We start from the raw sequence: 72,089 nt of genomic DNA on the forward strand, positions 1-72,089 counted from the left end.
GGACATACGAAATTGTAAACAAAAGACGAATACTTTTTCGGAGTTTCGTGTCTGTCCGTACTTTTCTTTTTGGTCCCCTCGCTCTAGGGCTATAACCAGCTCGCTTGCCTACTTGTTTTAACTTCAATCATACTTTTTCTGTCGTGCAATAAAAAAAAATTGTTAGTTTTGGCAATAAACAATAATACTTGTTTTAGGTGTCCAACAACGGTCCCACCGGTATTTAGTTTGTGCATGCATATTCATAAGCACTCAATAAATCCAAAGCGTTACGAACGCCCGCTAACATAAAAATAATAATTCTTACACAAATAGGACAGTGTTATGAGGTTATTGCACGAGCTCATCCAATTGATGGTGTTACATAAAAAAAAGTGTTTGCAAGGATTTTGACATGGGCGGTATCTGCTGTAATACCCCAGCTCGAACAATAAACTACCGTATTTACTCGCATATTGGTCGATACGTCGTATAGGTCGACCCCCTAACTTCGGGACCCCCGAAAAAAAAAAAAGTTGAAAAATATAATACCGGGATTCGCGTATTGGTCAACCCCCCAGTTTTGATGAGGCGATTTTTGAAAAACAGGTCGACCTATACGCGAGTAAATACGGTAGTTGGAAATGAAACCATATTTGTGAGCATATTGCTTAACATGTAAAAGGATAATATACCACGGGATGTATATTTTCTCAGCTTCGACAGATCCCATTTCATCACCGTTCCTCTGTTTCTCAACTTCGCTGCGCACATCGACAGGCACGAGCTAATAGTTCTAATAGACCTGTAGCTCTCAAGTTGTGAACTGGTGAGAAACATAGGATATTTCTAGGTCGCGTTTTCACTGTGCGTAGCGTCCCGTCCTTTCAAACACTCTGTTAGCGCGCGTTAACCATGAGCAGACGCCGAGAAAGACTGACAGACGCTAGTTTATTCGCCCGTGGAGGTACATGATGGGACGCTAGGACGCCGCTTCACGTCAGCATTAAATGGTCGCGTCTCGGGGACGCTAGTAAAGGCGCATTTTTTTGTGGTCGCATCTCGAGAACGCTACAGCGCCCCCTGGCCGAGGGAAACAGGCCTATAGTGCCCGTCTTCAACGCCAGGCGGAATCACCTCCTCTGGAGTTGCGAAAACTTGGTCTCAAAAAAGTCCTGCGCTGCATTTTGGGAGTGACATGCTCGAGTGCGCGGCTTTCCAAAAGAACTGCGAGTACATGCGTTTCGATGCAGCTCGCCTCCGCGATATCTACCAGTACGAGCAATATCTAAGAGCGTGATATCACTTCCGGATAAAGATTTATTTGTGTGATTTGGCTGTCAGATAGCAGTGGGGCGCCGCATTTTTTTTTTGCGTTAGGGTCGGTCGGTCGTTTCAGATTATCCTGAACTTGAGGTTGAACTTGTTTATGCGGATAGCAAGTTCGTCTGCTTCTTTTGCAGGGGTTGTGGTGACGTCAGAACGCTGAGCTCTGATTGGTTCTAAATAAAGAATAGGGATTAGACCTCAAGGCAGCTTGCTTTGAGGTCTACCCACTATCCTTTCAATCAGAGCCAATCAAAGCTCGGCGTCCTGACGTCACCACAACCCATGGAAAAGAAGCAGACGACTTGCTCTCCGCGTTTCAGCACCATTGTGCTGAGGGCACCAGAGGCAAAGCTTCCACAAGGTTGCTTGACTGAGTCTGGTGCCCCTGCATATACAGGGCATGGTAATAAACACGAAAAACTATATAGTATAATTTGTCTAAAAAAAACAAAAAAAAACGCGCGCGTACATCTTTTTTTTTTGTTGTTGTTGAGCTGTGAATATCAGTGCTGTCTATAATAAACTTGTTCAGGAGTCTAGGCAGGTTATGTGCAATTGACTGCAGTGTGTAATTGGTACGAAGCCAAGGCACATTACGGAACTCTCTGCGTCAGACGTGGATAAAAGATTCACGTTTTGTCAGGTGGGATAAATTAGACACAAAAATAAATATTCATGAGTGCAAAATAAATAAGAACCTAGCAAACGGTACTCGTACACACTAGCAATTCTCATGACGTTGAATTTCGAAAATAATGGTTCGGAATGAGAGTCGTAAGGCACGTTTGCAATAAAACGCAGCATTTCCTTTTGGAGAACCGTAGGTTTGTTAGCATTACATTTAGCCGTTGTACCCCAAACCAAGTGACAGTAGTTAATTTGTGAGCTAAACAGAGCGTGATAAATTTACATTTTAATATTTACAGGCAACAAAGAGCGACAGGGATCTATTACTCCAAAAATATGTAAAAGATCTTAACTACGTATTCTATGTGATTATCCCATTGCATATGCTCTGAAAAAATTACACCTAGCGTTTTGTGCTATTTGACTATTTAAATCTGGGCCGGTACCAATCTTTAGATCATAATTACTAGAAACGTGCTTACTTACGGGTCTGAAACAAGGACTTTAAATTTTTACAGTGTTTATTTTAAAACTATTAATTGTTGACCGCGAAATAAACTTTTCTAAAACAAAGTTTCTCTTGGTTATGAGTTCGTCCATATTGGACGCAGACAGAAATATACTCGTATCGTCTGCATACATGATGAAACGTGATTGGTTGCAAATATTGACTAGAACGTTTATATACACATTGAAAAAACAGAGAACCAAGTATGTTGTCCTGGGGCACACAAAACTTTAAGAATTGCGAAGAAAAAACATGGTCATTCACTGAGACACACTGCCTACGTACGATGTTCCAAATATGAGTGAATAAGCACCAAAGGCATGCCACGTACACCATCAGAAGAAAGTTTATCAAGGACATTAGGAATAAATATTCCTAATGTCAACTGTTTACGTTCCACGTTATGTAATATTATTTCTTTCTGCGATATCAGAGCACGTTCCGTAGATTTTTTCTAGCGAAATCCGAACTGGAAGTCAGTAGTTAGCACTGAATGCTTGGGAAAAAAATATTAGTCTCAACGATGTAATATAATTTTTCCATCCCTTTATAAAATATTGGCAAAACAGAGATGGGACTATAATTTCTAAATTAATTTTTGTCTTTACCCTTATGCAAAACTGAAACTTTCGCGAGTTTCATGCTATCGGGAACTTTGCCACTGGACAATGCTAAGTTAAATATATGTATATATATATATATATATATATATATATATATATATATATATATATATATATATATATATATATATATATATATATATATATATATATATATATATATATATATATATATATATATATATATATATATATATATATGTATACCAAAAACAGGACCACCACATCGATCACGAATTTAACGGGCTTTATTTGTATATCGTTTATGTCATGTCTTTTGATGATATTCAATCCCATAAATACACGGAGCACTTTTAATTCGTCTGTCGGCTGTAGGAAAATGGTGTCTTTGTGCTGTGCGAGATGAGGGAGCAGGCTCACTGTGCGCGATAGAAGGCAGGTTAGTGAAATGGCGGTTAAAGAGCTCAAATAATTGTATTCCGGACACAGTTTCACCAGAAAGTGAAAGCGCATCTATTGAATTTATCTGTCTTCCGGGTTAGGCACTTCGTTCATCGACTGCCAAACAATCGCAAAATGATTTTTGTAAACGTAAAAAAAGAAAAAAAAGCAACCACACACAAAAGAACTGCTGTTGGGCTCGTTGGTGTTGACTGTATATTGAGCCATAGTTAAAAGCGCTAAAAAAAGACGTACACAAGATAGAAGACAAACACGCGCCCGTGTTTGTCTTCTATCTTGTGTACGTCTTTTTTTTTTGGTGGTATTTTGGTTTTGCTCTTCTTTTTTGTGCTGGTGTGAGTTGATTGGGATACTTTTTAAAAAACTGCAAGATCACCGTGATCCTTCGGAAAAAGGTAAGACAAGCATAAGATAAGCGATACTTATTTCTTATCATGGATAAAATAGTTGGGGTGTCCCCCCCCCCCCTCCCCTTTTTTTTTTTTGTTGAGCAGTAACCGTTCTGTACAAAAACGATGTGATTGTAAGTCGTTTTTAAAATATTTATAAACTCACCGTATGCTTCGTTCGCACGTTGCTTTGATAATACAGAACTACAGTCTGTTCGCATGACTTTTCTTCAAAAGAACCGCAACTAGTTGGCAGTCAGTTATGGTTTGGAAAGTGGATAGTCTATCAACGCTCCTTGATAAATCATAAGTTTGAAAACATAAAAAGATTGGTAAATGATCGCTCATGTCACTACTTATAGTACCTGCAGTGCTTATATAGTGCTGAGTGCTTATATTGGTAATAAAAACGTCGATACAACTTGACGTTGAACGGGTAATTCCTGTCCATGATCGCACGCTCAGGCGCTCGCGCTAACGCACAAATCATGACATGAGTATGGGGATCAATTTAATAAATTCCAGTTAGCTGTTAATAGAGAAATCTCAAAAGCCTAATGCAATTTTCACAATTTCATGTTTACTAACATCCATCGTACCATCTTAACATTCCTACATGAACGTTATAAGCCTGGAAAGGGGGCACTTCCGGGGTTGAATACATTCGTATTCAACACCGAATGCAAATTTTCATGCGCAAATTCAAGATGGCCGTCATGAAGGCGCAACATAGAAGGCGTCAGGTTTTGCGTTATTATTTTCAAGATAAGATTGGTTGTAAACTGAAAATTCAGTATGACACAGCTACCAGTACTTTCGACCTCAGAGGATAGCATAACAATACACCATATGCGTTGACTGCACTCCTCCCCTCTTCGTTTATTTTATTTTATTTTATTTGGCAGCGCGATATATGGTGTTATAAGCTTGGGATGAAAAAACAAAATTCGAAGTTGTGTTCACGTTTAAGCGTGAAGTTAACCAACTGAAACCGAAACAAAGCGAAAAAAGAAGAGAAAGGGAGGACTCATATTATCCTATTTGATGTGCAGGGTACGTGAAGTACAGACGCTTTATACACGCGCCAGATTGAGCCGCCATAGCCGCCCTTCTCTTGTCTTGCCGAGATGCCGAGCCACTGAAGCGGGCGTTGACGGGTCTTCACAAGGGCCTATGCTGGGCACAAGAACACAGTAGAATCTAAAATGGAAATAAACTGTCCTGCTGTGGTAATGATGAAGTGAAGCGAACGGAATAAGGGGAAACAAAAACTGAAAGTCGGTTATGGCGGCGCCCATGCACAGCTGCTGTAAAGCGTCTATACTCTTATTATATCGTAAGTGCGAAGACAGCGCACCCAGCACCGCCGACAGGTGGTTGTCTTCAGTGCAACATGGCGCTGTTACGATGGGAAGCCCACCTTGCTTGCGACGAGCGATACCTCGATTTCCGGTGTAACTCCTCCGCGTTTCGTTTCATCCAGACAATTCAAATTCGCGATATTTCGCGGAAAGGGGTGTGCGATTCCACACAGTTATGGACATCGTCTTAGTTAGGAAAAAGAGATACTAGAGAGTTTTAGTAGATCGTTCCGATACCTCCGATAGCCCCGATAACGATACTATGCATGCGCAAAGAAGGCGGTGGTGGAGTATCGGGTATCGTTATCGGAGTCATGGGAACGATCCACTAAAACTCTCTAATGTATGTGCCCGACGTGGGGCGCGAGATTTCTCAGAATAAAATAAAATATCTCGACCTTCCTTGCCATGTGACTGGTAATGCTTACAGATTACCGAACATTTTTTTTTGGTTTCCTAACTCTGGTTGGAAATTCATGCAGATGCTAGAAAATGATATGCGGCTCGCTGTATTTTGGAGCTTCAGCGCTATTTGATTGAAATAATACAAAACGACTTTGTTTCAGCCGATTTTGTTTGCGGTCAAGCTTAATATTGAGAACATAAATGTTGCACTTTTTACTCTGGGGAACCAGAAGAAAATGTGAAGCATCTGGATGGTAATAATTTAGCAGCCGTGTCCGATTGTATTTCTCGTGTCTAAGCAATTTTCTTAGTAAACTGTCTGATCATCTTACGCAACTCACAGATAGAAAGATTACTTCCTGGAGTTAGGTATGAACGAAGTAAGCAACGCGACTGGCGGTACCACCGTCGCTGAAGGTAAAACTACAGGGGATGTCGTCAAAGATGAATACTTATGTGAAGCGAGCGTTCATGCATATGAATTTGGATGACCCATGAAGAATGTTGCACAGCGGCCCACATGCTGCTCCCTTCGCACACTGTTTCGCGGTTCTATTTTCCAAGTACTCCATCGAACCACGCCTTTAGCTTAGCAAACTGTCTCAAACATGCTCCACGTGCACTTGAGCTCGGGGCACGTGGAGCGAAAGCTCGCGCTGCAGAACCCAGGGCTCCTGGGTTCAATCTAAATTTCATTTGTAGAGCTGAGACACCAGACGCCTATTAAGGTGGCTGAGTAACTTCCGGCTGTATAAACATACGTACAACACAATTAGTATGATCGTTTTTTTTAATGCTATATAAGACACGTTGCCCCGCATCGTCGAGTAGCTTGCTGTAGCGTCTTTTCTGGTAATAGATTGAAGACTGCATTGGCTTTGCACCTTAAATTTACAGACAGTTCATAAAGGCGTCATTATACGACAGAGACGAGCCGTATTGCGTGTGTGGCGTCACTGTTCTTCGTTGAACTATCCGTTCGGCGTTTCTGCTAGCATGCCGGCGTTCTATAAGTGCTCCGTTAAAACTTGAACAGACCTCCCGAGATGTGAAAATACTAACTGAAACCATGAGACCCCGCGAGCTACGAGGAGTGGACTCTGCCCCAATACGTGATGCGTGGAATGTTTGCATTTCCTGTGACAGCAAATCTACAACTTTTTCAAGCCGGGCGGAGCTCGGTCTGGGGGTTCTGGTTCAACGCATGCTGCAGAACCCGCAACTGCTGATGCTGGAACAGCATTAACGAGGCACAATATGGAAGCTTCTCTCCCTACCTTATTCTGCCAATCAGGTAGGCTAAAAGAACAAGCGCATAAAGACTAACATCTAGTTAGCGCTGGTTTTAATATTTTTCCCCTTTAGGATTTCCCAAGAATCAAAAGTTGGTCAGGCAGCGCGCCGCTGCGAAGAACCTGAAGTAGAGCCACGTATAGCCAACAGGCCCTCCTGCTTTGTACAGCTATAGGCATCGTGCCAGGCCCACGCCAAAGCGTCACGACCATTTATTTCTCTGCCGAGTCTGCATCGATTCTCGACGACACAACAAAGGGACTCCTCTGGCAGCGGCGGGCAGACGGACCCCGATTCGCTTTTCTGTCGCTCCTTTTCACGCTGTCCCGCGCGCGCCGCATTCCTCAATAGCTTTCATTCCTGAAAGCTCTGGCTCCATCCAAGACGCTGCTGCTGCTCACACGGGCACGCCACGACGGAGAGACCACGCCAAACAAAAACAACCCCCCCCCCCCCCCCCAAATAAAAAATAAAATTAAAGCATCCAAAAATGGCGCACAGACGGATGACTCGTTCCACCTCCACCACCGCTCCTCTTTTTCTTTCTCCTTGCCCGACTCCGAGAGTGCAGCCAGCCAGGCATGCGGCCAGAGCAGCGCAGCCCATTGTCGTATCACCACTGACCTACTGGTTCATCTCTCTGGGCTCCGCCGTTCGCAGGCGCACGCGAGGGAATGTATTATAAACCCAGCCGTTTTCGCGCGCGCGCGCTCGTCGGCAGTCAGGTCAACGATGACGTCAGCGTTGCGTCACACCTGAGTTTCTAAAGGCGGCAATAAGTAGGAGCAGCGACCAGCCGCCGGCCGGCTGACCCAGATCGAGCCAGGTTTGCCGAGTCTGTGGGACGCTGCTGGAGGAAGCGGCGGAAACGCGCGCGCCGGCCGGCATCGGAGGTCTTGCAGACGCGGTCTCCAAGAGCAAGGACGTGTACCGGAGGAACGCGCTTGTTTTATGGTTCGCACGGCCGCCATCGGCCACGATGCCGCTCGCAGATAAAGAAAACCGACTCACTCCTGAACCGGAACAGGGTTCCGCGAGATGCCGCCACATTCAGCAGCGTCTGGTTATCGTATTTGACTTTTTGTTCGTGTTTTTTGCTGGCTTTCGCTCGATAGATGTGCGGAAATCTACGATTGGCAAACAGAGCGGTACCTATATATGGCTGTCTCGCAGATTGGCCGCAGGCGCTGCGACAGCCGCTGTAGCAAGGAAGGAAGTCGGTGTGGCACTGCATGCGTTCGTGTTCCGCTTCCTGTTCCTGGTGCTTTGGCCGGTTTTGGGACGGAGGTCGCGACCTTCAGCTTGGGTTGTAAATTGAACTATGAATAGTGAAAATTATCTTTTGTTTTATTTTATACGCATACCGGCCTTGAGACCGGTTAAAGTGCCGTGTTTGTCTTTCGTGTGACATCATCTGAAATTCACGGTCCATAAAAAAAAAAAAAAAAAATACCATTTTGTTTTTAGAAGTAAAATGAAATAAAACAAATTTATTCGATTTAAATCAGATTTAGTTGATATGAGTCAGTTTTATTTTATCTAGATCAGATTAACTTCATTGAAATCAAGCTTATCTGATTTAAAAATAGTGCCGCTTAATCATATAGATGACGGATTGATCGATAAATCCGTCCGATCGCTGAAAACAATACGTAAAAAAGAATTACTGCAAATTTAAATTATGGTTTAATTAACAACTCCCATTTAATTAAGCCTTGCCACTAAAAAGAAGAGAGCGTTTTTTTGAAAAAGCTTTATTTGCTGTCTTTTGTCGTTCTGATTTTCTTGCAATACTACATATTACTTTTGTAGTGCTTGTTTCTTTCTTTCACGCTCTTATTTACTTGCAGTAAAACGTCAAAAATATTTTGGGGACCTTGTTTTGAAGTTTTGGTTTATATTATTATAGTAAAACCGTTCTGATTTCAGTACATCTAATTCATGATATAAATTACGATTTAAATCACCTTGGTTTTTATTCTACACCCTTGATATTATAGAGTTTTAAAATAGGGGAGGGAGTGGAAAAGGGGGAAGGGGGCGCTTGGGCTTCCCTTAGAGCCGTATATAGAGAGAGTTTGGTCAATGGGAGGCACGGGCAGAGCCAGGGCGTGCACCAGACGCAGAAAGAGGGCTTGACATGCTCTCTTGACCAACCAGAAGCCGAAAAGAATCCCCTAGCGGTGGTAGCGGCAAACAGATTAAGATCATGCCAAGAGACGTAAACATCGAATGTGCCGCTCGAACTCTGGCGTACGGATTACGTCGAATGTTCTGCTAGATTTTTATTTTCCACGACCGTGATCGAAAAAATTCGGGTGCACCATATTTTCAGTCACTGAGAGTTACTCGGACGCAATTTTAAAGTTTGTTTCTCGCGACCACCGCCAGGGTATTATTCGCGGCTTCTGGCTGGCCCTACTCGAATTTGTGAAGACGGCCTGGAACACGCCCAGCAGCTCGCTTTCGACCAATGGCGCCTCCTCATTTGACTACTATACTTTCCAGTGTATGTCCAAAATCTCTCTATATACGGCTCTGGGTTCCCTATAGAGAGCATTCACTGGCGCTCATATCTGTGTGCGCTACTGCTGAGCGCGTGCTAAAGGCGAGCTTCCGCAGTCCTTTTGGAGCGTGCATTTAGCACCATCACGGTTGCCGGTCTTAGCAGCCTATTAATGTGCACTCGTTCTGGGCACGCGCTCTAGACATCGTCATCAAATATGGCGCCCAGTGATCAAACTTAGTGTACAACGCCGTCAAAGCTGCTGGCGCGAGCGTGGGGCTTGATCTCGTTGATCATTTGTACGTGTTCTCAAGCAGACGAAACCATAGACGAAGCCACGTGCTCGCGACAGTGTATTGCTTTGACAGCGTTGTATGTTAAGTATGAAACGGACTACAAACTACCCGGGGACCTACAGCGAATTGAGGCCCCCTATCCTAAAACTCTCTGTTGGCCTCAGGCGATAAAGTTAACCGAGATGAAATGTATGCAGCCATATGCAGCAACAACGGCGTGAATACCCTTTCCTCCGTTCCACATTTCGACTGCCAGGCCGCGCCCGTTTTCGTTGCACGCTTGGATGGGCTCCCTGCTTCTCTGCTTTACGCCCTTTCCCCAAATAGTGTTGCCTTTTCTGAAGTTTTAAATACCCAATCCAAGTGTTACTTTCTAAAAAAAAAAAAAAAAAAAAACACGCACAAAAGAAAAAGAAACGTTGCGAGGTTGATGAAGTTAGTAACAAAAAAAATACTCCAGACAAAAAAAAAAAATAAAGTCACCCTTTCTTGAGGGTAAGGTTTTTCTCGGAAATAAAAATAAAATACCAGATAGAGAAAGAGAGAGAGAGAGTACAAAAGAGATAAGTGCGACCTCACAAATGATAGTACTCGCCTTCTGCTTGTATTGGGCAACTGTAATAGAACATTAAAGAGATCGGACTGAGAAGCCGACGCCTTGAGAGAGCGAACAGTCAGTCTACTGTGTAAAACCTGTACAGCAGCCATTGTATAGAAGCCACATTGTTAGGATAATGGCATCCTCGCTTCAGATTGTCTTTCGGAGGAGTGGTTCAATGGTTCCATTGAAGCGTCGAACACCGATAGACCCTTTTCGAAACCCCATCAAGCAACGTTGGCGGACGCCATTTCTTGGCGGCCACAAAGCGTGTGATTGGACCCGAGTCCCCGCCGAACTCTGACGTCACACTCGTGTCCAATACATGCTCCGAGTACTTGCCCAAGCAATGGCGGACTCGGGTAGCTGGCGCCGCAGGCACGAGATGGCGCGCACTCCGAAAATTTATATATTATGGTCCGCTGGAAAAAAAAAATATATATATAATGTGGAATTTGAGAAATCTCTAAAACCTCCAATTAACGAAAACGTCATATTGTGGCCAGTTGGTGCCACCCAAGCTCAAACAAGTTTTCTGACAAGGTACGAGCAGTGTTTTTCATATGTGCACGGTTAAATTGAACGAGGGCCTGTGAAATGTTCAATGCCGATGTATGAGAAACTGAGCCATGTAAGATGAACATAGGTACATTTTCGCGTGACTAACATTGAAAAATGTTATTCACTGGGATACAACATATATTATTTAATTTGAGCAAATATATTTGAAGAATGCTTAGCCCTGCAGGCATGAATGCGCACCATATAAGTTACCGATTCTATGAAAACGCAAGTTTTCGATAAATTCTAAGCATAAAGGCAAGGGGGCAAACAAACAACTATATAAAACGCGATTTTAACTATTTGGGAAGGACAAACCCTTTGGAAACTTATTCCATTCGTCAATGGTCCTCCCCCCCCCCCCCCCCCCTCAAAGGAAAAAAAAACAAACAACATTAGTGTGAAATGAGTAAGGGAGGATTTTGATTAAGTCTTTGTGACACATAATAAGGCTTCATATAAGCAAACGGAAAACGGGGTGTCGGTCTTGTTAGGGCATTCAAAAGGAATATATAACAGCCAACCAAATGTTTCTCTCCAAGTGACAAAAACTTGCAAGGTTATGAGGTATCACAAACCATTTCTTTGTTGACTGCACGCCTTCCTCCTATATGTTTTCTTATTAACTTCGATAATATATTATATTTACACACATATGACACGATTTTCTTTTTCAACATGTGCTACTCACCTTCTCTTAGACTGCGAACGGCACGCATCATAGCAAGATATCTCTCCTCGGTCAGTGGCGAGACAGTTAACACTTCAGAAAACCACGTAAGCAAGTTAACAGTGCTGTTTTTTTATTTTAGTTACCAACTTTGTAAGTGTTAAGCAAGCCTTCTTCGTATTCAAGGTGATTTCTTTTTTATCGCCGTAACAAAAGAAAAAGGCATAGGAGGGGAGTAAAAATATCATAAATATATTGAGATCACTATATTATATGCATGTCTTTTTTTTTGTATATTTCAACATTGTACGTCGACTTCTGCTATGACTCCCAGTGGAGAGCCACAGTATTTCTAAATGAATAAAAAAAAAATTACACGACCACACTTAAGAGTCCTTACGTGTAAGAACGCGAAAGCCAGTCAAGGACGGCGTCTAGGACGGCGTCTAGGACGATGTCGATGACGACGTCTAGGACTACGTCTAGGACGACCTTTAGGACGACGTCAAGAAAGGCCTCTAGGACGACCTCAAGAACGACGTTTAGGACGACTCCTAGAAGGACCTTTGAGACGACCTTAAGGACGTCTAAGACGACGTAGAGAACGATGCCTAGAGGAAGACGTCTAGGACGACGTCGAGAACAACGCCTAGAGGAGGACACTTAAGGGGGCTGTGGCGTATTTGCCGTAGATGTGGACGCGGTCGCCTCACAGTCCATTGCACGAAGCACACAACGAGTGCAGATGAAGTCCGAAGCGCACCTTTTGCAACCGGCGCTCCGGCGGTGACATTACGCTGATGACGTATGATTACGCTTGATGACATCACGCTGATGACGCTTGATGACTTATTTTTATGGCCATCTTTCGGGAACAAACGCCGACGACGCCGACGACATTTGTTATTCACGTACTGTGACAAGTGCGGTCGTCCTAGAGGTCTAGGACGACTTCTAAGACGACCGCTAGGACGACACCTAGGACAGCATCGTCCTTGATTATACGTCTGAGCGGCGCGTGCCGCGCAATTGCGTTTTTATGGCCATTTGCTCCGAATTTTCGTTCAATGGGGAAAATAACGCTTTCGCCTTAATAAATAAAAGCCGCGGTTAGTGTTGAAATCCGGCAAAAAGAGCAAGAGAACTCGTGTTTTTCTTCTGTCATAAAAGTGACTTTTCGATACATATTTCTCAAAAAATATCAAAGGAGCACAAAGTGAAAGGGGCAACCCTGATGCTGCCACTGAGCAAGAAGATGACGTGTTAATTTCTCGCTCATTATTGGCGTCTGACTTGTAAGGAACACATTATTGGACTTTGCCGCATCAGCATCACGATTATCTTTTAGAGCGCAGCTCTTAGGCGCCCGTTTCGAGCTTGAGCGGCGTCGCCATCGCCGTCGGCGTAACAGCGCGTTGCATTATAGAAAGTTATTCATAATGACGTCACACATGACGTCACGTGTGACGTCACGAGGATTTCGAGTGACATCACGAGGCCTTCACGAGTGCCCTTCGTCACGTCACGAGTGAAATCACGAAGGTCATTTATGAAGGCCTCGACGAAGGTCAGAAGTGACGTCACGAGGGAGAAGGGAGGAAAGGCGAAGAGGAAAAGGAGAGGATACGCTCCTCACCGTACCCTCCCCTTCTCCTCCTCAAAAGCTGCGCTTTAATCCGGTATTACAGGGGATTATAAACGCCTTTATTTTTTTTCTATACGTGAAGAGGTTCTTAAAAAAAAGTTTCTTAAAAAGGTTCTTTAAAAAAGAATGAGTTAGAAGTGAATTTTAGGGTATTTTTTTATCTCGTAAATCAGTATTACGTTCGTTTCCCCCGAAGATGTAACTAAAGTCTTGGTTTCCAAAAACCTCCGACCAGTCGTTACGTCATAAAAGGATCTATCGGCCGCCACGCGCTTGAGGGTCCTGTGGGCAGCGCGTGCAATAGCAAGCTTATATAAACTCTGCACTGACACCAGTCGTGACGTGTTTTTCTGACCTGTTTGAAAACAGCAAGAGTGCCCATGCATATCTTTGGTAGGCGCTAAAGATGCGCGAGAGCGGAGATTCCAAAACTCCCTTTATGACGTCAAGCTCCGGGAAGGAAGGGCTTCGGTGGTACTTTGAAACATAATTTTCTGCAGCGTCCGTGCACCGAATTGAAAAATAATCTCGATCCTCGTGATCCTGGAGGCCAATAGATGGTGATCAAAGTGTTTTTACTCCAATACAGAACCGCTTCAGCGAACAAACCCGCGTTTGCCCGCACTAAGTGCGGTCATTAGGCTCGTTTGATTTACTTGCGCCTCCTGTAGCGTTGCAGAAAAGTGTAGGGCAGTGTACTCCCGGTACGTGTACAGATATATGACCCGAAGTACGCCTCTCTACCCTTTTCTGCGCCGGTGCAGGAGGTGCATGTAAATCGAACGAGCCTACTGCGCGTGCGCAGAAAGCACATCCGAGTGAGGCGGAGCGTTTGCGCATGTGGAATGTCGACAGCAGCGCCACCGCAAAGGGATGACGTCAGAGCCGCGTATATGCCTATGCTTCAGTCCAAGCTTCTCGCATCTCTGTCATCCCGATTCGGGAATATCTTTGTTCTTCACATCCCTCTTCTACTTTGCTTTACTCTTGCTTCCTCGACTTTCCTTGTTTCTCTTTCGAGTTCTGTTTTTACTTGAACAAAAACCTGCCCCCCCCCCCCCCCCCTTTCCCCCGAGAACATTTCAAATTATTAGTTTCCTTCGACATGTCCTAGAATGGTCACTTGGACAACCAGTATGCGCGGACGTCAGTGCACACTGGACCCAATGCGCCCAGTATGCGGACAGACATTCGAGGAAACGGGAGAAATGTTTTTCATTCCCCACGAAGCTGTATAAAAAGACAGGTTCGAACATCCTAAAAATATATAAGAAAGAGAAAAACTTTTAGCCTTTCCACTCTGGTGAAGAAGGATAACCAGCGAAGCTGTACTATGGTGGGAATGAAGTAAAGGCCCGCCGCAAGTCGGCAAGCCAGAGAGGAAAGGCTGGAAAGGTTGTCGCCGTTATAAGCGACGGCGGCAACCAGACAACCGGCAATCCGGTTCTCTGGTTGCCTCCGTCGTTTATAGATGGCGGTAGCTGCCCGGAATGTTGTGTCGACATTTATTTGCTGGCAGACACTGTTTTAGGGAAACTAGCCCTTACCCGCTGTAAAAATTTCTCCATCAGCATCACCGTTGTCTTTTCCCCAAAACATATTGGCTAACTGCCATTCCGATTCGGGAATTTCTTCTTCATATTCCCGTTCCTAGCTTGCTCTATCTTGTCGCCCTTACTTTCCTTCATTTCTCACCACCGGTTTTTGTTTTCACCTGAACAAGTATCCGACCGTCTATGAGAATATTCCAGACCATCGGGGAGGCGTCTTCGTCATGTTCTTAGAATGGTCCCTTCCATGTTTTGCCCCGACGAATCCAGTGCGCGGACAGACATTAGGGAAACTGCAGGTGTTTATTTTATACCACACGTAGCTATAACAAAAATAATTCCGAAATACAAAAAAAATACACCAAGGAAGAAAACGAGAAAAACAAACAAAAACAGTCTTCTTCCAGAGGGCAAACAAACGAAACGCTGCGCGTTTCTGGTTCGACCGAACAAAACACGAAAGCGACTCTACGGCGCTCTTCTTGGACAGCCAAGTTAGGGCCGAGCGTTCCGCCTCGCTCGTCCCCTGACGCCCCCGTCGCCGCATCCCCCACCGCGGCCCGCCACCCCTGACCCCAAGACCAAGCTTGGCGAGAGGCTGTCTCTGACCTACTTTCCTGATGCGTACCGTCATAACATCCGACAACAATGAAGAATTAGTGGGGGGATGAGAGGGGAGGGGGGGGGGGGGGGGGCTACCTTTATGGGCCTTGATCTAGAGAATCGTTAAGTGCCGAGTAAGTTGGCTGCATGGGGAGCCTGCGTCTCTTTTACTTGTTGCTGTTTTCGCCGTCTCCTCAAGTGGAGGAGTGTTTCTGGGTCTACCTTCGTTGGCGGGAGAGAGGAAACGTCAAAGAACATACCCTGCAGCGCACATGCACCGCACCATCACCCCAGGAAATAAGTGAAAGAAGATGGAGAAGAAAAAAGAAAAAAAAGTTTGGGCGAGAGGTGCGGGGCTGCGACTCGAGAAACTAGGCGCGTATAACTCGGCGAGGCGAAACGTGAAAGAAAAAGAAGGAAAGCAGCAAGGCCCTAGCGATCACCATTTTCTGGGAAGTTCGGTGCGAGGAATTCCTTTGTTTTCACAAACGGGCGAAATTCCGGGCGCACTCCTGTTTTCAGGGTGGTGTTTTCCAATAGCGAGGGAATCGGAGTTGCCTCTAGGTATTCCCAGTAAATAATTTGATTCATACACGCCATCTCGAAAATCATTATCGCACTTTGCTTATCCTGCAGGACCCCTCAAATTGCTGGAACCACGAATAACTAATTTTGTTCGTTTCGTTTCAGAACTTGGACAACGACTATCCAAATTCAGACATGTCTTCGCGGACATTCGATGCCGCACTATTATCAACTGTACTCTTTTGCAATATAATAACCACGGGAAAAGTACCGTCCACGAGAAACGCGTTGATCTGTTCAATACCCGATCCTTTTTTTGATACTCTGGGCATTATGCCAAGCTTCGCTTTTGCGCGAGTCCACCCTAAAAACAAGGCGCTCGTGGATACACTCTTGCCTCTAAACGACACGAGAAAAGTGACATTGCATTACGTTATTTCTTTCCGGAAATCAAGGTGTGGAGCATACCTTGCAGTTATTACGCCGCAACGAACTACAGAATTCGCCAAGCCTTGGAAGGAATTCGAGTTGACGCATCTCATGTACTATATCCGTGATGGACAGCTACATTGGCAAGGCAGAGGAAAGAAAAGAGATACGAAAGAACGACTTGAGAGAGAGCAAAAGAGAGGAAGAGGGGAGAGCACGAGGCACGCACCTATACAAAACGCAAGTTCCTGCCGCCATCATCTGGGCCAGAGAAGGTCAAGGCCGCCTCTGCTCTGGCAGGCCATTCCTCTTGGTCCTCGGCCGCACACGTCCGGCGATGACCTTGCCTGGCGTGGCGCCCGCCAGGACTAACGGACAGCACTTACTGGCATCCGTCCTATGGTCGTTCAGTCGTTCGGCGACGTCCTCTGGCGTCCCCGCCCGCCCGCGCTGTGGCCCACCCCGCTGATTGGACCACTGGTGCTAATTAGAAGAGCGGTCCTGGAGACATCCGAAGTGCTCTGGGCCAGTTTGCTTTTGGGCTGTCCGCCGCCGTTAATGCATCTTGCCCAAGGTCGTACGCTCTTGCGTACGCGGAAAAGGGCCCCGGGGCGCCGAGGAAAATATGCGCGGAGGACTTGGGGGGAAGGGATCCCATAACGGTGTGGGGTGGCTCGACTAATAACGGAGAGTTCGACGTTTCCTGCTTGCTTGCTTTCCTTCTGTGTTTCTGTCGTTCATGTGTTTGTGTGTGAGTGTTTTGTTTCCTGCTGCTTTGGGGTAAGCATCCCTTCTCAAAAACGTTTGTTCGTCTGTAACAAAAAAAAAATTTCGAACAAGCAAACTTTTTTTTTTTTTCCAGCGAAGCTGTTTATGGCTAGGGTTCCGAGGAGTTTTCGTGTGCGTCAGCAAAAACTCAGGTTCCGTATTTGATGCAAAATCGCGTCATTCTATGCAAACGCTTATACGTCTGATCACTCGGATATGCATTTAGATTAGTTATCAATAGGCACCGTCTTCCAGATCAGGTAGATAATAAAGATTTCTCAAAGATTTGCCACTGTGCGACCCGCGTCGGCCATGTCTACGCTCGCGTGCCTAGTTTCCTTTCCTTCCGCTCTCCCGGGGTGACGGTCCAGTCGCGCGTGTTTAGTTTCCACCGGCTCCTCGGGGCGGGTTTGTGTCGTCTGCTAAACAGCTTTGCTGGTCACCCACCTTAGCAGAGTGGAATGGCTCGTGATTCTTTTTTTTTTTTTAACTTTGAAATAATAATATAATATGTTCATCGCGAGAGTGATGCCCCATAATCAGTTTGGCCGAAAGACTATATTTCCCTTTACGTTGTGCGCGATAGTGGTTAAGGCTGAGGAAGCTAACAAAACGTAAAAAAACAAAACGCACCTGTTTCTGCAATGTTTCGTTACATACTATACAGCGAAACGCCAAAGCATTCCTTGCTCTCTTTGGAGGCTATACTGCACCGATTAAATTGCGACAGCCCCTGCAGATGGTATATATACCATCTGTATACCATTGAATGAAGATGTATATCATTGAATGAAGGTATACCATTGAATGAATATGTACGAACCGTTTGATGCTTAGTTATAACTAGGGTTCCGCGTTTTCGGTTTTTAGTTTTTCGAAATTCGGCGTACTTTTTTCGGTGTTTATTTTAAAATTCAATTTTCGGTTTTTTTTTGTTTTGTGCATCTTTATTCCCAAAAAAGTTTACCGTTTTTTTTTCGGTGAATATAAAAGAAGCACCATCGGACACCGGATCAGATTATCCTTGTAGCTGTGATATTTGCAATCACTCAAACAATAACGCTACAACTTCCGTCAGGACACACCTCAAAATCGCGGAATTCGCAGGCATAATCTTCAGTGCGCTTCTTTTTCCTTTCCATTCTGACGACGTGACCGTCTGAGGTGATGACCGTACAAAAACCAGCGGAATGTAAAAAAAAAAATCAGTGTATTTATGTTTTTAATCACAGAAAAGTATGAAAGAGCGTGTTAATAAAGGCTTTCCTCGATCTCCCCTGCCATGCATGAAGCGAAAAACCTTATACTAGCCCACATGCGAACTTTTTTTTGGGGGGGGGAGACTTGACACACTAAGCCCGATCACAGAAAGGACACAGGTGTCCCGCGAAGGCCAATTCACGACCCCTTTTGTTGCATGTTGAACGTTAAAGAGAGCAATCACGAAGACGTCACACAATGTCGAACCTCCCAAAGCCCTCTCTTTCTCTTCCTCCCCCACCCACCTCGACGCCGCCCTAAAAAACTGAACTTTTTCGGTTAAAACCGAATTCTAGAAAATAGATTAGACGTACTTTGATCGCTTTTTCTCGGTTTAAACCGAAAACGCCGAACCTACAAACTGACCTTTTTCGGTTGAAACCGAATTTCCGAAAATGGATTCGGCGCACTTTTATCGGCGTTTATCGGTTTAAACCGAAAACTCCGAACCTTAGTTATAACTAAGCATCAAACGGTTCGTCCATCTTCATTCAATGAAAATGGTCACACTCAGCACGTCGCCGCTTCTGTTCAGCTTTCTCCTCTTCAGTCGTCTCCGCCCTCTCGCAAGACATGGTGAAGATTGCGGCATGCATCCAGTGAGCGCCTTTCCGGCGGTCTTGCATGCACGCAGTAAGGAGGAGGATAACAGCGGATCAATACATTTTCTCGTGTCTTCCCCCTCAGCACAAGGGTTGAGCATCGGGCTCATAAGGTTTGAGGTCTGTGGGCACCTCCGCATAGCGGCGGGCGTCGGGAACAATGCCAGTGCCGCACCCGAGGCGAACGGGCCCTCGTTGAGCAAACGAAAATGAAGGAAAGGGTAAGATCCGACCTCGTGCTTTATACTGGGGTTCCTCCGGGAGTTCTCGACACGATCAGGTCCCCAAAACGGATGGGGCGAAAGACCGAATTACAGGGTGCGATTGTACTTATGATTTCGCAAGTGCGGCGTTAAATACAGCAACGACTATCGCTTTTTTTCTTTTTTGCCGCACCAGCGACGTCGTGATTGCGAAATCGCAAATAAAATCGCGCCATGTGAATCTGGCTGAAGACAGACCGTGCACTGGTCCTAGGTGCGATTCTCCGTAGCGAATTTGAACCCAGGGCCACTTATTATTCCGCTCTCCCACGCATGCGCATGCGTTTTGTGTCACAGATGACAGTGATGTGATTGGTCGATTTTGAGTGATTGTGAGTGATCATTTTGGGGCACCTTTTGAAGATGCCAAAATGTCCATTTTTGAGCCTAAGCGCTTATTTCGTTTTTTGTTTTTTTTCCCCTTCGTACCAGTGCGAATAATATGTTCGAATTCATGCGTTGTCCTGTCCAACTGGAAAACAGTGTCTACTTTATTTTCACATTTATGTGCAACCGTTTTTTTTTTTTGGGGGGGGGGGGGGGGGGCATCAATCACACGGCAGGTTTGATTCCCTCGAACACAGAACAAGCTGCTTACTTGCGCGAAGAACCACCCAAAGTGGCAGGGAGATGCCGATTCATGAAGGAGAGTGTGAACTGCTGTGCGGAGTTATTCAAGAGTAAGGCAAATTTTATATTCCACTCAAATAAGGTTAAAATATAAAAAAATAGACCACTCCAAACTGACGTTTTGTTCAAATTGTAAAGATTATGATAAAACTACAATTCTTAAATCGGACAGAAAACAAAGTTTATGTATTTTAATATGAACATTAATAATCATTCTAAACGTAGAACTTCACAACAACAACAATCGGCATTTGAATGATAAACGCGCCATTTTAAAAACAATACCTAGGAACTTGTTAAGGTTCTTTCCAAACTTCCATCCACTGTTCCAGCGAGTTTAGTTTTAAATTTACCGTATTCGTTGTGCCGTCGAACAGATATGAAGCTATACAATGGTAATAAGTTAACGAGAGTGTTGACATAAAAAATGAGCCTACAGAGACGCCCATACAATTAGTTGAGCAATACTCAAGTATCTTTGGTAAATCTAAAATTTGAAAATCATATCGTCAGAATTATATACACAGCTTTATTCAGAAATCCTGTCACGTACCGCTCTGGAAGAGTGCTTTCCCCGTAGCACGCGGGTCCGCTGCGGCAAAACAAGGTACGCAAAATCGCAATGTGCATTTTGCAGTTGTCGCTTCACTGCAGTACACCGGTGCGCCGCGAGAAGCCCACTCAACAAAGCTAGCTGACCTGTCAGAACAGATCACGAACACGAGAAATAGTGGGAGAAACTTCTGAGTACCGTCTGTGTTTAATAAAGAAGAAATCAATGAGTAGATTAGTTGATGCCGTAATCAAAAGGTCTGAAAACTCACATGATCCTACCATACCAATCTGGCGTGTAGCGAGGCTTGGGCTATCATATTTTCAGTATCAATAGTGATATTTCCTTTTGGCGCAATGTTGGCGCAAATTCCTACTTTTCGGCAAAATGTAGGGGGCGGAGTTTGGCGCAAACGGAGCAACAATCACATCACTGAGATGAAAATTTTCCGGGGGAGGCTGTCCAAAGAAATGCTGTCGAATATAAACATTCTATCTCATTAAAAAAAGAACGAGCTAAGATATATGCTGCAGCCTCTTCCTGGCTGCTCTGTAAAAAGGTTTTCTTAGTTTCCGGATGCAATCACACCCCATGGAGCAACTCTTCCGACGCGTGCAGAGAAGAACAAGCGGGCGCTTACTGGTATATGGCGACAAACGGAGGCCACGGAATCGACACGCACAAGAGACAGCTGAGGACTGGTGGTGTATTCGGGGCACGTCTTCCTCACCGCCGATGTAGTAGTAAACAAACCAGACCTGACAGCGCGTGAGACAAGGTCGTGCTCGGGCGGCGGAATCCGGTCGAATCGGTTAGCTCGCTCTTCAAATCGGGTCAATCAAAGAAGGCTGGCGTCGTGTGCCGTCGTCGTCTTCCTCTTTTTTTTTTTTTTCTGTTTCGATCTTTTTTTGCGGAGCGTCGTCGACTCCCCCTTAATCGCTTGACGTCAAGCGAAGCCGGCTGCCGGGGCTTATGTACCGCGCCTCTGTGCGTTGCTTTGCGCGACGGCACATATACGCTTTGGCAGGCGGGGACACCCTTGTGCGAACCAGAGACGTGCCCCCGAAATAGGGTTCTCCTCCCTGCTACTTTTCTTATTCCATTCCTGCCTGGCGAGTTTGTCTTTCTGCCGTGCTTGTTTTGCGACTCTAGACAGTGTCTATTTCTTCTTTAATAACGGGGCTCGTATATTGGCTTCGGGTGGCATCCCGGTCATTATTGTTGTACTTCGTGCAACAATAAGGGCGGCGGACAAGGTTACTGGAGGGGGTCAGTTTGGGAAACTTCGCTTCCCATGCGTGACGCCATTTCGAAGAGCGCGCGAGAGGTGGCGCAGTGGTCGCCCTAAGATGGATTCTCGGTGGTGTGTCGTGCTCGCTGTTGTTGTTCCTCGTGTTTTTACTCGTGTCATCGGTAGTTCGTCTTAGACTCGTAAAGGTCTTCCTGTCTGGTGCCCGGAACTTTGAGTCGTTCGCCAATCAACGAGGAAGCCTGCCAGCCTGCTGCGCGCCCGGCTGTCACACCGGGTACGCTTCACCTGCGTCGAAATGCGTCAAAAGTCGCAAAGGTCTGTTATCCCAGATCTGATAGTTAGAGACGAACCCGAAGGCGGCGAGGATGATAGCAACCAAACAGACGCGCACCGACGTTTCCGACATCTGATCCAGAATTTGAGAAACACAGTCGCCAGTCGAAGGACGATCACTTCAAAGCATAACCGTAGATCACGTTATTTTCTGCAAGCTGTTCGATGTGGGAAAGGGGCAAGCTTTCAACATGGAGCCAGGCACGCAAAAAGCCTTTTATTAACTTCTTCCTCTTTCCTCGTGTTGACCAAACCGACGGGAAAGGTGAATTACCTCACACATCTCCCCTACTAAGTCTCACACCAACAACCAATCACACACTGGCCTGGTGCAGACGCAAGGCGCAGACTCTGTGATGAGGGCTGTCACATTCAGAAAGCATCTCCCTTCTGATTGTCGTCACGAGAAGAAGGCTGGTGCCGAATGAAAGCTGTAGCAGGTATTCACTGGACGCCATACTTGAGGGCGATGTTTAGAGGCTAGAGCGCATGCTTAGGACGAGGTCACACTACTAGGCTGCTAAGACCGTGCAGCAATTTTTATAGTGCGGAAGGCACGTTGGGAAAGAACTGTGGAAGCTCGCCGTCAGTGCGCCCTCAGTATGCGCGCGCACAGCAATGGCAGCCAGCGATATCTGACGGAGCTCGCAGCAGACCTTACAAGTAATGCAAGTGCATGCAGACGACGCTGGGAGAACCGATCTCACTGCGACAGGAGCGCCACTGTTTCGCCCTAAAGACCCTCGATGTGTTTGCATCTGTCTTTCAGGTAGCGTCAAATGCGTCCGAGTGCACGAGACCTGTGCCTCGAGCAGCCCTTGGAAGCAAATGGCGGCTCAGCACTGAAAGGAGCGGTTCTTGGAAGCGAGTGGCGGAGAAGCACCTGCTCGTGGCATGCGCGTCTTGCGCGTTTCCACAACAATGGTTTGCAATACAATTGTAAAAAAACACACACACGCAAAAAAAAAAAAAAAACGTCTTTATCGAGAGGTTTCATTTCGCCCGCCGCGGCCCGCGCTCCTGCGGTGAATGCCGCTCGAGTTCCTAAACTGACACGTCTATAGTAACGTTGATGGCGGGCTATCTATTTCGTTCTCTTCTTCGAAAATTTTCTTGCCATTTGAGAGCGATGCCTCCGCGGTGCTCACCCATGTCGGCCGAAGCCTGCTCGAAAACCAAGCGGTAACCGCGCCACTAATAATATCGTTGCGTTGACCTTTACAGCTGGAAGCGAGTCAGCCCCAAAGGTTGTCTGGCGTGTCCCCGCCGTAGTTAGCCAGCGCAGTACCGCCGATAGCCTGGGACCTTTAACGTGCACCACGTGGTATAACATAATAACACGACCACAAGCTGGGACTTTCATCCAGATCGATACGGACAGGCATGAGGATTCAAGCACCCCATGGGTTCTGCAGCACAAGCTTTCGCTCCGCGTGCTCCGAGCATGCGGTGGTCGTACAAGAACTGCTTGCAGGCATGTTTAAAGCCTACACTTGTATGAAGCAAACATGTTTTCGAAGCTGCTTGAGGTGTTTCTTGGCAACTTTTAAGTGTAAAAACTTACTTTTGTTTCTCTCAAAATGGTTCTATACTGTTTTTCGTGAAGTAACAATCAAAAGAACTATGTTACTTCTTTCGTTACTTTCCGCAGCTCCTTAAGAATTAAGATATCGTCGAAGGAGTTAAAAGACCCTTTCTGGAAGCCCGTCTACCCACCCTGCGCCGAGCCAAATCCGACGCTGTAATGGCGTCACTATACGCAGCTTCTCCACGCAAGAAAAAAAAAAAACGTATTTGAAAGCATAAAGCGGAAAGGTGAAAAGATGTTGATTCGATTCGATTCACGAAATCGAGGGTGCTTGATTTCCCCGAGCATGGCCTCCTATCAGTGCCATTAGAACGGCTACGTGGAGGCTCCTGGGACTGCCACGAGGTGACTCCGAAATTTGGAAAGGGTCTATCCATTTATTCGGATATTTCGCGTGTCATGTTCGGCTTGCGCCAATTATTTTTTTTTTTTAGGTTTAGTTAGGCTTTAGGTTCGGTTCTCGTGGATGGACAGCGACCAACAAGATAACGTATTGCAGATCTTACATGATGAGTGTCGAAGAGAGAGAAACCGCTGCTGGTAGTGCAGAGGAAACGTTCGCACAAATCGACTGTATTAGAACACGGGGCAGTGTTGGGACCGGCGCAGTTCAGCACTGGGAGCTCCCGAGACAGCGCGTGTAGCACATGCGACTCTGCAATCGTTAAATTTGTAAAACAAAAACAAACAAACAAAAAAGTTTGTTTGGGGGCGCAAGCTGTCTTGAGGCATACGTGACAACTTGTGTCAGGTGATATTAGAACAAGGGCCTCAAGCTCATTCGAGTGTGTGCCTCGTATCCCTATATTCATATTTCACCCGGAACTATCAGAAATTGAGTGAGGTGTGCCATTTTTTACGTACTTAGTAGATCCGACCACAAACACTTAACCGTGACGACACCCGCATATTTATCGACTCGGTCGGGAGATAAGCATCTCTCGTTAGCTGGACGTCACAAAAAGCCGCACTACACCTCCCCCCTGAGGACCGCAGACAAACGGTGCAAGGTACCCAAAGCCTCCGGCGCGGACCTGAAGACCCAGCTCCGGACTGTCATTATCCTTCCTTTCTATTACGAGATCGTGTTTATTTCTTTTCTTTTTTGCTTCGTTCGCTTACTTACCGGTGATCAGCGCAAGGGGCGCGTGAGCCTCGCGGCCCACCATACTCCGTCTGGCTTTACGATTGACCGCAGGCGGCGCTACGAGCCATCCCAAGCCAATCCAATCCCGTGGGAGGGTCACGTGACCTTTAGGAGGTGGGCGCAGCGACGCTCGTGGCGTCCAGTCCCGTGATACGTTACGAGCATTAGATTGGCTCATTGGCTGGTAGCATCCACTGTGATCCATTCTAAGGGGAGACAGAGTTTAGCTGCGCGCACTTTCGCAGTGTCATGGCTGGCCCCTCCGCGCAAACACGTCGAAGAAAACCGGCAGCGTAGGGTATCCGTCAAAGCCGAGTCGGCGGCGCACTTTGGAGCGTCGTCGTTTTGGGCCTGGGGCAACCACTGAGCCGCGAAACCGGAACCGAGGGTGCAACGGCGGTCCTCTTCTTACGGGCCACCGCCAAGAGCGAAATGATGAGGACATGCAGCGCGGAACCGGAGACCGGCGTTTACTCTACGTATATCTAGGGCGTCGTTGCCTTAATTCGAGTCCTCAAATAACGCCCCGGGGGGTTTCGGGGCTTCCCTGTCTTACGTCAGCGTGGGAACTGCTGACATCCCGACTCCAATTATAAGGACTGTTTTTCTCTCTTCTTTTATTATCGAGTGGATGGATGTAACGCATTTTTCAAAGCTTGGCTCGGTGTTGAAACGTATGGCTCGGCGATCGGCCGTCTCCGTTCGTTAGCCGCCAAGTCGTACGCTCTCCGGTCTCTGACAGATCAAGAAACGTAGGGCTTGTCCAACCCCGAACATGTCATTGTCGTTCTGTAGCCAATGATTGCGTCACTACCCAATAAAAACGCCGAAGAACGGATCCCAGAGTACGAGTGTGAAAATAAATTTGACAGAGACACTTAAGATTGCTTACATGTAGGATTGCGAAAGCATTCCTACACGCAGAGGAATCATACAAGCAGCGCGCCACGTCTTTCTTTTTCACAATGCGCTCCGGCGTTGACATTACGCTCCCCCACTGCGCATGCGCGGCGAGCCCCGCCGGCTCCACGGCTTCTCTGACGATGCATCTGCGTTGCTGCGCTTTTCTTTGCGTTTTATTTCCGAGGCGCGTCCGCTTTGACCTTGAGCGCCCCGCCGGCTTCCGTGACGATGCATCTGCGTTGCTTTGCTTCGGTGCCGTTTCGCTCAGCCAATGGAAATTTAGGTGCCGTGTTTCGCTGCTACAGACAACGGCTATAGAACAACGTCGGCTTCGCTCCATGGAATGGTTAGTGCTTTCAGTTTATTAGGGAGTTTTAGTAGATCGTTTTTAAAGGCCCGCTACCGCTACGAGCGCGCGCTTTAGAGCCTGCATCGAAGTGGCAGCGCGAGTTCCCGCTACGATTAGCGTGGCCTGAAAACACGATCTACTAAAATTCTCTAATAAGTTGATCGTTCCGATGACTCCGCTAACGATACCCGATACTCTGCCACCGCCTCTTCTAAAACTCTCTAATGAGCCACGTTCTGCACTTCCTGATGTTTCAGTGACAATAGTCGGCCCAGTTACAGCAAGGCTGTTATGTGCCGGTATCTGAAAAAAAAAAAAAGCGTCCATGGATGCTAACAAAAAGCTCCCGTCTAAACGGCTCTCCTTCGTTTCGATTGGTCGTGGCAAGTGTAAATAAAAAAAGAGGGGGAGGACAACCCGAGTGAGTCAGCCTTACTTGGCATTACTAGATAGTGACGTCCTGATCCCTTGTTATCATCTACTGTCACCGACTTATCTCAGCTAAGAGTGCGCTGGGACGAGGCTAAGGGCAGAACGCGTCCATCTAACCATCTTTCCTTTCGCTTCCGCGATGCTGATAAAAAGACTTGGGCTCAATAAAAAAACTGCCCTCAAATTAAGAAAAAAGATTAAACAACGAATTTGCGTACGTGTCTTCATGGCAATCATATTTAAATCGCATAGATGTCGTAAAGTGTTCGTAAGGATAACAGCTCCACTGGTCCTTCCTTTTCACGTGAAGCAGAGGGGGTCTACAATTTTTAAAATGTTTCGTGATCTTTGTCGTTGGTTTTAAAATGCAGCGTCATGGTAAAACGGCCGACACTGGCCAATATGAACCTGCAAAACGAATACCAGTCTTACAAGGTCGACATGGGTACACTCTTTCGTGAACATTTGAGTATTACGGGGTTCTTTATGGCCGCTATGTTACGATGCTACGAGATCAACCAGCAATCAAAATACCATTCAGAAAGGTTTTTCTATAAAGTCCGGAGTGTGGACATGTGCTTTCGTTCACCAAGTTGTTTTCGCGTCCCTGTGGTCAATCTCTTTCGCTGACGTTCACGTATCAGGTCAAGGCTACGCATCTGTCTAAAAAAAAAAAAAAAAAGTACGGCGTATTTTGTGATGCACTACAACCCTGTCACAACGTCATTGGTTATAAAAATAAGTAATTTGTGTGTGTGTGTGTGTGTGTGTGTTTCAAATGTAGGCTAAGTAAAGGAAGGCTACCCTAAAAGCACATATAAAAATATTTAGTGCACGTTAAATTTTAAATAAATGAACACTTACCTGGGAACAACGGACGGAACTTTCGGCTGCCTTATTGACCTTATACAACCTAACCCGCTCGTCATTACCTCCTCGTCGGAAAACAGGCCTGCGTGTATAGGCTGATGACCAGACCGGTCGGCGAAACCCTCCGTGTCGCATCCGCACAAACAGCACACAAACACGCAAGGCAATCGAGCTGCCCCATAATTACCATCCACATCCCTCGGGACACGATCAACGACGCGGGGCCCTCAGAAACAAGCGCCAACCAGCTACGTCGATACTCCCTGGTCGTCCCAACATTTCGATCTGCCTTGCGATGAACCAGGGCCGAGGCGCGCGCGCACCATCTCCTGATTCCCAGCGCCTGATTGGTTCACATTAAAGCAACGTAGTACGCTCTCGAAGCCGTATTGGTTTATTCCTTATGCGGAGTGCCGTGACGCTGCAGGTTCACGACGTCTGGTTGGCTCGGTACTTCTGTAGTGTCTTTGATTCGGTCCAACCCCAGGTGAAAGGGCGGTGGTGTTGTTATACCCTTAGGGAATCCTCGAAGAGCATTCTAATACTTGTTGTGGAACGTGTTTGCTTGCGAAAGGTGTCCCCGCGAGCGTGTTTTCTGTCATATAGAAAGGAACACGCTAAGATGACCCACACCTTGCGAATCCGGGAAGCCCCATGTCAGCTCGCGTTTAAACAGTCACCCGCGTCTCTGATATATTAACAAAAAGAAAAAAACAAAAAAAGTTGGCGAGTGATCTTTATTGCACATTCATCGAGAATGTAAGCAAACGGATTAAATCGTGTTTTAATCTTATTATTATATTGTTTTCGGCAGGAATTCTGATATCTTGCGCGCATCTTTGTATGCAAGTTAAAGCTAAGGGTATACTTTTTCTGACAAAATATTGGGACACCGTGGAGTGATTGAACGTCAGGGAAGTGCGAATTTTCACAAGCGCACTAGTATTAAGGTAAGCGACTGCACACGTGTCATTCATGACCTTGCTACCGAAATGTTACAATAACATCGTTAATAAAAACAAAACAAAAATTAGACTATGTCCAGAACTGCAGCCTGTGGCGGTATTACTGGATTCCTTTGACTTGTGGTCTTGTTTGCATAGGCCAGACGGGACGTTTTCGTTTTATTTTTCTCTTCCGCGGTCAAATACAACACCTGCGTGTTTTTATATATATTTTTTATTTCTTTCCGCGCTTAGTGGTGTACGGTTCGGGAAGAGACGCTTTTGACAACGTTGAACGACAAGCTGCGAACGTCCCGGTTGGAGATTAGGTCTGCCTCACCTTGGCGCTCACCTTGAGGTGAAGCCGGGATCCCACTTGCAAAGGTGCATACATTGAGCGCATACACATATAAGGCGCATAAAAACATTAATACAACAGCACACTAACCCGATAACTACTTCGGAACTCTGCGTTTCCGCCTTTTAAGCTGGTCCTTTTGAAGGTATACGGATTTTCTTGGTGACAAATAAGTAATATTCTCAGCATGTTGATTCTTTTTTTTTTTCAGTAATGTTATACTTCTGAGAGTATTTTGAACAGCTCAGAAATGAATTTCTTATTAAAAAGTAAACGCTCATGCCGTAATTATGTGAAAGCCAATAAGTCAAGTCGATCCACAATGGTCCCAAGCCATCTGTTTGCTTCCCCGCACGGCATTTCGTAGCTAGTATTTCTATTGTAGCATTTGTTTTTCTGTTTGGGCTGTTCGCGTGCGGCTGCAATTATCGTCTTGGGGGGGAATTAATCTCTGTAGAGGGGGTATTTACTCAGGTGGAAGCGGAGCTTCACGGGCAGAGAAATCGATTTTCGGTCAACTTGAATGCAGTCAAGGCCGTGACTTGCAGCAGGTGTTAAGTGTACGGAGCTACGCCTTGGCGAGCTCGAAAACTTCTAGCGCTCATCCCAGCGCCACTTGGAGGGCGGTTTCTCCAGGAATCGTAGTATATTAAAACAGCAAAATAAATGTTAGTTTTTTTTTTTCAATTTTATCTATCATCCTTTCTTAATGCTAAAATTCCAAACTTTGAATATATGTACTTTACGTCATATTTCCATACTGTTCAATCCTTTCCCAAGAGCGCAATTGCTCTCGGGGAGGAGACAATAGGACATCGCATACGACAGTCACATTGGCCACTGTACTATAGTAGCTACGGTTCAGACCAGCTTTCCAACATCACTATCCGCACGTCGATCAATTGCACCGTAATCCCTCAAGCAGTCTTGTGGGATTACGGTGGAACTCTTTAATGTAAAGCAAATGTCAACCTGCTACACCCCGCCCCCTCCGATCACGGCCGGACCAGCGGCATCAATGCCCGACAGTTTACTTCATCTCATCTTGTTGTTACACCACTGATACACGAACACACGGTCACATCGGCTATAATTCCAGCCTTCTGTTCACAACGCACAACACTGCCTTTGCGATGTTGCTGTTGGTGACACGCAGAAATACAGAATCACGTTGATTGCCGGTTGGCACTCGGCATAGAAAAACAGAACCGAACTCAGCACGGAAGGCACCCAGGCAGCCGGCAGAAAAACCTGCCTCTCCTGGGATGCAGTTTCCGCGGTTTCTGTATTGTCGTCAACGTCGAAACGTCGCTCCGCAATACGGATCCCGGAGGCGGCCATCTTAGCACAGTGTACGCAACGCTGCTACCGCTGCACCGGAACTTCGCTGTTTCGAACGGCTTCGTTTGCTCATTTGATAATGATTTGTGGCAAAAACGTCAATGCCACCGAAGCAGGGTGTCGAACCGGAACCGAACCGAACCGAAAACCGGAACCGAACCGGTATTTTTTCCGGAACTGAACCCGAACCCGAACCGTTATATTGTTATCGCGATGAATCCGAACTGGAACTGAACCGGAAAAAAAAAAAATAACGGTTACCGGCTCATGTCAAAACGGTTCGGCCACGCTCTGTTGACAATGAATGTGCTATCAATGCCATTTCTTTGTTAAGTGCCGTCAATTGACACACACCTTGCTTACATATTTTTCTTCTCCACTCAGTCTTAGGAATATAAACGCTGCATCCATGAATCTTGACAAACGCTGCATCCATGAATCTTGACATAGGAACCAGTATTGCGCTGGTCGCGGCTTGCACGGAAAAAAGAAAACTGAAAGACTGTGCAAAAAAAAAAAAAAAAAAATCGCGTCACGGGATTTTATTTTTCTACAATCTCTTAAATCCTAAATGCTGCTGTGTGCTCATTTCATAACACGTTTCTAGAACGCGCGAGTTCTTGAAGCTTGCTTCCATCGGAATGAGAAAAGAAAAGGCTGTGGAGTTTGATAATGTTTGGGGGAGAGAAAGAAATGTTATTCACAGTTGAAATGAGCATTCATGAATTATATCTGCTCTTCGTCCTTCTGGCGTTGCGTTCGGTGAAGTGTTTTTCATATTCCGTATCTTGTTTAATGAAAACTTCTTTAAGGGTCTAATTTGAGTTACCGAAGGCTAGTTCAAATAAAGAAAGCTGTATTTTCTCCCCACTGTTCCTTCAATTGCTTACACGCCGAGGTGGCGGGATAGTTAGCGAGTTCTACTTGAAAGTCGGTTTGTAAGGAGGTCGCGGATTTTACAGCTACTGCGTCGGACCCAATTAGATGAAGTCCGAATGCGTAAACGTCGGTGAGGTAACCTTTGAGTGCACATAAAGAAACCATTCCTGGTAGAAATCCCTGAGCCTTACACTACGATGTATCCCGTTTCGTATGGGCTGATTTCAGACGTTTTATTTGTAATTTATTTTGATGTTGCAATTTGTCATTTATAATTTCCGAACCGGTTCGCGAACCGGTTCGCGAACCGGTTCAGCGCCCCAAACCGGTTCGCGAACCGGTCCGCGGATCGAATTAATCGAACCGGAACTGAACCGGAACAAAATAAATTTACCTGAACCTGAACCGTAACCGAACCCGTATTTTTTTCGGTTCGACACACTGCACCGAAGTGTTCTGCACGTTTGGACTGGGAGACGGAATTACAGGCGGCCTTCGTTGCCGCTGAAGCTCAGTCAACTCAAGAACATTTATTAAACAATGCGCGCGACGTGCTTGAGAAACGAAACCGAAAGAAGATGAGGCGATGTAATGTCGTGGAGGTGCCCATCTCTGAGCCCAACCAGGCCGGTCCCAGCGCGTCCGACTCCGCTTTAACTTCGAGTACTCGAGCCTTGCGGATAAACTAGCTCACGGGGTTTGGTATCCTTGTGTTCCGCTTGACGAATGGAGTCCATTAATGTTGGTTGTAGCTCTATACGATGAAGTTGATCGGAAGTTGCGGCTTGGTAGTTCGAGAGCCTATGCGCGGCACATCTCCCCTCGCGCCAGCCTCCCGGAGTCCGCGGAGTGGTCGGCCGTTCTCGTCGGACGCTGAAACGAGACTCTCTCGCTGGAAATAAAAGCAGCCACAAAAATAGCGCATAACGTGTTCGTTACTGAATGCGTAAGGAGACGCAAGGCGCAATCAACGGAGGGTGAACGACATCATCTAAGGTTTAACGCGAGAAGCCATTCTTTCGACGCGAGCAGCTAAAAAGTATGTGCGCACTCTTTGGTGAATAGGCTACGAATAAGTGCACCGTTTTAAAGCAGTAAGCAATGCGTTCGGGTTTGATACACAGACTGCTTTATTTTTTTAAACACCGCTTTTAAAATCTCTACTCATTTCCGGGCATTATCATCGGAGCATTCAATGGCATCTGAAATTTGTCTATGCATATTTCCCCTTTCCCCCTTAAAATATATACTGCCGCAAGGTTTGAGTTTTCAACTCGTATGAAACCGGTGAGAACATTTTTTTAAGAACCAGAGTCGCGTACTTTTTGGCAGTGTCACCCAGTACATACGCAACTTGCCAGTGAATCTACTTTCTAGCAGAGAAGTCGGACAACCAATGACTGTCACCTACAGACAAAGCTCGGCCGATGACGAGGATGATGGCATGACTCGACCGATTGAAATCTCCGATACCTCACTGAACACATTTCGATCATTTAAGCGCCACGTTTAGCGTCACTGCTTCGCCCGGAACACGTCGGCTGATGCCTTTTGCTGTCCTGCCGCCCGACGACTCGCCAACCCGCCCCCTCGTCACAGAAATCGGCATGTCATACTGTCGGACGTCGCGATTTTGAAGGTTGGTCGTAGAAATGCCGCAAAACAAAGTGAGCGGACGCGAGGGCCGCTGTCCTCGGAGCGTCCAAACCTATGGCTGTTGAACCGTCGGCGAGTCGTTCGACTGCAAAGTGACCCACGGCAGAACAGGCGTCTACCACACTCATGCACCTCCGCGCTGCTGCCGCCACCGGGATGCCGGCAGTAGGCAGTGTGGAGAGCAAATCGTCTGCTTCTTGAACAGGAGTTGCGGTGACATCAGAACGAAGCCAAGCTTTGATTGGCTTTTATCGACAGGATAGTGGGTAGACCTCAGTGCTTGACACCTCAAAGTCTATCCACGATTTTTTTTTTTTTTTAATTCAGCCAATAAGAGCTTTGTGTCCTGACATCATCGCTACCCACGTGCAAGAAACAGACGGACTTGCGCTTCGTATAGCATGTCACTTCTACGGCGTCGTCCGGCGGAAATTCGGGGGACCACATTTGAGGGCCAGGTAAGCGCACGGGTCGGAGACACGTTCCAGGTACCATATAGTGTCACGTCGCACGTAATATAATTTAGGACAACGTCTTTTTGTTTGTCTCTTGGGCCTTGTGAGTCATCGAGTTCCACACTTCGTAAATCACACCGATTGGATGACCGTGTGCACCGCGAGAAAGAAAAAAAAAAAGGTGCACATGCATATTTTGTTGAGTGCAAGAAGACGGTCTCAATATATAACCCAGTTTCGATCGGTCAGAACCACGCCTTCCACTTGCTGTCGGCCCACGGTATCAATTTACTGACTCGATTCTATTTACCCAACGAGCCAAGGTGATTAGCCGTGAGTAGGGTCTGGTTTCGTCAGGCGAAGATTACGCGCGCCACGCCCCCTTCCATCATGACCGGGCCCCGTTCAGTGCTCTATGCGTGTCACCTTACTGTGCGCTGCGGGAGCCACCCAGCGCCACACCTACGGGGTATTTTCCCCCCTCTCTTCTAGGCACATGCTTGGCACAGCTCCCTGTGCTCCGAGAATGGATGGGGCGCCGCAAAATGTAGTCCTTGCCGACGGGCCTTTGCCGGTGATGGAACGGCCATGACGCACAGGCACCACCGGCAGAATGATAGGGCCGTAATAATTTGTCCCGCACCGTACGCTCCCTTCGCTTCCCGGGCCGACGGTGCACTGGAGACCAGAGACGTCGCGAAACTTGCGGAGATTCTTCGAGTTCGATCAGGTTCGACTTTTGCGAACTTCTAGAGTGCAATGTTTGGCAAAAGTTTGACTGAAGTTCGATTACTACGCGCATACGCTGAACTTGAGAAGGAGCTGATGCCACCTGGCGGTGGAAGGTTACCAACTAACTGAAACGTTAAAAAAAAAAAAAAAAACATTACACGCTCGCTTTTATAGTCAGTAAAACTGGTAATAATTTGTTTATATAATTTCAAGTAGACTACCGTATAAATTACTTTAAATTGTTATGTAGATGTCGGGCAACACTGTTCAGAAGTTGGACTTCGTCGAATTTTTTTTCAAATTTTTGAAGTTGTAGCAAACCAGTTGAACGTCGGGTTGGGCAAATGTTTGGGACATTCCTAGATGGAGGCTACGAGCTTGCTACTCCTCACGATTGAAATATCGCGGTGTGTTTATGAACTGAGAGTGGCGGTCACGTGATGTGACGGCTTCGGTTGTTTTGGTTCGACGTTCTTTTAACTTTTACTTCGGTGCCAACTCGCGCGAGTGAGCGGAATGTTGCCATAATTGATACAACTCTTTTTTTTTTTTACTTTTCACGTTTTTTTGTTTTTTTTTTCAGTGTGCTTATTTACGACATACTTTATACGGGTCGTGGGTTTTGTCTTTGTGCACTTCGTAGAGCATTTGATGTAGTATCGGGCTCAAAGGAAATACGAACACATGGAGCGCTTGGCCGTCGACACACACTGCGCCCCCTGAAGGCCTGCGGAAACTGATAACACTGCGGGGTGGAGAGTAGGGCGCTGCGAGGGTGTGCGTCCTATACTAAGATGTGTTTGAACCTCGACCAGGGCAACCCGAGCTTCGAAGCTAGGCCGGTGGTGCGCTGGAAGTTCCGTCACTGCTCGCATTTCATTCGGACCCGATAGCACACCTAAAAGCCGAAGATGGTAGGCTGCTTGGAAATTATGTGCGTAGAAACTAGCTTATGTATTCATTCGGACACGCACGCGTGCGTGGGCAGTCGGTCGTGCGAGCTCGCTCGGATGTGCTGGAATCTGGGTTGATAGATCGGTGCTGTACGCTGCTCGGTGCGTAAACGGGAACTATGTATCACCTGGGCAGCCCTTGTTCCCGGTTTTTGCGTGCGTTATGACCGTAGCACAGACGCGAGATCAGAACACCGCAAACCGTCGCAATGTATCTTGTTTGTGAGCACGAGTAAAAAGACGTTCACCAGAATGTTTTCCTACTTTATTTTGATATGACTCCAGCCTGTATGCTTTGTTGTTTGTTAACTTTGTCTCTATGCGTATATATGATTGAGCTTTTATATATGTATAATATATGTATATGTTTGTCTTGCACTGTTTTAGGACTGCTAAGGGTCATATGTTTTCTGTGCTCGTGCACCTTGAAGAAATCATAAATGAAGCGGGACCAGTTACTCAAAGATTAGGAAAGGTTTTATAGAACTTATTTGTTTCTTTTGCTTACGTTGTCTCAGGTTGGTTCTATCATTATATATGGAGTACTCAACATGAAGTTTCACCACGTCGGCAACGTTCAGTCCTGATCGTCGGCAAGAAGTTGTTCGATTTTCCTGCATAACACACTTGTCCCGCGGTGAAACTAACTTCACGACGGCACCAAAGCCACTGAATATTCCTGGGGTGCCGTATCCCACTCTCATGACATCCGTTTGAACTCTAGAACAGGGCCAAGCGACCTTTTTGATTGGCTCTCGGCCATCGTGGAGGCCGGAGAAATAAAGCGTAACAAAAAAAAACAAAAAAAACGTGAACCGCTAGGCCCGTTTGCTCGAAGCCGGTTAACGTGAAAAGTTAACCGCGTTTCCCTACGAGGGGAAATTTCAGGTCACGTGACCGGCAGAGTAAGGACGGCGGGGAAACATGGCGGTGCCCCTGCGGGTGAGCGTCACTCGCTTTGGAACTAATATGTCGCAGTAACTGCGATATTGGACGCATTAGCCAGCAATGAATGGTGCAGGAGGCTTTCGCTTTGCATTATATCATTTAAATTGCAAGACATGAGCAATGAATTCCCCGCATTTTTTTTTATTGTCTTTCGATTTTGGACATTCCTAAGCCTAAATGAACGCGGTAATTGTGGGCATGGCAACGTCTTTGGAATACTATTGTGGATTGCCTTGGCTCAATCGGCCGGGTATCGGCTCGTAGCTCTCGAGTTTTGAGGAGCGCTCCAGGCAAGCAAAATATGATATTTGGCTCGCGTTTCGAACATGCATCAATACATTTCCTCACTAGAGTTTTTTCTACTCCGTTCCATTCTAAGTGCCAGCATAGCAGAGGCTAAAGAATCGACCTGCGAGCTTTCAGCGTCCCTGCCAGGCACGCGCGTTCGCGCAGTGCGAGCATCGTTCAGGAGGATGCGCTTTGGCGAGTAGCTTCGGCTTCGCTATCACGTAAAGTGAAATATACGTGCTCAAGGAAGCTATGAAAGAAAGCGAAGATGAAAGGAATGTTTAATGGAACGCTGCGGCCGCGAGCTGCAGAATTCTGGTCTTCTTTTTTTAGTTCCTTTAGCCGTTTTGTTACCGCGCATCTACAGATGCTGACAGCTGCTTGTATTCGAACGAGGCACGTGCAAAATCGAACGCTACAGCACCACACGGGTGATGCACCCAGCATAACCTGGTCGCGTCTTGCATAAGTCTTCCGGACGCGCTCGCGCCCCCCGCCCCAGAGCAACGGATCTATTGATGGCACGAAGAAGCAGACGGCGTCCCAATGGATCTTTCGCTAAATTTCCCAAGCACCAAGGTGTATGCTACGATCACGGTGGCTACGAGTGTAGTTTCACGCGCTGCACGTGCTGGCGTCTGCAGTAACTGTTGTAAAGCAAAAGCGTAAAACACATTTTGCCTTGCACGCGCGTTCGTCAAATCGTTATTATGATTATTTACTTTGAATCTTTCATACGGGAAAGGCCAGCGCGCGTGGAGCGTACAATTACACTTTTAGCCTTCCCCTCGATGCTTGGGTAATTTAGTAATAGGACTATTTTCACTGAAGCCGGATTACACGGTTTTCAATTAATGATGGTGTTATATTGCCACGCTCGTCAGCGAGCGACCGCGCGCGTGGCCGAGTGGTTACAGTGCTTGACTGTCGTGCAGAAAGTCTGGGTTCGATTCCAGTCAGTGGAATGCTCTTTTATTTGTTCTTTCATTGTGTTCTCGTGAGTTCGAGAACATTCTCGTCAGATCGAGTTCTGAATGTTCCAGTCGCCGAACATTCTAGGCCGATTGTTCCAGAACCCAACGCGCGTACATAAGGGACTCCGCGTGCTGACCTGCAGTCAGTTTCGCTCCAGCGTTCGACCGTGCTGCTACGCCGACTTCGACGCCCGCGACGCTCTGTTATTACCTTTGTTCTCCCTTTATTTTTTTGGCACAAGTTCGCCACATTAAACGTTTATTTCTTCCCGTTTATTTCCTTTTATTTTGGTCACCACCCGTGACATTTTGGTGGAGGTGCGGGGTAGCGCATGCCCGTGCAGCGTTCCCCTCCGAGAGCCCGCAGTGCAAGCTCGATTCCGAGCCCGGTGAGAAGACCACTCGACGCGGAACCTGAAATTCGGACCAGTCGCCGCACCCAAGGTCTACACCCGGAATACGGACTTCTGCCACCCAGGACCAAGCAGCCGACGAAGCCGACGATGGACGGCCAGCAGTCACAGACTCCGGCCGCTCCTGCCTTCATCTACCTGCCAATCGCACCCCGGACTCCGACGCCATTCCACGGGGACGCCCACGAAGACGTCGAGGACTGGCTTCAACAGTACGAGCGGGTGGCCCAGCACAACCGATGGACGGACGACCAGCGCCTGCAGAACCTTTACTTCGCGCTCGAAGGAACGGCCAGGCACTGGTTCGAGAATCGGGAGACATCATTGATCTCGTGGACCGCCTGCAAGAATGAGTTGAGGCGAACTTTCACAAACCAGTATCGACGGGAGAGGGCCGAGGACCTTCTTCGAATGAGAACCCAGGGCGCAAACGAAACCATCACCAGTTTCGTCGAGGATGTCCTGCGCCTGGTCACTCGCGCCGACCCTCAAGCCACCGACGAGAAGAAGTTGCGGATCCTGATGCGAGGCGTACGAGATGACATTTTCGGAGGCCTCGTCCGCAACCCGCCGACCACCGTCGAAACGTTTGTAACAGAGGCGACCAACATTGAACGGGCCCTGCAAGCACGAGCCGCTCACTTCCACCGAGCTCCTGCCGTCGCTGCACCCACGCCGTCAAGCTGCGCCCTCAGCACCAATATTCCGGGGATCCGAGAAATAGTCCGGGACATCGTCCGTGAAGAACTGAAGAAGCTGATACCTGCCGCCGAACGTCCAGCTTCACTCTCGATCGCCGAGATTGTTCGAGAAGAGGTCCAGCAAGCGCTCCAGCCAGACGTTCTCGCCGACGCCGCACCGAAACCACCAGCTGTGACCTATGCCGCCGTTGTTCGTCGCCCGCAGCCTCCTATTGCTCGGCAGTACCCAGCTGCACCCCAACGAGAAGTCTCTTCGCCGCAGTACGCGCCGCGCCAAGAGCAGCGTGGACTTCGAAAGACCGACGTGTGGCGCACGGATGACGGACGTCCGGTGTGCTTCCACTGCGGGGAGGCTGACCACGTTTACCGGAGGTGCCCCTACCGCCAGCTCGGCCTGCGAGGATTCGCTCCAAACGACCGTCGACCTCGTTTTGGAGAACGACCAAGGGACATCGAAGAATACCTCCGTCGCCCTCCGTCACCAGCGCCCACCGCACCACGAGGTTCCCGTTCTCCATCCCCCCGACGTTCCGCGTCGCCTTTCCGTCGGTCGCGCCGTGACAGCCTGTCCCCCCTATCCCGTCGGGAAAACTAAGTGCGGCAACGCCTGGAGGTGCCGTTGCCGAAGACGACCCGAGTAAAGAGCCTCCAAGAACGCCGGAGCGCTCCCACTCTCCCGACGTCACGCATCGCTACGACGCCCCTGCAACGGTGTCCAACAACCTAAACGTCGTCATCGACGGCCACGACGCATCGGCACTCGTGGACACCGGAGCAGACTACTCAGTCCTGAGTGGGAGGCTCTCCCGCCGCCTTCGAAAAGTCATGACGCCGTGGGAAAAACCCCAAATACGAACCGCCGGAGGACATCTCATCACACCAGTCGGGAGATGCACTGCTCGCGTCGAGATCCACGGTGAAACGTGCCCTGTCAAGTTCGTCGTCCTGCATGACTGTTCGAGGGACGTTATCCTCGGAATGGACTTTCTCTGCGAGTATGGCGCCGTCATCGACCTCAGAACAAACCGGCTGACGCTACGAAAACCTGCTCCACCAGCGGAGGAACCCTAAGCGACGTCACCCACGGTCCGAGTCCTCGCAAACCACGTAAACCTACCACCGCGGTCGAGTGTTTTCGTACTTGTCGGGATCGATGAAGCTTCCTCTGGCGAAGTTCTTCTCGAGGGAAGCCTCCAATTGCTCCTGGGAAGAGGCATAGGCGTCGCAAGGGGAGTAGCTGAACTTCAGGACGGGCGGACTGTGGCCCTCGTGACGAACTTCCGAAACGAAACGCAACACCTCACGAAAGGTGCAGCCGTGGGCCACGTCGAGAAACTCCGAAACCCCGCCGAAATCACCGCGATTACTGACAAATCCTCGCCGCCCCAGCAAGACAGTACGTCGCCAGCGCAGCTCGACATTGACCCTAAGCTTCCGGACCCTAAACGGCGTCAGCTGGTTAACCTCCTCGCCGAATACCGCGACTGCTTTGCGACGTCGTCGAAGGTGCGCCAGACCGCGGTTGCCAAGCACCGTATCGTTACCGAGGACGACGCGCGCCCTGTGCATCGATCGCCGTACAGAGTCTCCGCTAAGGAAAGGGAGGTGATCCATCAGCAAGTTCAAGAGATGCTGAATGACGACATCATCCAAGCTTCAAGCAGTCCATGGGCCTCTCCAGTCGTGCTGGTTAAGAAGAAGGACGGAACTCTTCGGTTCTGCGTGGACTACCGGCAGCTCAACACGGTTACGAAGAAAGACGTCTACCCACTCCCCCGCATCGACGACACTCTAGACCGGCTGCGCCACTCTCGATACTTTTCATCGATGGACCTGAAGAGCGGCTACTGGCAAATCGAGGTCGACGAACGGGACCGAGAGAAAACAGCCTTCGTCACGCCGGATGGACTGTACGAGTTCAAGGTGATGCCCTTCGGACTATGCACGGCGCCAGCAACTTTCCAGCGTGTCATGGACACCGTACTGGCAGGGCTGAAGTGGCAGAGTTGTCTCGTCTACCTTGACGACGTCGTAGTATTTTCAGCTGACTTCGACGAGCACTTGAGACGACTCCGAGCTGTTCTTCAAGCCATTCAGACCGCCGGACTCACACTCAAGCCGTCAAAGTGCCGGTTCGCCTATGACGAACTGAAGTTCCTTGGCCACGTGGTTAGTAACGAAGGCGTCCGCCCAGACCCCGAGAAGACTCGCGCCGTCGCGGCATTTCCAGCGCCGACAGATAAGAAGGCCGTGCGAAGATTCCTTGGACTTTGTGCCTATTATCGACGCTTCGTTCGGGATTTCGCAAAGATTTCCGCACCACTTACGAACCTCACGAAGGACGCCGAGAAGTTCGAATGGGCCGAGGAGCAACAGCAGGCATTCGACGAACTGAAACGACGACTCCAGACTCCTCCTGTGCTTGGACATTTCGACCAGGATGCGGAAACAGAAATTCACACGGACGCAAGTAACGCGGGACTGGGCGCAGTACTAGTCCAAGTGCAAGAAGGCATCGAGCGAGTCATCGCCTACGCAAGTCGGACATTGTCCAAGGCGGAAAAAAATTACTCCACGACTGAGAAAGAATGCCTTGCGGTCGTCTGGGCAATAACGAAGTTTCGTCCGTACTTGTACGGGAGCCCGTTCCGTGTAGTCACGGACCACCACTCGCTCTGCTGGCTTGCGAACCTGAAGGACCCGTCCGGACGCCTCGCTCGATGGAGTCTGCGACTACAAGAGTTCAACATGACAGTGGTCTATAAATCAGGCCGCAAGCACAGCGACGCCGACTGCCTGTCCAGAGCCCCCGTCGAAACCCCTTCCGGCTGCAGCGACGACAATGACGACGAGTGCTTTCTAGGAGCAGTGAACACCGACGATATGGCACGACGTCAACGGGACGATCCTGAGCTGCGCGCATTAATCGAGCACCTGGAAGGGGGCAGGAGTACCGTGCCACGTGTCTTCTCACGAGTACTGCCGACCTTCGCCATCCGACAAGGTGTACTCTACAAAGAGAACTTCGGCGACAACAACACACCGTGGTTGCTGGTAATCCCGAGTGACCTTCGAGAGGAGATCTTCCAAGCTTGCCACGACGACCCGACATCCGGACACCTTGGTTACAGCCGGACACTGGCCCGTATTCGTGAAAAGTATTACTGGCCGAAGCTCCCCAAGACCGTCCACCTATACACACGATCATGCCACGAGTGCCAGCGACGCAAGAAACCGCCGACGAGGCCGGCCGGACTTCTGCAGCCCATTTCTCCTCCAACTACACCCTTCCAGCAGATCGGAATGGATCTACTTGGTCCTTTTCCGCCTTCGACGTCGGGGAACCGCTGGATCATCGTCGCCACAGATTATCTCACGCGGTACGCCGAAACGAAAGCTCTTCCTTCAGGGACTGCTGTGGAAGTCGCCAAGTTTTTCATCGAGTCCATCGTCCTCCGGCACGGCGCACCCGAAGTTCTGATTACAGATCGCGGATCTTCGTTCATGGCACAGCTGACGCAAGAGATCCTTCGTCTCAGTGGCACCGGCCATCGTCGAACCACTGCATACCACCCGCAGACCAACGGGCTGACCGAGCGACTCAACAAGACAATCGCCGATATGATCTCTATGTACGTCGACGTAGAGCACAAGACGTGGGACGAGGTGTTGCCCTACGTCACGTTTGCCTACAATACGGCGGTTCAGGAGACCACTGGATTCACCCCTTTCCAGCTGGTACATGGTCGGAAGGTAACGACCATGCTGGACGCAATGCTGCCCCATGAGCCATCTGACAATGAGAGCGACGCCGCCCAGGCGGTTGCTCAACGCGCCGAAGAAGTCCGCCAGCTCGCCCGACTCATGATTCAAGACCAGCAACGCGTCGACGCGGGCCGCTACAACCTTCGTCGCAGGGACGTTCACTTCCAGCCCGGAGACAGGGTGTGGGTGTGGACGCCCATCCGTCGCCGCGGCCTCAGTGAGAAACTGCTGAAACGGTACTTTGGACCATACAAGGTACTTCGTCGCCTCGGCGAGCTGAACTGCGAGGTGATGCCCGACGGAACACGGACTTCATCACGCCGCGCTCCACGACCAGAAGTCGTCCACGTCGTGCGCCTCAAGCAGTACTACGCGCGATAAGACTGCGAACTGTGATCTTGTGCACCGCTTGATAGGATTGTGTTTCGCGAGCCTCCGTATGTTCCCATTTTTTTTTTTTTTTTGTTTCGCTCTGTTTTGTTGCTTTTCACGTGGCATCGAGACGATGCCTTTTTAAAGGGGGGAGTAATGCCACGCTCGTCAGCGAGCGACCGCGCGCGTGGCCGAGTGGTTACCGTGCTTGACTGTCGTGCAGAAAGTCTGGGTTCGATTCCAGTCAGTGGAATGCTCTTTTATTTGTTCTTTCATTGTGTTCTCGTGAGTTCGAGAACATTCTCGTCAGATCGAGTTCTGAATGTTCCAGTCGCCGAACAATCTAGGCCGATTGTTCCAGAACCCAACGCGCGTACATAAGGGACTCCGCGTGCTGACCTGCAGTCAGTTTCGCTCCAGCGTTCGACCGTGCTGCTACGCCGACTTCGACGCCCGCGACGCTGTTATTACCTTTGTTCTCCCTTTATTTTTTTGGCACAAGTTCGCCACATTAAACGTTTATTTCTTCCCGTTTATTTCCTTTTATTTTGGTCACCACCCGTGACAATATACAGTTCTTACACGCTGGCCAAGCCTGCTGCCGGTGTACCGCCCAACGTTGCTATTGCCCGCCTTTCACTGCTCACTTCTTCCTCATCGACTCTAGGACTGAACTTCGTCGTTCTCTTTCGAGCTTCGAAGGAACTTTTAAGAAGGCAGACAACCAAATATTGAGAAATTTTACAAGCAAGGGGTAATTTAGTTTTACCTTACGCAATATCTATACCACGAGCAACAAAAGGTGTTTCTTGAGCTCAAATGCTGCGTCGCGAAAACCCGGTAGTGGGCGTTCTGGGGTTCCCCCTTTTCGGGAACTTTTTCCACAAAAGCCACTTATCTTCGCTACAACCAGTAGGTGACACCAGCTACCATCCCATAATAAGGTACGGAACTATCGTTCATCCAGCACTCCTCAAACTTGGCTAGGTACTTGTAGTGGGGAGGAGGTGGGGAGTTGATGTTATATTTTCCTCTATGCTTCGCTGTATTTTAAGTAAGAGCGAAGCCAAGACGCTATGGGGATGGGGTCAATTAGAGCCACTAAATGAGCTACGCTTAGAGTATCGGCATTCTGTTCCCCGACATTGTTGTGGGCGCCGCCATTTTGGTTCGTATGCAGAGCAGACGCAACTGCCGATCGTTATGCTTAAACCTGCGACTTCCTCAGCATTTGATTCGGTTTTAGGAAGGTCATGTAATATTGCTTTGCTCCGTCGCGAACTGTTTAAACACTTGTGGAGGGCAGAAAAGCGTTTTCTTGTGATTTCAGATAAAGCTTCAGATACCTGGCAACCATGATTTTAAGACAGAATATGGCCAAGTGTTGTTACTATGAAGCGTAGCTTATTTAGTGGCACTAGGGTCAATCAAGCACACTGCCAAAAACTCAACGTCATGACTTCATCGTCTTTCTGCGCGCACGTTGTCACCAATGGCTAATCCAATCATGCGCATTGAATATAGGCCATAATCTTGCCCATTTAGTCTGTGCATCTGTGTTTCTACGTCTTCTAACCATATACTGTTCTCCGACATAAAATGGAACCAAGTATAAGTACTTTTATATCGAGTGGCTTCTAACCTAGTTCTTGAAAGGTGAATGTCGGCCAGTTTGACCGTTCGCCAGCAAGCTCTGCCAGCATCTGCTTGCTTATTCATCCGACTAGATTGTGGGTATATACACATATATATATATCGAGAGCAGCAGTCAATCTTTAATAAACTTAGTTAAACATTAGGAAAATATTCTCTACGGGAACAAAATGCGAACATTAACGGAAGGAGGCCATTGCGTTAATATGAATTGAGGATGGAGCGCCTTAGTGTGGATAACACTTCTTTCATCCTTTAGCGACGCATATGCGTTTTCGATGCTGCAAAACTTAGGTCCCTATTATATTTTAATGTACTTACAGCCCCTGACAACTTTAAGATCGTAGAGTGGGGTGAGTCTAGACCCTCTTATGATTGCCCCTCAACCAATGAGATTGTAGCATTAGGATACATGGTTTTGTGCAAAAAAGACGGACACAAGAGAGAAACACAAACACGAGCGCGACTTACAACTGTATTGAGGAAACCTTTAGAAAACAAACAGATATATTGTTAACTTCAATGCGTCCACGAATACGTCGTGTCACTATCACACGCTCGTCACAGAAACTTATCAAGGAAGCGTTTTTCAGCATTATGCAAACTTATCGAGGTATCGCTCACACATAGGTCGCCTTTCTTTTTGATAAAGAAGGCTTCCAACAGCTCACGTGCTTTTTGTCCCTTACTTCCGCCCAAAATTAGTGTCAGAAAAATGTGGCTCACACTTACAGTTTCTGCAGTGTGCAGGCAAATGTGCCCCGTCATTAGTCTTTAAATTTTGAGCATACTCCCTGAGACGGTCGTTGGCACACCTTCCCGTTTGCCCCACGTATGTCTTCCCACACATGAGTGGTATTTCATAAACGACCTCTGTTTTGCAGCCCACAAACGGCCTGGCATGCTTTGTGGTGCATCCTCGCTTCTGTCTGCTTCTTTATCAAAAAGCTTTCATTATCAAAAAGAAAGGCGACCTATGTGTGAACAATACCTCGATAAGTTTGTATAATGCTGAAAAACGCTTCCTTGATAAGTTTCTGTGACGAGCGTGTGATAGTGACACGACGCATGCGTGGACGCATTGAAGTTAACGATATATCCTGTTTGTTTTCTAAAGGTTTCCTCAATACAGTTGTAAGTTGCTCTCGTGTTTCTCTCTTGTGTCCGTCTTTTTTGCGCAAAACCATGTATCCAAACGTTCACCAACTTGCCCAACAACAAACTATTTTATCGTATACCGTTAGCCGATGAGTACGGCGGAGAACAAATCAAGACGCAAGGGGCGTGAACCCGCACAAGCTAAACACCCCGAGCGTCTTCGGCAGTCGGCGACTATGGCTGCAAATGCATGGCGGACAGAGCGGAAGTCAGGCGAAGGAAGCGGCGGGCATAACCCAGAGAAGAAGGCGCCGAATGCAACGGGCACCGCCAATTATGGCAGCCTCCTCCGGACGCACAATGACATCTTTGGGATCAAACCCGGTAATCACTCGGGAGCACGGAAAGACAAGGATGCAGGGGCTTTGGTCGACGACGCCGGCCAGGTGACGCTGCTAATGACGCAACACACGAACTCCAGGACGCCCCTTGCGTTTATATAATCACTGCATTGTGCACTGGCTACACTGGCAAACCGGTTTTTCACCGCTCGTGGCACCTCTTCGCCTCAATTGTCTCGGAGGTGCGACGGATATGTACGGGGACATAGACAACATGGACACCACTCAAAGACATTGACAACAGAGTGCAAGGATTAAAACAATAAGTGGCGAGAGTGTCGAAATCAATGGAACAAATAAAAGGACACGTGAAAATGTATGATAGTCCTTCAAGTTCAAGTTCTAATTTTAACGAGGTGATTTTAATATTTCCTATTTTGAAAAGGTAAGAGCATTGACCAAGCAGTCAAGACGGTCGATAGATTTAACCGCATAGGAGTTTATATATTTGTCTTCTAGTCGAACCTGTTTCCCTGGCAGAACTGAAAACGCTCAAAGGTACCGAAGAGAATGCGACTTAAAGAAAGGGACACTCAGAGGGTCAAAATGTGGCAGTAGATATTTATTTTCAGCATCTACAGACGTGAAAGTCTTGGGTTGACACTAGCGTAGTATACATTAAAAGCAGGCGAAGGACAAGCTACGTTAGGACATCGTCTGACAACGTTGAATCAATAACAACCCGCTGGCGCTCGTATGAATTCGGATGTGCATGCCTGCGGTATTTCCATGCACGTACCGAGCTTTGTAACTCAATGCCTTCAATAAAATTCTTAAAAAAAATATGACTAAAATTGTTTGTCTCACTGCAATTAATGCCGCAACACGCAGAAGTTGTGGGTGGCCTCGCATAAAATCTCCTCTTCAAGTGGAACATTAATGGAGCTGAACCGTGTAGTTCCCAGACAAGCGCGGCTTTTCTAAATTTTCAGACCGCACTGATTTAAGTTAGCTGACCGATTCCCTTCAATTTTATTCAATTAAAAAAAAAAACACGAGCAAACTTTTTTTCGGAAAACAATTTCAAATTAATAGATCTACAAATTTGAGCAAACACGCGGCATTTTTAAATACAAATAAATCTGTGGGAAGGCCTAAAAGAGATGTTTTTAAAACTAATTTGAAAGTTTTTTTTTATTTAACAAAATAAACTTACGTTGTATCGGACAGGTTGCTGGAGAGTTATGCGACTTGAAACTTTTTTCGTGAAAAATGCACTAGAAGTCGACAGCAGGTATATTAACCATGATCATGCGTCGCGCTTTTTTTCCTGTTTACTCGGAGTCGGTTGGCACCTCCTGAATACCAAAACGTTCATAATTAGTTTTGCGAATGTAAGACCTCTTTCATGTGGATACGATAACGTCATGATAACTGTTCTTTACAAAACATCTCGGAGGAACTTATACACCCATGTCTCATGAACACGGATCCTATTAATATACTCACTAAATAAATACATTTAGGTCTCGTAATTATAAACAACTCGCATTGTGGACGCTTTTTTTTTGGGGGGGGGGGGGGGGGGGGGGGCGCAGGGGTTCATATTAACGAGATATTACTGCGTGTAAGGTTACGTATGTTTCTGCATATTCACCCATTCTAGAAGGTCGCATGCAATACGCCCAGTTACGAAACGAAAGCTTTCGCCTGTGGCTGTAAACTCGCTGTGTCTCCCAGTATTGTCGGGTAAAATCTGCCCCTACCCATTGTTTTTAAAGCCGGCCTTTCCTCGCAGTTGAATTAGTCATCCTACAATACTCGTAAACCTTTCATCTGCGGCTCGCTAGAGCAAACTTTGAGGCCGAACTCTAAAGGGTCTTCCTCAGGATACTCCAGAAAGAGCTCAGAGGGGGACCAGGTAATTGACGGCCAACCAAATCGTTGCATGCATGAAAACCACAAATGAGAGCCGCCATTTGTGAATTGCGAGGCATAAAAAAAGACGAAAAAGATATAATAAAATTGCACGATGTAGAAAATGAAGGACACAATGAAGTCATCAGACTCAACGCGAAGCTCCGTGTCTCATTGTCTTATAGAGGTGGGGTTACAAAAATGGGTTATATACGACTGTCACGACATACTACTAGAAATGAGCCTCGTAATCACTGGATAATCTGCGACAACATTAAGGTGATGTACGGCATTGTTTATGTAGTAAGAAACCTGCATTGTAGTGTGAGTCGTCAGCAACAGTATCACTCAAACGCGTTGGAAACACCGTGCCCAGGAGTTTTTGTTCGGAAAGTCTGGAGATATACTCTGAGAAATCCCGGGAAGGGTCGGCTTTATAAGTGTTTCATTAGGGAGTTTTGGTAGGCCGTTTCGATAACTCCGATAACGATAACTGATACTCAGCTGGCGCCTTTGCGCATGCCTCGTGTCATTAGTGGATATCGTTAACGGAGCACAAAAACGATCTAGTAAAGCGATCTACCAGACCATAGCCTGCTCTATACTCACAAAGCCTGGCAGTTCGACGACGGTGCCATAGAGTGCCCGGTCGCAGATTTGGAGCGCGAGGATCTGGCAGCAGAGAGCATTTATGGTATTCAGCGCACAGCTTCTGCAGCGGCGAGGACCCGAAACATGGTTTTCAAACCCGACGAGAAAAGAAGCAGTAGCGCGAAGAACGCGAGAAGCACGAGCGGACATTCCGCCGCTCGGGAGAAAGGTGTTTCGGCGTCTCGCCGCAGCAGGGCGCCCGTTACATGCCTCTCCTCTCATCCGTTGTCTGTCGCACAACCTTTCCACTTTCGGCGGTCGCGTCTCGTTGCGGTCTGCCAGCCTTTGTCACTGTAGAGGAGGTTATGACTAAACGTAATTGTATAGTTTGTGTTTCCAAACATACTCCAGACAGTCAGGGTATAATCAACAGACGGTGTCCGTTTTTTTGTTGTGTATTTTTAGTCTTGGGGGGGTTTCATTGTAAATGCATGGTACCCTCCTCGAACTTGACCACTGCTCACCCTGGTACTCCGTCGGTCGCGTGTAAAGTTATCAACTCGCTTGGGCTGCGCTGTTGCTGCGGCTACCTTGAAATATAGTTTTACTTAGGTCATCAGTGATTATGCGAGTCATTAAAATGTGCTAGCTGACAGCTGTGCTGCGTAAATGAGGAGATCACCCAGTTGTTTCTATTTCAACACGTAGGGAGGCTATATACAGTACATCTGGCACCCACGCAGTTTGAAGTAGGTGTGTCTGGAAACGAGGGACGAAGCTAGGCGTCTGATGTACAATTACGCGTGAATATCAGCAGCCCTACATTTATTTTGAAAATTGCATTCAAGAAGACCGAGCAAACAACCACGCTGTGCTGATGAAGTCTTAAGTTTGAAGATCCAAAGAGCTCTTTTTTCAGACTCCCGAAAGCTTTTTTTTTTTTTTTTCTTGCCAAAGAGGGAAAAAGAGAGAGAAGAAAAAAGTATACGAAGTTGACACTACGATTGTGCTGGTCGGCTACTTCGTGAATGCGAAACCTAAGATAGCGCCTGCGAACTGCCGATCTGAGCACCCACCCCGCAAAGGTTCCTGAAGAAAAAGTATAAAAATGAATCTCCTCAAACACTGACATGTTTACGTTGATTAGAAGAGGTGACCAAGTTGAAAGGCTGTATCATGCTCATCCTCTATCGTTTGTTAGGCGCGCAATAAATTCCTAGAACCCTGGAAACTTCAAAAGTGCTCCCCAGATGACCAAGCCAGTTCTGTGTGCGCGAACCCGTCTCGAGTCATTGTTTTCATTAGCAGACGTCGTTGCGTCCTTCCGCCTCCCGCTTCCCCGAGAAGGCAGACGCAGTCCCCGTGGCCCCTCCCTTGCGCCGGTGGCTGTCCGGAAGTGTCCCTGTTCAATTTGGGGCCTTCAAATTGGCACGCGGCAAGTCAAGCGAGGTCCGGTCGTCGCGCAGATGTGCGCGCGAGCGTGTTGCAACGCGATGGCGGCGGCACCCCGGCGCGAGCTGCCGTAATGATGACGGATCGGGAACAGGATTCCGCGCCCGGCCGTTCTTATGCTGCCGCTGCTGATAGCTAGTGTGGTGGGAGTTAAGTGCTCGTTCGACCAATCGCACGTCTAGGTTTCGTCACGTGATCACGCTCCAGCCCGTCCCCAAGGACACAGCTCAGGCCGTTCAGGCGATGAAAGGAAGGCTATTGATGGGACCGGCGTACGCGTAGCTCCCATCGCACTGTCAGCTTCGAAGTAACCATACTATAGCCGGATTCACGAAAAGTGCGCGAGCCCTCGCGCTGCATATCTACGCAAAAAAGAAAAAAGACAGGACGCAAAATATTGCAGATTTTAGAGGCCTTGTACCCATGGACAGCATGATAGTAAGCTAGGGAAGGAAAAGGGGGGGGGGGGGGGGTGGAGGGCGAGCCGTCTGGGCAAACGTGGCCATGCGAAGCTCTGCTCGTCGTGTCACTTCATTTCGAGCAGTGTGGGTTGTATATGACGGCTGTCAGGGTTTTTGGTATACGCGAGCTATTACAACGTCACTGGTGGTTCGGGCGGGAATCGTTAACTCGTCCTCGGGATATGTTGCTCGGTGTGACTGGCAGTGGAGCTGGGAGATTCCAGTGGCGGTGGGCTACGTTATTCCAGGAGAGAGATGGGGAGATTGTATGGGTGTTTCGGTTACGCTGGAAATATGTAAAAGAAATCCTGTGGTGGCGCTAATGCTATCTTCCGGAAACCAACGCAACATTTGCGGTCGGTTTTCTTGGAAGTACTTGTTTCTGGCGGGCTCGTGAGGATAAATAAACATGGGATAATCAAACAAATAAAATAAAATTACAGAAAACAAGCGCAAACATATTTAGTTGAAGTTGTCGATGTGTGGTCATTCAAGAGATAAGAGCTTTTTTAACATAAACGGACCGTCTTTTCTTGCCACTCTTTATTTAAAAACTTTCGTCTCTTGAATGTTTCAGTGCTCAATTTTTCTATCCGGTTTCTTAACTCGTCGCCACCAATCGTGCCGAATGTTTTACCCATCCGCTTCTATTGTTTTCTTGCCAAATGTGTGGAAACTTTTTTTTTTTTTTTTTACAAAGATTCAGAAGCAGCACACGAGTCATGAGTGTCATCTTATTGCATAAAAAATAAAGGTCGCAATTTTGAGTCCGCAAAGTGTTTTTTTTTTTAAATATTTTAGTCGCCTGTTCAATGCGCTTCAACTTGTTCGACAAAGCCGTACAAATTGCATTTGTAAAAAAAGAAAATATTTTAACGTCTGGAAATGAGTAAGACCTTCTTCACACGTGCATCTTCAAGAACCTATAGGTATGTGTAGACATTTAAACTATGAAGGCAACGACATGACGTAGCTGTTAATCATCGGACTCGGAGAATGCAAGGTCCCAACTCTGGTATCGCTAGAAACAATTGCCTCGACGTGATCCAATCACGTAAAATTAAAAGTGTTTTATTTATAGACAAGCGTCCAGGAGGACGGGGCAACAGGCGACTAGGTTCGCCTGACCAGGCCCCGTCCCCTTTTGAAATTCAGCACACACACACACACGCACACACACAAACACGCACACGCGCGCGCGCACACAGACACAGACACCACACACACGCACACACGCACATAAAAAATACCACCTTACCAGTTATTCTCAAACTTCTACAAGACATAAGAACGCCTACCCATCATAGCACGGGCGACATGAAACAATAACAATAATATGACAAGTGTCTGGTAAACCCCAGCACGTGCCAAACCCCTGCGTACCGGATGAAGGGGCTTTAATGAGGTATTCGAACGGTCCGGCAATGGGGTCAGTCCACGTCAGGGGCCTCTCCAACATGCATCGACTTGTGCGGCGGACAGAGTCGTCGAGCCGAGGGAGCCGGAACGCCCAGGCAGGATGCACGACGCCGACAAGGGACGGCAACGTTCATGAACAGACCAGCGGTGTCGGGCCTCGTTCCACTTGGCGCCTCTCGGACCCAGAGGTGCCGAGAAAATGGTTTTGTCCCGGAGGAGCCTCAAAGCCATCGCCTTGCGTATGCGTGTGTGTGCGCCAGCGGAGCGGATGCAAACAGAACCGTCCAACTGCATTCATTTTCATTTCTGGCTCGCGCTGATGCCTGGCCGCGGGGAAAAGGGACCGCACTCGTCCCCGCTGTTTCGCTGAGCCCGGGAGAAGTCGTTCGGACATTTGTGTGTGTGTTTTTGAAAAAGAAACAAGAAATAGAAATTCCGCGAATGTACATTGACATGTGCAGGTTCGACATGACGGTGATAGAAGGGGTCAATATGTAACGGGTAGGAGTGGTCCCGGGCTTTAGTGCGGTGGATCGGTGAGAAGTAATAAGTGACGTACGTACTAGCACGCGGAGACAGTGTTGTTTGGAATTTCCTACCGTATTCTGTGTGTGTGCGTGTCACGAGGGCTTCTGTAAATCGCGAAAAATATTTGGGTCCCACGTGCCAAACACGTGCGCGCTCGCGGCAGAGAGCAAAGGGGGTTGAGAGTAAAATATATGACCACTTTGTACGCTATCTGTGAAAGCTTTGATCCCAGATCACGGTGTAAAATACACTCTTCAGGTGAGGAGACGGCGGGGCTGAACGCTGGGCGCGAGGAATCAGATAGTGTTCGTTCGACGGGCATCCGAAAGGCTGCATTATTCCGCGGCCACCGTGCCCGCGGCTGACAGTGTCGCCGGTGGCCAAACGGCGAAACTGTGTGAGAGCGAAAGAAAATTATCTCGTTGCCGTGACACCCCGGTACACCGCGGTCTTTCTGCACGAGCGACAACCTTGCTGGAGCTCTGCGCGTGTGGAGCATGAGGCGGCACGAGCAGTCTTTGCCGTGCCAGCGGGTCGACGAATCATCTGCCGGCGCCGCTTGAAACCATAGTGAGAGAGGGAAAGAGAGAGAGTGAAAAGAGAAACTTTATCTGCACTGCGCGAGGAGCGCGGTGTCCTCACCTGAAGAGTATTATCTTACACCGTGTCCCAGATTCGGCCTATTGGCGATGTGCGCGATCAAAAGCGTCGTTGGGATCAGCCTTCCACGATCGGCCAAATGCTGACTATGACATCAGCAAAGGATTTCTCATCGACGGAAATAAGAGGAATGGAAAAAAAAAAACTTTAATTTTTACGCTGTTTGCAATGTTGGTTTCAGAGTACAACGATTTCAAGCTTCTACCATGTTCATTACAAACACCATCGAGCCAGTGCTGTTCGCGAAGTAATGACGTCACGAGAGAGAACCATAAAAAGGTGCCACCGAAAAATCTCGCTGCTAATAGCTGGCTTGCAGCCCATTTGGAAGAAGAAACAAAGAAATTTTCTTGAGGTTGCGTTTGTCCTGAAATTCGTGAACCTGCATCAGCATATACCGGCAACGAAAAATGTAGGGCTGTGCAGAAAAGTAAAAGCTGCAGTGCACTTGTGGTAGGGGTTTTAAAGGGATACGGAACCAAAGAATTTAGTGTCCATAATAAGTGGCGCACGTTCTTTCCACGAGCCAGCAGCCGCCGGTGTGCGCGATCACACGCAACGAAATTGAGATCCTCATATCCCGCATTCCCGCCCATTCACGCCCATTCGTCCATTCACAGGATATGATAACGTCAATTTCGTTGCGGGCGCTTGCGCACACCGGCGGCTGCTGGCTCGTGCAAAGATCGTGCGCGACTTATTACAGGGAGTATTCACTGGCGGCCATAGCTGTGTGCGCGAATGTTGATCGTGCTGATGGCGAGCTTCCACAGTTCTTTTGCAAAGTGCATTCCGCGCTATCAAGAGTGCGGGTCTTAGCAGCCTATTGATGTGAGCTCGTTCTGAGCATGCGCTCTAAACAGCACCCACAGTAAGTCCAATATGGCGGCGTGCGCTATGCGTAGCTGATGCAGAAGGTGTGTGCCAATCGAACAGGCCTCCTATGGTTTCGGGTCAACGAACGATATAGTATATTGTATATACGTCTCTATAAATAGCAGCTGGAGAGGAATGTTCTGTGTCAATTCATAAGTATAGTGCGCGTGCATTCTTTTCAACGGCGCTCGTGCTTCGACAGCATTCCGTCCGAGGGTTTTCCAAGTGTATATCGTTAGGACTTTTTTAGGGCCTAACGTAGGTAGTTGTCTAAGAAACTAGACGAATAAACAACTCATGAGCACTGCGTAAGCTCGTCTGACTCATTTCTGTAGCTCATGATACCTTATACATTGGTTGACGGACGTCGCGTTCTACGTGCTTATAATGGTTTTAGCAACTACCGGTATGTCCACCGTGGGTATGTCTTAAGGCCGGTTCAGACACTTGCGGTTGAGTGCGTTTGACTGCGTTGCGGCGAGAACCGAAAGCGAGTCACCGGCACATCTGTGCTTCGTACGAAGCGTGGAATCCAATTCAAGGAATCATCTTGGCACGCGATGTAAGCAGCAGGGATGTCCTGGTTTCTCGCTGCCGCAACGCAGTCAAACGCAGTCAAACGCAACTGTCTGGACCAGGCTTTAAGCCTGGTTAAGACAGTTGCGTTTGACTGCGTTTGACTGCGTTGCGACAGCGAGAAACCAAAACATCCCTGCTGCATATATCGCGTGCCAAGATGATTCCTGGAATGGGATTTCACGCTTCGTACGAAGCACAGATGTGCCGGTGACTCGCTTTCGGTACTCGACGCAACGCAGTCAAACGCACTCAAACGCAAGTGTCTGAACCGGCCTTAAAGGGATACTGAACCGAAATATGGATTTCGCAAAGTAAGGCTGCAGAAGTGTTAAACGGGACGCTACGAACCCCAAAACATCACTCGTACATCAATATCTCAAACGGATGGCCGTACTTTTGGAAAAGAAGGGCGCGATCACGCGAGTTCTTTGACGAAACTGTCCTCCGGGAGAATTTGAGAATGAGGAGAAGCGGCCTCGCTTCTCTCCTCCTCGCTTCGGTTCACCAGCTTGACGGGAAGTAGCGAGGAGGAGAGAGAATGGGGTTCGTGACGTGCCTTGTGTCGTCGGCCTCGTCGGCCGGGTTTCAATCGCGCACTTCTTTTCCAAAAAATACGGCGACCCGTTAGATATATCGCCGTATGAGCGATATTTTTTGGTTTTGCAGCTTCCCGCCTATCCGCCCAGCCTTGTTTAGTGAACTCGAAATTTCGGTTCAGTATCCCTTTAATTGTTACCAACTGAGTGAGGTGCTCGTAATCTCCATCGAAGCGTATTTTATTTCTTCTTTGCGGAAGAAATGTTTAAATAAGACAGACTAGACGCCATCGACTGGCGCTGCCGCAGTCCCTGCCATATCATATTCCAAACTTTTGTGCTGAAAGTAGCGCGCATCATAGCGCTTGACAAATCAACGTTTCACAGCGAATCAAAAAGCGCGCGAAATAATTATATAACAATTATTATAAAAAAAATGTTTGTCACAATTGCGATTCGCCTGCCTTTAGTACCTGACTGAAAAAAAAAAAATGGTGTCATATAAACAGAACTCCCGTATTTTCGCATCAAAGGAGAAAGCCAAACTCCAACACCGCAAATAAGAAGCGCAAACGGCGAGAGATGCTCCCCAACAAAAGCGGGCCATTCGAAGTTCTACACTGTCTCCGACGGTGGCAACACAAAAGACGTGAGAAATTCACGGAGCACGCCCGTTTCGGACACGGCGGGGTGTCCTTCATCCGCTGCGTGCCCGCGCGAAGACAGTTGCAGCAGCCAGCGACCGTGAAAGAAAGCCACGCACGCAACGGTCGCACAGCCGCCGAACGCTCGGGGAAGTGCATCCAGCAGCGGGTCCTCGATTAGGGCCAAATCTCTGCACGCGCCGAGGCAGCAGAAGGCAGACCGCATTCGGGTCCGGCCAGCGATGTGGGTTTTGCGGGCGGCAAAGGCGGAGCGCGGCTGGACGTTGTTGTTGCCTGCTTCGACGTTTCAGACGGTCACGAACGCGCCTGGCAGACTTGGACTTGGGCGCGTGAGTGCCGCGCACGGAGCCAACGGGTTTTTCGTTTGTCCCGGTTGACTGCCGTGAGTTTGTTTCTGTCCGGGCAGTGAGTCGTCAGTGGTTCGGTACACAAATAGGGCTCTAACGAAGCCGCGTTCGTCGAAGACTGCCGCTATGCTTGTCAATTTGGTTTGACTACCTGTCCAGCGTGGCTGATATGTCTAATGTAATGTTAAACGCGTTCCTGGTATTGTCGAGACCGGTTATAACGAAGTCTGTTGTAACGAAATAGCGGCTACAGCGAAGCGATCATGATTTCCCATTCCCTTTTGCACTTCGTTATAACCGAAGTCGGTTATAACGAAATAGCGGATATAACGAAGTGATTTACGATTCCTGTTGACTTCGTTGTAACCGGTCTCGCCCTACTCGCAACAATTAGTGTAGCATGCTTTAAACTCATTCAATGCAAAAAAAAAAAAAATGCAACATTACATGGAAACAGTGAATGCGTTCAACATGTCATTCGAGTTAATGTTGTACGTGATTCCAATTAGAGCATACGCATGGCCGCGACATACTTATTGGTCTCGCTATTCGTTGGAAAAATTGTTTATCATTGTGGTATATCATATTTATGCTACAGTTTTTTATTGTGTGCCATCGTTCTAATATACCTCGTTATTGTAGTATATCATCGTTATACTACAGTTTATCATTGCAGTATATCATTGTCGTTTATCGTTTCCAACACGGATTAAATAAAACTTTTAGGAAGAGTGCAGGCGTCCAATATCGGACAGCTTCAAGGTGTCCATAGATGGTGTTTCAAACTATGAATCTGCTGCCTGTATTTCAGACATGTACTCAAGTTTAAAGACTGACCTGCTCTTTTAAATTGCGTTTTGTCTTGTTTACGGGATAATATTTTGCAAGCGATTGAATGTATTTTAAGCCTCGTTGCGTGGTTATTTATTTCAGCCTCCTTCTCTCTGAAAGACCTCCACGTGTCTACAGGTGTCGATCTAAAATATGAAACGCGGTTTTTCGGACAGCAAAAGTAAACTACACATCCCAGAAAGCTTAATCTCCATGAGAACGTGACGTTTATGGTGGTGACAAAATGCGAAAGTTTGAAAGCATAACCTGTATTAAAATATAAATAACAATTATGTATGCATAAGCGCACGTCTAACTAAGCCTAAGAATCATCAAACCAGAAAGTTACATTATGGTCTTCTGTATAATTAATTGCAGTTAAAGAAAAGCTTGTCAGCGAGAAAAATTATATTCGTTGCTTTCTTTCTGATACTGATACCGTAATTGTTTTTTTCGCAATAATAAATGTTACATGTGACTACAATGTCCTCTCGGTTTGATTAATTGTAGGCATCCGTGGACCTAAGCTTACAAAAATTTTTTTTCTCATATATATATATATTTATTATAGGTCATTCTCTTAAACTTTCGCATTTTATCACCACCGCTATAGAGTCGCGTTCTCACAAAGTTCCAGCTTTCTGCCATAGATAGTTTCCTTTTTGCGGGCCGAAATTCCGCGTTTTATTTTCTTGATCCACGCCTGTACTTCGATTTTTAAGAGCAAGAGAAGACTCGATCACTTCAGCCTGCGGAAGAATCCGAACCGACTTACCAGAACCAATAACACAGTATTCCTAATCATCACTGAGATAGTAAGCATATGAAAGTTCATCTTCAGTGTCCCATCCTAGATCGCATATACGGGTCAACGTGTTTCTTGAACCCATTTCTGCTCTAGGTTTTCTTTACTGAATATTCACGTGCTCTGCGAACAGAAAATACATGGAATGATCTTCTTCCTTATACTTGCCGACAGCTTTACGGACAACGTTGCCCGTCGGCTACGATCACCTCACGATCAGTGGCAAACGCATAATATCGCACCTATATCCCACAAGAACAATCAAGAATCGACCTAAATTCAACAAAAGCCATCAAAATTTATCGACACTGAGAATCGAGTGCCCTTGGCTGAAGAACCGTTACAAGCAGAGCCCGTTGTGTCTTATCACATGCCCCATACGCTTTTTAGTCGCGCGAGCCACGTATCGGATGGCCCAAATCACGGGTTCTTTCCGACTCGAGAAAGACGACCTGTCCACCACGAGTGTATAAAAGAATGCGATGCGACATGAATTGACAACCAAAAATCGAATGCGCGGCGTGGGCAATAGCACCAAACGCGGGTGGTCTGACCACAAGGTGGCCGTAAAGACATTCCTTAGAGAAGAGGGAACGGTATCATCTTGATCTCGAGTCAGCCCCCCACAAGTGTAGAAGGAAGTGCTTGCCGAGTGACTCGAGCAAAAAAGACTCATAGTCGAGCGATCGCGTTGTGTTGCAACATTGTAGCCCCCCTTAGGACGTCCATCAACTCGTTCGAGTTGCGCGCTGGACTCGACGAGGGTTGTATACGCAACTCCGTGGCACCGTCATCAAGTCCTCCGGGCCCAGTCGGTGTCTTGAGGTATCCAGCGACTTGTGCCTTTTTACGCTTGTTTCCGATGTTTGACGATAAACAAGACAGCCTAGTGTACCACAGGGGCAAACGAAGGAGTTCTGCCAAACGACATTACAAGAGTCGCAATTTTTAGGAGTGACTCTACACGGAGCGCAAGTACGTCTGCTTCTTTTGACGTCAGAATGACGCCGAGCTCTAATTGGCTCCGATGGAGGGATAGTGAGTAGACCTCAAGGCAGCTTGCTTTGAGGTCTACCCCTATCCTTCAATCAGAGCCAATCAGAAATCGGCGTCATTCTAACGCCACCGCAACCCCTGCAAAATAAGCAGACGAACTTGCGCTCCGCATAGTCGTTGAGAGCTTCAGAAACGCAGAGTGTGGCTTATTTATGTTCACGCTCCTTGCTTCGTTATTCGTTTTTTTCTGCGTTCTCATCGACTTATTGGCTGTGAAGCGACGATGCCACGCTTTGCGTTTGTTAATTTGTCAGCGACTATGCGTCGGAGGGAGAGGAGGAAAGGGCGCAGGGACGTCAGAACGCCGATCTCCAATTCGAACCATTAGTGGGTAGACCCAGAGCCGTATATAGAAAGAGAGTTTGGTCAATGGGAGGGGCGGGCAGAGCCGGGGCGCGCACGAGACGCAGATCGAAGGCTTACTCTTAGCGTAACCGCGCTAAATCTATCGGGGAAACTGACGTCACGTGACCTCAACACCAATTCAATGGCCCGCTAAATTTATCGGGGAAATTCGGTTTCTCCGCTAGAATTATCGGACAAATAGAGTCTCTCTGCTAGATTTACCTGGAAAATTGACATCCCGTGACCTCAACACCAATTCAATTCCCCCATTCCCGCTAAATTAAGCAGGGAATTGAATCGGTGTTGAGGTCACATGGGGTCAATTTTTTCATTAAATTTAGCGGAGAAACTGTGGGGGGAGGAAGAGGAGCGGAGGGTACAGAGGAGGAGGAGGGGATGGAGTAGGTGAGGGTACGGAGGAGGAGGAGGAGGGGCATACCCTCGCCTCCGTACCCACCCCTCTTCCTCCTCAGGGGCTGCGCTCTTATTTCGCATTACAGAGATCTGTATGTCTCGTTGTGGTCTGGCCCAAGTATACAGGGTGTATTAGCGGCGAGATTAGGGTGCCTACATGTCTGTCTGTCTCAGGGTGAAGACATCCATTGTTGCCCTGAATGCGCCAGCGCCTGACGCTCTCGCGCACTTGGTGCGTGACTTGGGCGGTAAAATGGCGTCTATGCATTAACCAAAGCTACGCGCTCGTGCTGAGTGACACCGGATTGCGCGCACTTCAAAATGCATAGAAAGAACGATTGGGCGGAAAAATGGCCGAGATGTCACCACTCAAGCAAAAGCGCGCGTGTGTATGAAGGCACTCTAGGCGAGATGTTTTGGTAGCGCCCTCCTATGGTTCCCCCTTGTCACGTGATTACCTTGCGAACAACAAGTTCGATGGTGTTTGTAAATAGCATGGTGGAAGCCTGAAATCATTGCGCTCTCAAAGCAACACCGCCGACACCGTCGAAATTAAAGTTTATTTATTTATTTATTTATTTACCCTCAAGGTACAGAGTACATTTTAGAGGGGAGTGAGCAAACAATAAATAAACGTAATTAATCAACCAAGGGTGCTGTTAATAAGTGATTGCTTAAAGAGTGAAATATCATTAATATCTGCAATAGAAGCGGGAAGGTGGTTCCAGTCAGTCGATGTGCGAGGTATGAACGAGGTGCTGAATTTGAAGGTGTTAAAATTAGGTATGCCTACCTTGTGAATATGGTCGAGACGGGATGAACGGTAAGAGGGCTCGAGCATTAGTTTCAAACGGAGAGATGGGATGTGATGATAAATTTTGTGAAACAGGCATAAACGAGCTGTTTTGCGCCGAGACGACAAACTGGGAAGTGACAAAGTTAATTTCATTGATGTTACACTGGCTGTACGATGATAGTTAGATAAGATGAAACGAACGGCTCGGTTTTGTGTAGCTTCTAATCTGCTGATAAGACCTTGGTGACCAGGGTCCCATATGGATGACGCATATTCTAATTTAGGACGGACTAAGGACTTGTATAAGGTTAGTTTAAGAGAAGAAGGGGCTTGAAAAAAGTTTCGTTTTATGTAACCCAACGTGCGGTTAGCATTACTTACAACATATTCGACGTGTGTATTCCAGGTAAGGTCAGAGGTTATATGGACTCCAAGGTATTTATAACATGTAACAGACTCAAGGGATTTATTGTTAATGCTATAAGTAGGACATAAACTGTTAGAGCGGGATACTCTCATTGACTTACATTTATTAGTGTTAAGTTCCATTTGCCAAGAGTTGCACCAGAGAGCTATGACGTCAAGATCAGATTGCAAATGAATTACATCAGAATGGTCAGTTATATTGCGGAAAAGGACACAGTCGTCAGCGAACAAGCAGATCGGCGAGGAAATATTAGTTACAAGATCATTAATATAAATTAGAAACAACAGGGGACCAATTACAGAACCTTGCGGTACACCGGAATCGACAGGCACCAAATGAGAATTATTATTATTTACGTTGACGAACTGGACCCGATGAGATAGAAAGGCGATAATCCAATCAAGCACATAAGGATCAATGTTTAGAGTGCGAAGCTTATGGATTAGTAGCTTATGGGATACTTTATCGAAGGCTTTTGAAAAATCTAAGAAAACACAGTCAGTGCTAGAGCCGTTATCAAGGAAGGAGTGGAGCTCATGAGTGAAAGACAATAATTGAGTATCGCATGAAAATGGCCTTCTGAAGCCATGTTGAGCGGACGAGAAGAAACTATTTGATTCAAGGAAAGACACTAAATGGGAGCAGATGATATGTTCGAGGACTTTACAAGGAACACTCGTTAGAGAGATGGGACGGTAGTTGAATGGGTCATGGCTGTCACCTGATTTATGCAACGGTACCACCTTCCCTGTCTTCCAATCATCAGGTATGGACCCTGACTCAAGCGATTGGGAGAATAGTTTAGAAAGAATGATGGCCGAATGCATTTTAGTGCTTTTTAGAAATTTAGAGTTAATACCGTCAACACCTGCGGCTGATGAACACTTCAACACATCTATTACCTTAGATACTCCTATGACATCAATGAAGATAGGGTCCATTGGTAAAAAATTCCGAGAAGTTAGAGGAGGCACATAAGTGTTACTAAGAGCTGAGAATGATCTAACAAAGACATCATTCAACACAGAAGCACACTGGGCAGGTTCCACAATTATCCCATCAGAAGAAGTAAGAGATATATTTTTGGTTACGCTATTGCTGACAATATTCCAAAATCGTTTAGGGTTATTAAGAAGCATGGATGGAAGCGTATGGTTAAAGAAAATTTGTTTTGCATTTTTTACTGTTTTGGCATACTCGTCAGCAATATCGTGATAGGCCTGCCAACGCAATTCAGATGAAACGTGTTTAGCGGCACGGAACAATCTTCTCTCTTTGTTGGACAGTCTTTTCAGCTTTCTATTGTACCAGGGTGCGTCAGCATGGTGGCGAATATTAACAGATGGAATATAGTTTACAGTCAAAGAATCTACAATAGTTTTAAACAGACTCCAATTCGTCTCGAGAGAGCGATTCTGAAACCCTTCTAAATATTCATCAAGAAATTTACACAGCTTTTGGTTAATTGTAGTGAAATCTGCCGCCTTGTAATCTCGAATAGATTTGAATATTGGTAGTGATGGCCCTTTAGGTATGTTAAGAATAAAGTGAAGTACGTGATGGTCACTGATACAAGGCATGCATGATATTGAAGAAACAACGTCTGGGTGAGTGGCAAGGATCAGATCTAAAACGGATGACGATGTTGCTGTAACTCTGGTAGGAGCTTTGACAAGTTGAACCAAGTTATAATCAGAACATAATGTAACAAACTCATTAGCATCAGTGCTAAAGGGGTATAAAGAAATGCCGTCATCAGACCATTTAATATTTGGATAATTAAAATCACCCATTAGGATTATGGGTGAACCTGGGAAACGCACATTAATCTGATTGAGACAGTCATGTAATACATTAGAAAATTCAGAGTATTTGGTTGGAGGGCGGTAACAAACACCAAGAATCCACTTCTTGTAATTAATGGAGACACATACCCAAATTATCTCTAGAGAACAGGCTACCGGTATAAGGGCGGAAGAGAGAGTATTAGTTATTGCCAGCAAAACGCCACCACCTGAGGTACCACATTTATCAGCTCTAAAAATATTATAGCCTTTTTGGCACAGGAAAAGCTCATTGTCACCAATTTTAGCTGAAAGCCAAGTTTCGGTTAACGCCACAATATCAGCATCACAGGAGTCAATAACCAAGCTCAGATCGTCACGATTACGAATTAAGCTTCTGATATTAGTAAGAAGAACAGAAAGATTTGAGCCAAGGTTTCGAGACACATCTCCCCTCGGGGAATGTTATGGTATTGGCTGTGCTGTTCCCGAACTGTTCAGCGTTTGAGTTCGGTTATGAGCGCGATGAACAGTTTTAACAGGCAATTCATAAACGCAATCATTAACCGAATTGTAGCAAAAACATTTACCGTTCACAAAAAGCAAGTTATAGCGCAGTTTAAAAACCGCACCCTGGCGTTTACCGTATTCCAGCAATTGCCTTCTAGCCAAGCGAGTCTCGGGGCAAAAATCTTCGGCGATCGAAAAATGCGCGTTTTTGAGACCTGAACGACAGGAGAGAACTTGTTCTTTAATCTTGAAGGATTCAAATTTTACTATTAAAGGACGACATTTACCATCAACAAAAGGGCCTAACCTGTGGGCACGAGCTATCTGCTCATGCGATATGTTAACCTTCAAGTGATTTGATAAAAGAGACAATACTTTTTCTTCGGCCTGCGTCCATGACTCGTTAGCTGCGTCATCGACACCATGAAAAAGCAGGTTGTCTCTACGTGACCGGTCTTCCAAATCATTTAGCCTATAATTAAATTGTAGGCTATCTTTTTCAATCCGCTCAAATGTCTGATGCGCCCCGACAAGTTCGCGATGCATATCATCGAAGATAGCAGTTCTCGATTCTAAGACCGTCACTCTTTGAATGAGATTAGTGACAGAAAGCTGAAGGGACTCGTGGTTTGCTTTTAAATCGTTAATGGAAGACAGGACAGCATTTTGGCCTTCTTCAAACTTTAGGGAACGAGCGTTAAGATCGTGCAAAAGACGAAGCATTTCACTGAACTGCTTAGCCTGCTGGTCACTCATGGGACCAGGGGTGCTATGTTGCGCTTTTTGCACTCCCAGGAGACTAGGGAGAGGGAAGTGACGTCAACGACACAGCTAACGAAGATTGGATGTTGATTTCGTTTTCTTCTGTCAACATCCAATCTGCGTTTGCTGTGTCGTTGACGTCACTTCCCTCTCCCAAGTCTCCTGGGAGTGCAAAAAGCGCAACATAGCACCCCAGGGTTCTGCTCAACGTCACCGCACAGAAGCAACAACAATATTCGAAAAGACTCGACACAAGCTTCGGGGCGTGGAAGCACGACAATGCAAAGGAAGTTCGACTTAAATTGCGGGTCAGAGTCCCGTTTACTAACCTGAGGCAGAAGAACGAAAAAACTTAGGTGCTGCATCGCTGCCGTGCACCCACGCCCACTGGCCGATTGCAACGATGAATCGGGTCTTATAGGGGATGAACTTGACGACGCCGATGACCATGCCGTTACCGATGCTTCCGGCAGAACGAGGGATGGCTTGATGTAGGTTAATCCTGGATGTGAAGCGGCGCAACCCGGCTCGTAGAAACCGGAGGCGAGCGGACGATCAGTTGCTTCAGCAGGGAAGATGCGATGAACGCGCTGCTGACACCCACTTTCCAGAACCATCCATCCAAAAACCTGAGGCAGAAGAACGAAAAAACTTAGGTGCTGCATCGCTGCCGTGCACCCACGCCCACTCAAGTTCTTTCATTCCTCTTATTTCCGTCGATGGTATACCCTTTCCGACGTCATAGTCAGCGAAGTGATTTACGATTCCCGTTGACTTTGTTATAACCGGTCTCAACTGCTCACAACAACTAGCGTAGCATGCTTTGAACTCATTCAATGTAAAAAACCGAAAGCGCGACCACAGCGACGCTTTCGGTCGCGCACGTCGCCAAATCACTGGACGCCATATTTGTGGGTGCTGCTTAGAGCGCATGTTCAGAACGAGCTCACATCAATAGGCTGCTAAGACCGGCACTCTTGATGGTGCGGAATGCACGTTGCAAAAGAACTGTGGAAGCTCGCCATCAGCACGCGCTCAGCATTCGCGCACACAGCTATGGCCGCCAATGAATACTCCCTATACTCGCACAGACCGCCACTGATACAGAAGCTACTCTGTCGCAGTAACATTGCGAGGATAAAAGGGGACTATTTCTTTCAGACTTGCCTTCGCAAAGCTTCATGACGTTATTGTGGGATCGAAACCACCCGCCTGACGACAGTCGAGCGCGGCTCAAAGATTGCACACGAGAACTGCGTGAGCACTCGACTTCGGCTCGTAACAAATTCAATCAATGCCTCGGCGGGCACTGGGGCATTGGCTCGTGTCCAACAACTGCGGTGATGAGAATATCCGAACTCAACCGATGCCTGGAGCTCAGCGCTCGTGCGATGAGCTCCGGGCTCTGGCGCGCGCTCAACAGTGTCTATAAGACGCTTTCAGCGCGCGCCAGATTGAGCCGCCATAGCCGACCTAAAGCCCCTCGATGTGTTTGCGTTTGTCTTGCAAGTAGCGTCAAATGCGCGAGTACACGAGGCCCATGTCTCGAGCGGCCCTTGGAAGCAAATGGCGGCGCAGCACTGAAATGAGCGGGCCTTGGAAGCGAATGGCGGCGGAGCACCCGCTCATGGCACGTGTCTCGCGCGCTTCCACAACAATGGTTGGCGGTACTTGAAAAAAACGCTTTTATCAAGGGGCTTTAAGCCGACCTTCTCTTATATTTCCGAGGTGCCGAGCCCCTGAAGCGGGCATTGACGAGTCTCCACGAGGCCCATGCTGGGGAGAAGCACACAGTAACACTTGAAATGGCAATATCCTGCTGTAATAATGATGAAGTGAAGCGAACGAAATAAGAGGGAACAAAAGCTGAAGATCGGTTATGGCGGCGCCCATGCACAGCTGCCTGAAAGCAGATCCCAGCGCGTAGCTGTGATTAACGTTGGCGAAATAGGATCAACGATGCATAGGATAGGCGCCATGTGACGTGGCCGCTTGTTCTGGCTCCGAGTTGAGGGTGGTTGAGGGGATCAACAATGCCCATATCTCTCGATTGTTTTTTTTTACCACTGTCAATATTTAGAAGGAAAAACTTATACTCCTGTCAGACGGTAAAGTAAACGTCATTTTGATCAAATGTCATTCAACGTTTCGCGAATCAGCTCGTGATGCTGGTTCTGCCCGTGTGGGTGCGCGCGCAACGTGGCGTATTAAGCGCGCGGATTGGCCGAGCTGTAATGTCATTTTGCTTAAATGCCATTTAACATGCCCGTCTGACAGGGGCATAAATATAAAAAAATCGTCGAGAATAAAATGTCGCTGTAGCACAGTCAGCTCCGCAGGCGTGTGCAGTGACGCGCTCTTTTACACGCTTCAGGAAAAAAAAAAAGAAAAAAAGAAGCGCTCGGAAGAAAATGGCCAGATGTCATCGCCCTAAGCAAAGCGCACATGAAAGCACCCTACCCTAGGTCTACCCACTAATCATTTGAACCCGTGTTCGGCGCTCTGACATTCCCGCACGCTCTCGTCTCCCCTTTTCCTAAATATCTCGACGTATAATAAGTAAAAAAGAAAAAAAAAAAAGAAAAAAAAATGTTTCTTTATGACATTTCTTAATTAATTTCCTTGCCTAAAGTGGAAAACGAAATTAACAGATATTGAAGCAGCGGGACTGTACTGGTTGTCTGCTATACAATTGAAAAAGATATTGCCTTTGTTATTTGGAAGAATAGATATTATGAATCTACAGTTATTGCACTGGTACCAAGTTTTAAACGCTGTTTGTCAAGTTTTGACGTAATTTAATCAGTTTGTCATTTTCATACGTAATAATCATAAGAGTAATATCTGGTCACCTGATTCAAATAGTCCTTTTCTTGCTAGCTTGCCGAGGCTACCCTCTCCAAGCTGTGTGTTGTCGTGCTTAAATAATAAAACTAGTTTAACTTATCTCTCCATGGCATGCGTAATCTGTCCATAACTAGAAGAACTCCCTTACATAAAGCTATCAACTGCATGTGTGCGAACTCGTCTAAGTACCAGAGCTATATGATTACAAATTGCCGAAATCTTTAAACACGTTACAGAGTAAAGAGAAAAGTAACAGTTACTTATTTCATTTCATTTCATTTCATTTATTATACCCTCAGGGCCCGAAGGCATTACAGAGGGGGAGAGCAACGAGAAAGTTAATGCAAATAACATAATACATATTTAGACACACTCACTAATAAAGTAATTAGTTATTGTACTTTTAAAGAGCTCAGAGTCCGTGATAATGGCGATCGACCGGGGAAGGTGGTTCCACTCCTGGGATGTACGGGGAAAGAAAGATGAATGAAACGTGGTTGTGATAGAGTTAGGAATGCCCACCTTATGTTGATGATCAAGACGGGAGGAAACATAAACAGGCCGAGCAATTATTTTGTCGCGCAGGAAAGAATTATAGTGATACATTTTATGGAATAGGGAAAGACGAGAAATTTTACGACGTAGCGATAAAGGTGGTAATGAGAGAGTTGTTTTCATAGAGGTGACGCTAGCGGTGCGGTGATAGTTTGTGAGGATGAAGCAAGCGTATGTGTTCTGAACGGCTTCCAATGTAGATACGAGAGTGACTAGTCCGGGATCCCAGACAGAAGCTGCATATTCTAACTTGGGACGAATTAAAACTTTGTAAAGAGTTAATTTCAGTGAGACAGGGGCTAATGAAAAATTTCGCTTGATGTAACCCAACATGCGGTTAGCGTTAGCTGAAATATGCTGAATATGTGTTTTCCATGAAAGGTTCGAAGCTATACGTACGCCTAAATATTTGTACGAAGATACCGGTTCTAGATGAGCATTATTAAGGAAATACGACAGTCCTGAGACTGGCGAGACACACGCATGACCTTGCATTTGTGTTAAGCTTCATAGACCACGAGTCAGACCAACGGTAAATAGCATTAATGTCTGATTGGAGTATACAGGTGTCATATGATTGAGAACCTCACGGTAAAGTACACAGTCGTCAGCGAACAGAGACACGGATGAGGAGACACTAGTGGGTAGGTCGTTAATATAAATTAAGAATAGCAATGGCCCCAAGACTGTCCCTTGCGGAACCCCTGACGCAACCTTGACAAAAGAGGAGTTATTGTTATTCACAGTGACAAATTGAGACCGTTGAGTTAAAAAAGACTGTATCCATGCGAGAACGTTATTGTCTATGTTAAGTTTGGAAAGTTTTAGAAGCAGAAGATTGTGAGAAACTTTGTCAAATGCTTTGGCGAAATCCAGGAAAATGCAGTCCGCCTGGGATCCTCGGTCCAGAATGTGATGTAGGTCATTCGTGAAAGATAGTAGCTGGGTCTCACATGAAAATGTTTTTCGAAAACCGTGTTGGGCATTGTTGAAGAAGTTGTTAGATTCTAAGAAGTTGACGAGGTGAGAAAAAATGATATGTTCAAGAAGTTTGCAAGGAATGCTGGTTATAGAGATCGGACGATAATTAAGAGAAGAATGTTTATCTCCAGCCTTGTGAATGGGTACCACCTTCCCTACCTTCTAGTCTGATGGGAGAACAGCGTCTTGTATAGATTGTTCAAATAATTTTGTTAAAATAATTGAGGAGTATTGTTTAGTGTTTTGTAAAAACTTGGAATTAATATCGTCCACTCCTGCTGAAGGTGACAGTTTGAGTTTATCTATGATATGATCGACACCAACGTAATCAAGAAAAAGAGGATCCATGGGTATGTAATCGGCACTCTCTAGCGAAGGGAAATCGTGCATGTTATCAGTCGAGAATGACTCTGCAAAAGTACTATTTAATAAATTTAAACACTCATCGCTGGCTATACAATCACCATTTGCGGTTTTTAGTGTGATAGATGACTGCGTCTTTTTGTTTATTGTATTCCAGAATTGTCTAGGATTGTTGATCAACATTGCGGGTAGGCTATGAGTCATGAATTCTAGTTTGGCGTTTTCAATTGCTTCTTTGTACACTTCCGCAGCAGTACGATAACGCAACCAACGGTGCTCGCACGTGGATAATTTTGCGGCGCGAAATAGAGGCTTTTTTTTGTTTGATAAGCGTTTTAAGGCTCTGGTGAACCAGGGTGACTGAGAGTTTTCGATAACTCTCCTTAAGGGAATGTACTCATTTGTTAGTTTATTAACTTCGCTTTTGAAAAAGTTCCAGTTTTCTTCTACTGAGCGACTTGAGAAGAGTGATAAATATTCATCGAGGAAAGTTGCAAGGTCAAGATTAATTTGATCAAAGTTAGCTTTGGCGTAATCTCAAATTTGCTTTACATTAGTTGATGGTTTTGGTACTGCTGCTTTTACATTAAAATGCAATATGGAATGATCACTAAGCCCTGGAAGATAGGAGATGGGAGAAACGAGTTCAGGATGAGTAACGAGAACAAGGTCCAATACGTTCGCCGTCAATGGGGTTACCCTGGTTGGTTGAGTAACTAATTGCGTGAAACAAAAATCTAAACAGAGGCTAACAAAATCATTGCATTCAGATGAGGCAGATGAGGGTGTGCCTGTTGGTGGGTTATTACCTGTCCACACAATATCAGGATAATTAAAATCTCCCAACAGAAAAATTGGCGAACTGGGAAAGCGAATGGCGACCAGATTTATGGAGTCCTGCAAAGCTTTAATGAAAGATGATGAGCACGAGGGCGGCCTATAGCAAACTCCCATGATCCACTTCATGTGATTAGTACCAAAGCATACCCAAACTAATTCTAAATCGCTAGCTATGTTTAAACAAAAAGAATCAATATGACTTGCAATGGCAACTAAAACTTTTTTTTTTAAATTTAACTAACTTCATGGTGTAAAACTAAAGTAATCCAAACAAGTGCCTTTCAAGGGAGAGTTATTGAAACTCAAATAACTTAATCTTGTCGGTGATGCGTTCAAGACTACCTGGGAAACACAAAACTCTCCCTCTTTGTGCCACTGAGAGCTGAGAGTCGCCCTCATAATAACCTGATACGAGTTCCACGTGCTCGCAAAAATAAGCTGCAAATAGAAGCGCATCAAATGTAACATTGCCAATAATAGACCGATAGAATAGGCCTAACTACAATGTGAACGCCTCGTATACATTCCTATCCAAAGAACATGGAGAGTAACAATTGCAATGAAAAGGCGAACGAACAACGAAACAGATCCATCGAGGCAGCCGAATGGACAGGATGAAAGGCGGTCGCTCAAAAGGCCATATCTGGCACAACTTGTATACGAACGATGAGAATAGAATCGAAACGGACAACAACAACAATAAAAGCTGATGATGCGATAAGATTCTCGGCGTTCTAACAGCCCGCGCATCTCGAATCTTCCATTCTCCCCAGACAGATTCACCTCCGATTCCTTTTTGAAAAGAGCGAGCAGCCATCGCTTGTGTCGTCTGCGACAGCGCGAAGAGATAACCGTCGTAGAGTGATCAGTGCATGCCGGCCGGGCTTTCGCCCCTAACGCACCGTCGCCGGCCAATGCGCCTTTCATAAACCGAAGGCCTAACGAGCTGGAAAGAAGACTCGATCCTCTCCTTTTCGAAACCGCTGAAGCTGACTGACCGGAGCAGATGCATCCGACGCCCCATAAAGCTGATCCGCGCCCTCAATAGCTAATCTATTTTTATATAACAATGCGAATTACCATAAAGGTGGTTCCTATATATGTAACGACGTCGCGTGCGTGCACGCTTACAGAAAGAAGATCTCCCTCGTCCCCCAATAAGCGGTCGAGATCTCCCGCCGAACTCGGTATAGCATCCATTTCGTGCCTTGTATACTACGTTCCCCGGCAAGGGGACAGGTGCGGTGGACGCTCCGTGGGATCGGTCCGTCTTTCCGCCAGAAAGATGGGTCACGTGATTAAAGAGGGGAGGCTGATTGGCCCGGCGACTACGTAGCACCCATCACACTGCCAGCCTAGGACTGAACGGAATATACTAGAGAAGGTACGCGTATTCGTGTAACAGGTACGCACCTTTCGCAACGAACCCATCGGACGAGCATCTTCTTTTTTTTGTTTTGTTTTACGAGTGAATAACCGTGGCTAAGCGTGTACACGCTCAAACTTCCCGGTCTGCTGTCCCGAATCAAAAGCGGCCTTTCAATCTCCCTCAGCTTGTTGTGTGTTGTATAAGGAGACCTGTTGTATAAGGAGACCAATCGAGTTAGCCGCAGCACATCCCGAGGCTATAGGCGGCCCCCTGACGAGCCGCTTCACCCCGCCTGCGCTTCTGTAAAGCGTGACTCAGACCGGCCGCTCTGTAGAACTAATTGCGTCGTTCTAACAACAAAGATACCAAAAACAAACGAAAAAGATGCATCGTGAAAACCGAGTTTCGGAGGGGCTAGAAAAGGAAATTTCGAGGCCAATCGTCGTCCCTCTCGAATCGGGGCCTCAACCTGAATGCTGCAGCGGCGTTGGCCGCGCCTGCGAGAATGCCTGCCAATCTTTGGCTTTCTTTTATCGGGCGAGCGCATTATAGTTGCTTGGCAATGGGACGTGAACGCAAAGAGGGAACCGGTCATTCGAGGCGGGACATTGGTGGTAGAACAATCGCTCGCCTTTAGCGAGAAACCCGTTGAAGCCGAGGCTGCAGTATTTCGCGCTGGATAATGGGTCCGGGTTGTTGTTGGGAGAAAAGACACAGAGTGCGGTGAATCAGTTATTTACTCGTGGGAACGATGCTTGTGCTCTACATGTCCTTTCTGAAAGTGGTGCATCGCAATATTCAAATAGGTGTACCGAGTTTAGGGCCGCAAGTGTCCAACGCATTTACCCCTCCCCCCTTTTCTGTTCTTTATAGGTCACTACTGACAAGAGACCGTACAACTGGTTGATATTCGAACGTTACCCGAAGTTTGACGAGACCTGCTTTTTGACATGGTGCAGAAGAGCTTGCACCTGGATTTATTTTTTCTTAAACGGCATTATGAGGATTTACTTTTGCTATGCTGTGTGGTATGTATGCTATGTACAGACATAATTCGACAGTAATCCTTGTTTTTGTTCGGATAAAATGTCTTAAAATAACGCACAGAATTTCAATGTATAACTCTTTCTAATAACCTGCGTAAAAAAACAAACAAAAAAACGCCGCTTTAAAAAACAATTTTTTTTTTTCATCTTTGTAATTTTGGAATTTTCTGAACACTGTCTGCCTGGGCAAGACGGCTGTCTCGCCAACAACCAGCTATGTCTGACAAACGCCCCGCCCAAGACAGGTGTGACTTGCACTCTGCTCACGGGCTCATCTTACATCTCCCAGTTAGAAGCAGATGTCGGAGGAACGAGGCCTCTCTTGCGACAGACGGGAAGTCCGTGTAACCTATACAAACACAAACACACAAACAAAGTGACCCGCAGCCACGACGCAACGACAAACACACAACAAACGAACGCAACGTCGTCGCGTCGGCCTGTCCAAGCTGGCGAAAGAACCTCCCCTCTCCCTCTCTCCTCGATGACGCAGCGTTTCCACCAGCCCCGGCGAGAGGCGACTTTACGACGACGCCATCATTTGCATCTTTGCGCCGGCGACGTGGAGACAAAGGAGTGGCAGCGGCCATATTGCCGCGACACTTCCTGGCGGCCTGCCTTCCTTCCGGGCGCTCGCGGAACAGGAACAGGAACCACCTAATGAGTCGGCGTGATCAGCGGGTTTGGGGAGCTCGGTCCGGCGGCGACATGCACCGTGGCGTTCGGCCCGCGAGGCTTCGGGCGACGAGGTGCCGCGGAGATGTGGCACAGGCCGGGGTTGCGCAAGCTGAGCAGGTAGGGGACGGGGTCGGCTGGGGGGCTGGATTCCGTCGAGTCCAGAAGAGGTGGGAGGAAGAAGAGAGCTCCGTGTCTCTATAGTGTCCATTGGGCTCGAAAAGAAATAGAAAGAAGAGAGCCTCGTCCGCCTGTACATCTGCCGCTTCGTTGCCTTCTGATCTTTGGAAAGGTAACTCGGGATGTTGCGGCGTTCGAGTCACTGATATATATATTTTGTATAGACCCTATCATCTCCTTCCCTCGCGTTCCCAAAAGCAATTTTATCTATGCGTCCAATAAAGTTCAAGATCATGTAAAACGGTAGAAGAACTTACACACGACTCATATAAGTTCCCATAAGTACTCGTATAAGGTGAGCTGGCGGGCTAGTTGGTCGTTCATCATTAGT

This window comes from Ixodes scapularis, unplaced genomic scaffold, assembly GCF_016920785.2.
Source record: "Ixodes scapularis isolate PalLabHiFi unplaced genomic scaffold, ASM1692078v2 PGA_scaffold3__209_contigs__length_174095766, whole genome shotgun sequence".
Lineage (NCBI taxonomy): Eukaryota > Metazoa > Arthropoda > Arachnida > Ixodida > Ixodidae > Ixodes > Ixodes scapularis.